We start from the raw sequence: 72089 nt of genomic DNA on the forward strand, positions 1-72089 counted from the left end.
CTCTAGGAAGATGGAATAGACAGCATTTTCCCCATTCCTCTTGCTAACTAAAAGCACCGGATATTTTATATAACAAATATTAGAAGACTCTGAAAGATGGAGAACAAAAGGTAGACTGGCTAGGGACCTTGGGACCTAGGTTTTACTTTGTCTCTTGTATCCCAGATCAGGCATCAGGGAAACTGGCAACCTGGAAATACCAATGGACTCAGACTAAAAAAGCCTCAGGAAAAGTCTGCGATCTCTACACAAAGGACCAAGAAAAGGGCACCCTAGCAAGAAAACTGTTAGATAACATCTGCTCTACTGCAACCAAACACCACAGAAAAAATTTTTGTCTCATCTCCCCTCCGTTCCCCCATTGCCCTGCCAGCAGAAGCCTAGACTTCCATCCTTGCCATGCTGTAACAAGGTGCCCCACCCAGTGATGTGGCTTTAGTGAGGGCTGAGTGGGGTGTTGGAACTTTTACACCCCACCCCTAGCCCCCTGCAGTGTCAGTGGAGACAGCATGGGGTGACTGGATTTCCACCTCCCTCTTCTGTTGAGGTGGTGTCAGAGGAAGCCAGGTGAGAGTCAGGGCTTTCACTACTGCTAAGTGGTAATGAGCCCATCGTCCACAGTGTGGATGCAGACCAAGTGGGGAGCTGGCCTGCAGAGCCTTCCCCCCAGGTGTCAACAGAAGCGAAATAGAAAACTTGGTATTAATGAGTGGCACCTTCCTTCCTCCACCAAAATGGCGTCAGAAGAGAACTGCTGAAACATAAGGTTTAAATAAGATCCAGGCTGTATAAAATAATACCCCAAATGTCCAAAGTTCAACTAACTATCACTAATTATAGGAAGAACCAGGGAAATCTCAACTAGAATAGGAAAGGCAATCAAGGAAAGCCAAAAATGAGATGATACACATATGAGATTTATCTAACAAAAATTTTAAAGCAGCCATAATAAGTATGTTTCAATAAGCAATTACAAAGATACTTGAAACAAATGGGAAAAAAAAGTCTCAGCAAAGAAATAAGAAATCTCAGAAAAGAAAGAGAAGATATAAAAGAGAACCAAATGGAAATTCTGGAACTGAGAAATGTAATAACCAAACAATGAAAAAACTACCAACCAACCAAATAAACAAACCAACAGCAGAATAAGGAATACAGGTGGAGGAATATATGAACTTGAGGACAGAACGATAGAAATTATTTAATCTGAATAAAAAGTACAATGCTAAAGCAATTAATAGGGCTTCAGTGGCATGTGGGACTATAATAAAGATCTATTATTCATGTCATCAAAGTCCCAAAGGGAGAGGAGAAACCAGGTGCAGTTGGAAAGTATTAAAAGAAATAATAGCTGAAAAGTCCCCAAATTTGGCAACAGACATAAACCTACAGATTAGAGGAGCTGAGAAATCCACAAACAGGATAAACTGAAATATTTCTGTGCCAAGACATATCCTAATCAAACTTCTGAAAACTAAAGACAGAAAACTTGAAAGCAGGCAGAGAGAAATGTTGCATTACCTATAGGGCAATAACAATCCAAATGACAGTGGATTTCTCATAAGAAATGATGGAGGCCAAAAAGTATCACAGCATTGTCAAGAGCTTAAAAAAAACCCCGCTAACCCAGAATTCTATCTCCAGTGAATATATCCTTTAGGAATGAAGGAAAGGATACAGAGAAAACCACTGTGCCCCAGACTGGAGAGACAAACAGATGAATACAGAGTGTTATGGCTTCTTGGAGCAGAGACTTCAGTGCTAGGGAAGGAAAACCTGAAATGTAATTGGCAAATTGCAGGAGGCTCTATTTGATGATTCTGAGAGTTAAAAACTCCAAGGAGACCCACGATTTTGAGAGATTTACCTCCAGGAGCTTGATTCCCATAGTATCAAAGAAAAATCCCCTTGCGCTTCCAGCAGGGGAAGGGAAAGAGGAACCATTCTGAAATACACCAGATCACTCTGATTTCTTTCGAAGACCTGCCCTCAGGGGAAACTAGTTAACTAGAGCCTAACCAGGTGAGATATTATCGAGGCTAACTGACTGGGGGAGGAGATATACCCAACTGCAGTCTACTCTAGCCATCCTGTCCCGTCTAAGGGGAGAGAAAAAAATGAGAAACTCTTGTGAGGTTCATGGTCCAGAGGCATAGGCTCACTAAAAAACTGAAACCTGATCATGAAACTATAGAACACTTCTCTTCTTCCCACACCTCACTACCACATTACTAAATGTCTATTTACAGCAGTTACTTTCATCCAGTACATCATCCAGCTATCAAGAAAAAATTACAAGACATATTAGAAGGCAAAAATATGAACAAAGAACAAGGGCAACAAATAGAAAACAGTGACAAGTATGGTGGATATTAATCCAACTATATCAATATATCACTTGAACATCAATGGTGTAAATGCACTAATTAAAAGACAGATTATCAGAATGGATCAAATATATGTTGTCTACAACTATGTGTTGTCTACAAGAAACCCTCTTTAAGTATAAAAGCAAACATAGATTAAAAGTAAATGAATGGAGAAAAATATACCATGCTGACACCAATCAAAAGAAAGCAGGAGTGCTATATTAATTTCAGTCAGAGTGTGGACTTCAATGTGAGGAAAGCTATCAGGGATAAAGAAGGGCATTTATAATGATGAAGGTGTCAGTTCTCTAAGAAGACATAACAAGCCTTAATGTGTATGCACATAACAACAGTGTCAAACTATGTGAGACAAAACCAAATAGAATTGCAAAGAGAAATAGATGAATTCACTATCATAGTTGATTTCAATACTGTTCTATTAGAAATGGACAGATCCAACAGGCAGAAAATCAGTAAGGACATAGTTGAATTCAACAACACTATCAATCAACTAAATATAATTGACATCTATAGGCTACCTCATCCAGCCACAGCCAAATATACATTCTTAAGTTCACATGGAACATTCACCAAGGTAGATGATATTCTGGGCAATAAAACACAGCTTCTCAAATTTAAAAGAATAAAAAGCATGCAAAATCTTCCCTCAGAAGGAATTAAACTAGAAATCAATAACAGAAAAATAACTGGAAGGTCCCCAAATATGTGGAGATTAAAAAGCAAATTTCTAAATAACATGTGTGTCAAAGAAGAGATATCAAGAGAAATTTAAAAAATATTTTGAACCGGGCTTCCCTGGTGGCGCAGTGGTTGAGAGTCCGCCTGCCGATGCAGGGGACACGGGTTCGTGCCCCGGTCTGGGAAGATCCCACATGCCGCGGAGCGGCTGAGCCTGCACGTCCGGAGCCTGTGCTCTGCAACAGTGAGAGGCCCGCGTAGCGCAAAAAAAAAAAAAAAAAAAAACAACAAAAAAATATTTTGAACCAAATGAAAATAAAACCACAAGTTATCGAAATTTGTGGGATGCAGCAAAAGCAGTGCTTACAGGGAAATTTATAGCACTGAATGAATATATTAGAAAAAAACATAAATCTAAAATCAATCATCTAAACTTCCATTTTAGGAAACTAGAAAAGAAGGGCAAATTATATCCAAAGTAAGCAGAAGAGAAGAAACAAGACTTAGAGCAGAAATCAAGGAAATTTAAAACAAAATCAATAGAGGTAATCAATGAAACTAAAAACTGGTTCTTTGAAAAGATTGATAAAATTGATAAGCCTCTAGCCAGGCTAATTACGGGAAAAAAAGAACACAAACTACTAATATCAGAAATGAAATAGGGGGACATAACTACAGATCCCATGGAAATTAAAGGATGATGAAGGAAAACTATGTACAACTCTCTGTCCACAAATTTGATAATCTAGATGAAATGAACAAATTTCTTGAAAGACAAAATCTGCCCAAATGCACACAAGAAGAAATACATAATCTGAATAGGACTATATCTGTTAGATAAACTTAAAAATTTAAACAATAATTAATAACCATTCAAAACAGAAAGCACCAGGCCCAAATGGGGTTTGTTGGTGAATTTTACACCAGACACTTAACAAAGAAGTTATGCCAGTTCTCCACACTCTCTTTCAAAGTATAGAAGCAGAGGAAATACTTTCTATCTCATTCTATGAGGTCGGCATTACTCTAATACCAAAACCAGACAAAGACATTGCAAGAAAAGAAAACTACAGACCAGTATTTCTGATGGACATAGATACAAAAATCTTCAGCAAAATACTAGCAGATCTAATCCAACAATCTATAAAAAGTTTATACACTATGACCAAGTAGAATTTAATCAGGTATGCAAGTCTGATTCAGCATTCAAAAATCAATTAATGTAATCCATTACATCAATAGGCTAAAAATGAAAAATTACATGATCATAGCAATGATGCAAAAAAAGATTTGACAAAATCCAATGCTCATTCATGTTAAAAAATCTCAGTTAACTAGGCATAAAGGGTAATTTCCACTTGATAAAAGAATATCTACAGAAAACCTACAGCTAACATCATACTTGCTGGTGAAAAATTTAAAGGTTTCCCACTAAGATCAAGGAAAATACAAAGCAAGGAAGTCCCCTCTCACCACTCCTTTTTTTTTTTTTTTTTTTTTTTTTTTTTGTGTTACACGGGCCTCTCACTGTTGCGGCCTCTCCCGTTGCGGAGCACAGGCTCCGGACGCGCAGGCTCAGCGGCCATGGCTCACGGGCCCAGCCGCTCCGCGGCATGTGGGATCTTCCCGGACCGGGGCATGAACCCACGTCCCCTTCATTGGCAGGCGGACTCTCAACCACTGTGCCACCAGGGAAGCCCTCACCACTCCTTTTAAACATCGTACTAGAAATCTTTGCTAATGCAATTAGTCAAGAAAAGGAAATAAAACATATACAAGTTGGAAGGAAGAAATGAAACTGTCTTGGTTTGCAGATGTCATGGTAATCTACGTAAAAAACCTGAAAGAATTAGCAAAAACAACACAAAAAACAAGAAAACAAAACAAAACTCCTGAAACTAGTAATCAATTATAGCAAGGTTGCTGGGTATAAGATTAATATACAAAAGTCAATTGCATTCCTTCATCAAGGAATAAGTGGAATTTGAAGTTAAAAACACAAAACCATTTATTTACTTTAGCACACCAAAAAATAAAATAGGTATAAATCTAAAAAAATATGTACAAGACCTATATGAGGAAAGCTATAAAACTCTAATGAAAGGCATTAAAGAAGAACTAAATAAATGGAGAGATATTCCTTGCGCGTGGATTGGGAAACTCAATATTGTCAGGATGTCAGTTTTTCCCAACTTGATCAACAGATTTAATACAATCCCACTCAAAATTCCAGCAAGTTATTTTGTGGATATTAACAAATTGATTCATAGTTGGTTGTTTAGTTTTCCCCTCATTATTATTTACCTATCCAAACTTCTAAAGTTGGTTAAGCCCCTCCCTAACTAGGTCCTACCACATGAGCCCTGAATGAATACATTGTAGGAATTTGATACATTTCTGAATAGAAAGTGAATATAGTGATAAATAGTTGACAGTTTTTAAAGAAGACTTTAAGTTCTTAGAGAGCAGGGATGACTTTAATAAATTGATACATATTTATTGAATGTCTTCTTTTTTTTTTTTTTTTTTTTTTTTTTTTTTTTTTTTGCTGTACGCGGGCCTCTCACTGCTGTGGCCTCTCCCGCTGCGGAACACAGGCTCCGGACGCGCAGGCTCAGCAGCCATGGCTCACGGGCCCAGCCGCTCCGCGGCATGTGGGATCCTCCTGGACCGGGGCATGAACCCGCGTCCCCTGTGCCAGCAGGCAGACCCCCAACCACTGCGCCACCAGGGAAGCCCTGAATGGCTTCTTTAAGCTCACAATTATAATGATGTGAGGAATAAAAAGATGCTAATATATAGTTGAAAGTTAAGATGGGGAGGAAAAAGTATTACATATAAAGCACTGACAAAGAGCTCAAGGAAATATACAGTGAATCTTCCTATATGATATTGCAGGGATTTTGTATGCTTTTGTATAATATGTATTTAAGAAATTGCTTGTAACAATTGACACAACAGTTTTTCTAACATAAAAACAGAATCATCTTCCAAATCATATGCTAGGTTATGCTATGACTGTTGGGAAGTGGCATTGTTCAATATGATCAGCATTATTATTTATATTTGAGAAAAGAAAGTTTATCTTCTTATTGTTTAGCTTTTAGGTCACATAGAAGATTAAATCTCATGAAATATTTTAAAAATTGGACTCAGAATCTGTATGCACCTTATTTTTTATACTATCTTTTTGTAGTGGTCGTATAATATTACACAATGTTGCTATCCCATTAATTTATTAAACCATTTCTCAGTTCCTGACCATAGGTGGTTTCTAGTTGTTAAGAGTTAAATTTTTATATTATTCCAGTTAAATATGACTACTTAAATATAGCACAACTAGGTAGGGTTTATGGAAGAAATATAAGATGGTTCATCATTAGAAAATGTATTAAGTTTATTCATTATTTAAAAATTTAAGGGGAAAAATCATGATTATATCAACAGATGACAAAAGAACAGCAAATAGTCAAATTTAGAAGCCAATTCTAATTCCCTTTTTAAAAAAGGTTTAAGAAAAATAGGAACCAAGGAAAATTACTTTGGAAAGAAAGAAACAAGTTATTAGTTGCAGATGATATGACAAATTTCCTAAAAATCCAATAGATTCAACAGAAATTGTTAAACTATTAAGAGAATTAATAAGGTGGCTATATATGTAAGACAAAATACAAAATAAACATTACTTTCCTTTTTATTAGCGTTGAACAATTAGAAACTGAAATGAGAAAAATTATATTCAAGATACTCTCAAAATTAGCCTGTAAAACACCTAAGAAGTATTTAATAAGAGAATTATACATTTTTATTAAAGGAAATAAAATAGGACTAAAATAAGTAGACATATAATTCCTCATGGAAAGACCAATAGCATATAGATGCTGCTTCTCCTCAAATCAATGTACAACTGTAATGCAAATCTGACTAGTATCCCAAGGAATGAATTATTTTGGGAAATAAACAAGTTGATTCTAAAATTTATTTGGAAGAAAAAGCGTTTGAAAAAGAAGAATCATGAGGAGGAATTTGCTTTCTAAAATATTAAAATATATAATTATTTACATCAAAAGAGTTGGGTCATCGTACAAAAGCAGATTACTATATCAGTGGCACATTAAAATGAATGCATCAATAGACATATTTGTATATGTGGGTTTAATATGATAATGAAGGTATTTTGAAGAAAATAAAGTTACTCCCATGTTGCACACTTATAAAAATTGTAGTTGAATGGAACATTGAAATGTAGAAGAAAAACTATATTGTTATGTTAAGGTAACTATGTTTAGCAGCAAAAATATCTTAAGATCACAGTAGCTTAACATAGGAGAGCATCTTGATTGTGCAAAGTCTGAAGTGAGTTTGGAATTCTCCAGGGCACCTCTTCAGGTATTGATACTGAGGCTGTTTCCATCTTCTATGCAATTTGGAATATGTGGTTTTGAGCTGGGCTACTGAAGGAGAAGAGAGAGCTGGAGGGTCAGACAGGGGTACCTGTGGTCAGGGGTAGAAATGACAAAGACTGTGTGAGTCGCTTCTGTCCACATCCTGTTGGCTAGAACTAGTCATATACCTAGAACCTCATTCTAAAATGTGCTGGAGCCCATGGAGATTTAGTCAGGATTAAATGTGTACATCAAAAAAGTATTATAGTCAAATTTAGATACAATTTTTATAGCCTCAGGGTTGGGAGAACATTTCTTACGATTGTCTAGAAAAGAAAAAACAATAAGAAAAAAATAGATTTGACTACAAAAGAGTTTTAAGGCATTAAACAGTGAAAGATGCCAAAAAAAAAAACTTAAAAGGAAGCGACAGATTGAGAGAAGATATTTGCCACATACATAAATGACAAAATATTAAAATTCCTACTGTGCAGCTTTTATAAAGAAAAAGTGACAAACCGATTAGAGAAGATAGCAAAGGATATTAAAAATTTAAAAATGCAGATGTTCAATCACATGTACAAGGAAGTACATTGCAGTATTCTTGGTAAAGGCATGAAAACTGAAAATAATTTTCAGTTGGAGTCAGACTGAATTGCATGTGGTGTACCTATAGCACAGAATACCGTGCAGTCATTAAAAGAGAACAGGATAGATCTCTACAGTGATAGGAACAGATGCCCTTGTTATATAAGGGGAAAAAAAGAGATGTAGATCGCTGTGGGCAATATGATTATAATTTGGGGAAAAATTAAAATTAATTGAAAATATTAATAATATAGGTAGATGATTGATAAATAATATAGGTAGATAAATTAATAATACAATATAATGTGACAAAAGAATATGGGAAGAATATGGACAAAACTATCAACATTTTCTTTTGAAAAGCAAAGGAGGGGACATTCACTCTAATTCATACAGTTTTCTAAGTGGTAACTTTGATCTTTTTGAGTTTTTCTGCATTGTTTAAATAAAAACCCATGAATAATATGAATTAATTAATTTATTTATTCCTCCACTAGTACCTGTCCATCCATCTATCCATCATCTACCCATAGTTCCATTCATTTGTTTTATCGTAGCCAAGCAGCAGTTAGTAAGGACCAATTCTCAGACATGGTGTTCGCCATGCACATTGCAATTAACATTGGGTTGAGCTCAGCTTGGAATAAGGAGGATGACCAAATGTTGTTTCCTCTTTCTTGTTGACCATTGATTTAAAAACAAACCAACAAAACAAGAAGAGTCTGGCCCTGGGCTTCTTGAGCGCACCATCTGGCGTAGCTTCCCTCGCTTCTAACCTTTGTCTGCCCTGTGGATGACAGATTAGTGGGGAACATCCTTTATAGTAGGAAATGGAGGTCAATAAAATTTGCACCAGGCTTTCCAATTTAGTATCATATCAGTCAGGACATCCCAAAATAAAATTTGTTTCAAAAATAGATCTAGGAGGAGAAAAAGTCAGGATTGAAAACAAACAATTAATCCTCTTATGTCATTGATTCTGTGAGAAAGCCAGATTAAAAAAAAAAATCATTTTCTTGTTCAGGTGCAATGATTTTGCTGGTCAAAAAAAAGCAAAAGAACAAAAATAGTGCAGAGTCCAGTGTGGTAAACGATCCTATAGAACAAAACAGGAAGTTGTTTAATGGAAGAGAGTAACTGACCTCAGAGCCTGAGATGTGAATGGCCCCTTGGATGCAAAGGTTTTTGCATTTCCAAAGTGTTGTAGTGATGCGTTATTGATCAGCACTGAATTGTACACCATGTGTTCTTCTGTGACGATTCACTGGCTTATCAAACAGGTGAAGAGGTGAAGCACGCACTGTGTGGAGTGATAAAGCCTCCAGCTCTTACGGAGGAGAGGGAGACACGTCAGTCTCTGTTCTAACACATGTGTTCAACACTTCTGAATATACATGTTTTTGTGAGTGCATGCATGTGTGCATGCGATTTTGTCCTGTAGGGATATTTTTGTTTGTTTGTTTGTTTTTTTGGGTTTTTTTGCAGTACGCGGGCCTCTCACTGCCGTGGCCTCTCCTGTTGCGGAGCATAGGCTCCGGACGCGCAGGCTCAGCGGCCATGGCTCACGGGCCCAGCCGCTCTGCGGCATGTGGGATCCTCCTAGACCGGGAAACGAACCCGCGTCCCCCGCATCGGCAGGCAGACCCCCAACCACTGCGCCACCAGGGAAGCCCCCTGTAGGGATATTTTTTAAAACTGAAGTGTAGTTGATTTACAATGTCGTGTTAGTCTCTGGTATACAGCAAAGTGACTCAGCTATATATATATATATATATATATATATATATATATATATATATACATATATATAACTTTTTCAGATTCTTTTCCCTTATAGGTTATTACAAAATATTGAGTAGAGTCCCCTGTGCTACACAGTAGGTCCTTGTTTATCTATTTTATATATAGTAGTGTGTATATGTTAATCCCAACCTCCTAATTTATCCCTCCTCCCCTTCCCTCTTTCGTAACCATAAGTTTGTCTTCTGTGTCTGTGAGTCTATTTCTGTTTTGTAAATAAGTTTGTATCATTTTTTTTAGATTCCACATATAAGTGATATAATATGGTATTTGTCTTTCTCTGTCTGGCTTACTTCACTTGGTATGGTAATCTCTAGGTCCATCCATGTTGCTGCAAATGGCATTATTTCATTCTTTCTTATGGCTGAGTAATATTCTATTGTATACATATACCACATCTTCTTTATCCATTCCTCTGTTGATGGGCATTTAGGTTGCTTCTGTCTTGACTGTTGTACACGGAGCTGCAATGCACACTTCTGTCTTGACTGTTGTACACGGAGCTGCAATGCACTGTATACTGCACTGCATACTCTAGGGATCTTGTTTGGTTTTATGTGCAATTGGACAGACATCCCAAACCAACTTGATTTTTCTTCTTGTTATAACCTTAAAAAGAATAGCTTCATTATAGAAATAAATATATTTTCCTATTTTTTCAAACTGTTGGGGAATGTATGTTCAAAAGGTATAGGCTCGAAAGGGAGAAAAAATATTTCTTCCTAATATTCCATATGGTTGGTTCTTCTTATAGTGCTAATCTGGGAAAATATCCACCTAGAGTAGTTTCCTGTCAGAGAGCTTGAGTCAATGCCAAGAAAAACTGTCACTCTTAAAAATTCTCCTCACACAACAAAGAGAATTGGATATTTTAAGTCCATACCCTGATAATTCAGGTAAAACCTCTCCTTAAATGAAGCAAAGGCGAGTCTGTAGGAAGCTGCTAGGAGAGGTTTTATTTTTATCTTCTTTCCCGTTTTCCAGGGGAGCAAAGGAATGCTGCACGAGATTCTGTAACTTGTTCAAGATAGAGCTGGTTAGTAGCAGAGCTGATCTTAAACCAGATAACGCCAACCTACAAACTCTGGCCAAATGTGCTCTTGTAGTATGATCCAAAAAGCTTATTTATAAGATCTGTCGACCTCTGTCCCCTGTGATCTCAGCTGTCTGGACTGACAGACTCAACTTGAGCTCATGTAGACAGCGGGGAAGTGATTCCAGGATTGAGGAGTTAGGATCCTTGGAAGAGAAGAGTGCTGCTTTGTTTTGTTTCGTTAGTTGTTGTTTTCCTGGGGTTGGCCCTTGTCATCACTTTCAAATGCACAGAGGCTGTTTTCTCTAAGTTCATCCCTGAGAAGGACCTTTCTTGCTTTCTACCTTGCTTTCCTGGGGCTGTGGGCAGAGCCTTTGCTGGAGAGGAAGGGGAACGGGCATCCCTGAGGACCTGCCCTGTCCAAGGAGAGAAAACCGACCAGATGGCAGCTGACACGTACAGGGCACTTTGTAGGAACACTGGCCCCGAGCAGGCTTCCTGAGCTGCAATTTGGGGTCCCTCCCTTGCAAGGCAGCCCAGAGGAGTCTGATGACTTGGCCGAGAACCAGCGGGCTGGTAGCCAAAGGGCAGTAAATCAAAGTGAAAAAGAGGTGATATTTTAAAAGCAAATGACACCTTTGTTTGTTTGTTTTAAAGGGCAGAGAGAAATAAGTTTTTGCAATGGTAAAAGGGTAGAAGATATAAAACAACACTGCTATAGAATAATTCAAAGTTATTTGTTTGTAAAAGCCCTCTCTGTAATGAGTATGCTCTATTTTTATTAAACAAGATTCTCAACATTTCTCTGGAAGAGGATGTGATTTTTACCTGGAAATTGGTGATCCAGTGTTAATGAGGTTCTTACCACATTAAAATAAACAGAATACTCTATTTCATAATATCCTCGGGGAGATTAAAATGTTTTCTGTGTAAAATTTCTGGAGCCAAACTCTTTCTTGTTTTTTAAATCCTAATTCAAGTTACGTTTCTTCTGTCCTTGATGAGTTTTTTCAGTTGGACACTCTAAGGTTGGAAACATGTTTCTAAATACTCACCTCCTGCAGTCCACTGAGGATGGCTCTGTGTCCCAGAGGAAGACTCTTGGGGAAATCAGAACTGGGTCTCAAGAAGCAGCATCACGGGATCGTGGATCTGGGGCTGCATTTCCACAGAACCCAGGCGACACCTAGGCATTCGCTTGTTCATTGTGATCATACCTTTTAAGAGTTTTAAATTATAAATATAAAATGTTTCCAGAATATAAAAAATATGTATAAAGAGTAATATCATGAACACCCACTCACCGCCCTGATTACGAAATAAGGCATTTCACTAATTATAAGGGAAAAATACAAAGTCACCAAACATAAATTGAGAGCAATACATGACAGAGTGAAAAGAACACGAGCTTTATTGTTCCTTTAAATTTACCGGCAACCTTTATTGAGCTCCTGTTTGTGCCAGGCGTGGAGGTGGCAGAGATGATGAATATCCTTGCTGACCCAGGTGTGATGGGAGACTCATACAAAAAAAAAGAAAAAAAAACCCACAACATAATACACGCCAGCCAGGAAGGGCTACAGCAGGTAGGCTCCCTGGGAACTAAGAGACCACAAAGAAGGAGAATCTAACTGAGAGCGAAGGTGGGGATGGAGCTGAGAGGTCAGTAAAGGTTTCCCAGGGAAAGTGGTCCTTGAGCTGGGTCTGGATGGAGAGGGTTTAGCCAGCACCCAGGGGGAAAGCTGTGTCAGGCAGGGAAGCAGCGTCTGCGGGCTCAGAGGAGTGCTCACTGGCACGCAGAGCAACTGCTAAGACTTAGGTTGGCTGGAGTGAGCTGTACTAAGAGCTGGAACTGTCAGGGGGGGATTCAGATGGTCCCATCTGCATGTTAGAACAAGCCCTCTGCTCAGAGGTCAGGTGGTGGTTCTTACCTGGAAGTGTCCAAGGTGGGCTTCAGAGGTTCTATGAACCCTTTGAAATTGTATGTAATACGGTAGAAATATGTGAGCATGTGTGAGTGTGTGTGTGTGCGTGTGTGTGTATATGTGTGTGTGTTTTCCCCTGGGAAGGTCCAGCTCTTTCCTTCAATCTTACAATGTTTCTTAACTCTCAAAGAAGGTAAAGATCTCTACTAGGCTGGAAGAAGGTGGTCCGATTGGAGGGTTATTGTAATAGGTGGGATGACAAGTGATGAAGTGCTGGATTGAGAGACTGACCCTAGGGCAGAAGGGAGGACAATTTTGGAGATAATTAAGGGACCTATTGACAGGATTTGTTATCTGATTGGATTTGCAGGGGGCACAGGAGGGCACAGTCCAGCGCAAGGCTTCTCAGACTTTAAGGGGGTCCTGTACTAGATTCCGACCAGTAGGTCTGGGGAGGAACCAGAGACCTCGCATCCGTGGCAAGGTCCTTGGTGCCGGTGGCCATGCTGTGGTCAGGGGCTACCTTGTGAGCAGAAAGACTCCACGTCCAGGTTCCTCAGCCTCAGCTGTTGACTTTTGGGGCCACACAATTCTTTGTCACGGGGGTGGGGGTGTACATCCTGTGCATTGCAAGCTGTTTAGCAGCATCCCTGGCCTCTGGCCACTGGATGACAGTATCATCCCCCAGTGCAACACCCCCAAGTACCCTGACATCACTAAATAGGGGGTGTGGGGCACTGCTCCAGGGGCTCACAGCCCTGATAGATAAATATTAAAATGGTCTGGGGAGCTTCAGCACTTATCAATGCCTGGCCTCACCCAGACTGATTGTATTCTAATCTCTGGTGGAGGTGGGGCAGGACACTCAGGCAGCTTTTGGAAAACCTGACACTCAGCCAGCCCTGCAGTTGGAGGCTGCACACCAGGCTAGGTGCACAGCTGCTCCCTGCGCAGGGGGCGGCAGGTGGAGGGAGGGGGTGAAGATAAGATTCCAGATTTAAATGCTGATGAGCTTGACATGCCTGGAGGTCATTTAGACGAAGAAGATGCTCACTTTGACCTTCTTGGTCACTGACAAGCTGTGTGTCCTTGGGCCAGATACATTCCCTGGTTTTTATTTTCCTCATCTGTCCACTCTGCTAATATCTACTCTGTCTTAAGAGTTGATGAAAAATAAGATACATTAATGGATGTGGAAGAAAGTAAAAGCCATCTCACACTTACAGGCACACACACACACACACTCAGTTTAAGATGGATCTTCAGAATTTTATTTGAAAAAAACATGGGACAGCATTTTATCATGTCAGGGCAAGGAGTAAGTTTTGGGGAGAAAAAGGACAACAAACAAAAAGCACAAATCATAATTAATAAATTCAAGTAAATTAAAATTTTAGGACATCAAAGGCACCATCAACAGAGTTAAAAGACAAACTAAAAACTGGAAAAAAAGATTGCATTGCACAACTTGACAAAGCTTTAGTATAAAAAATATGCAAGGGCTTCCCTGGTGGCACAGTGGTTAAGAATCTGCCTGCCAATGCAGGGGACACGGGTTCCAGCCCTGGTCCTGGAAGATCCCACATGCCGCGGAACAACTAAGCCCGTGCGCCACAACTACTGAGCTTGGGCTCTAGAGCCCGAGAGCCACAACTACTGAAGCCTGTGTGCCACAACTACTGAAGTCCGCGTGCCTAGAGCCCGTGCTCCGCAACAAGAGAAGCCACCGCAATGAGAAGCCCGTGCACCACAACGAAGAGCAGCCCCCACTCGCTGCAACGAGAGAAAGCCAGCGCACAGCAAGGAAGCCCCAATGCAGCCAAAAATAAATAAAATAAATTAATTAAAAATATATAATAAGTTCCTAAAAGTCAAGAAGAGAAAGGCAAACAACCCAAGAGAAAATAGGCAGGAGATATAAATAAGAACCAAGAAGAGGGTGTTGGAATGGCCAATAAACGTAATGCAAGAGGCTCCCCCCACCCCCCTCCAGTTTCTAGGTGAATAAATGGCAGTTGAAAGTGCAGTGTGTATTATTTCTCATCCACTAGATGGGCAAACATTTAGTGAATTGTAAGGCAACAAAACCTCAGGCTGCTGGTGAGGGTATCAATTGGTGCTACTACTTTCTGAGCAATTTGATAATATTTAATAAAGTTAAAGATGCCCTATAACCTATAGGTATACTTTTATGAAAATAAATAAACTATAGCTCTAAGTATTAACATAGATAAATACCAAAGGTGATGTTGGGCAAAACGGCAAGTTACAGAAGTGTGCAGTCTCCTGTTTATTTAAAGTGTAAAAAGTACAAAACAATTATATTTTATTTACAATTATATGTATTCTTACTTTAAAAAATGCACGCATGGGAATATTTGAAACCAAATTGGGGATATTGGGTCTCTGCAGGGGAGGGAGAGGAATGAGATTGGGAGGGTGATACACGGTGAGGGGGCTGAATAACTTGCCCCTCCCCATCTCGTCAAACAGCGAGAGAATGGCAGAGCCCGGATTCCACCCTGGGATGTGGTCCAGCCCCTGTACTCTTATGCTCTGCATCCCTTTTGCTCTGTGGTGCATCCTTGTTTTAAGCTCTCATCCCCATATTTAAAAGAAGAACTTTTTCTGGAGGAGCTGTTGTGCTCAATCTGTTTACAATGATTTATTTGAGGGAACCTACTGGCTTTGCCAAATAATCTTTTCACTTGCGTGACTTAATTTTAAAATATTTAAATATTAAAAATATTTCAGGCACAGCATATCAGTACCAGCATATGGTGTAATTGTGTGACTACTACGTTTTTTGTTTTTTTTTTGCGGTATGCGGGCCTCTCACCGCCGTGGCCTCTCCCGTTGCGGAGCACAGGCTCCGGACACGCAGGCTCAGCGGCCATGGCTCACGGGCCCAGCCGCTCCGCGGCATGTGGGGTCTTCCCGGACCGGGGCACGAACCCGTGTCCCCCGCATCGGCAGGCGGACTCTCAACCACTGTGCCACCAGGGAAGCCCTACTACGTTTTTTTAAACTGTATTTGATGCATAACATATTGACAAAGATGTGATTCCCTATCACTGAAGGTTAAAGATTCAGTACAATTATGCTTCTTAAGTTTTAAAAAAATCATCTATTTATTCTTTTTTTATACCCAACTTTTTTTTTTTCCTACTCTCACAAAATTCTAGTCTAATGAGATTACATTTTGTGAGCTTTACAAAAATTTTTTGTACTGGACGGAAGAAAGAGGTCCGTAAGTCTTCAGTCTCCCATGATATGGTTTATTGGCCCCTAAAAGTGTTTGAAATGGGAACCAACATTGACATGGAGCTTCACTCTTTTGAAAATTTTCTTGAATATGTTCTAGCCCTCGAGCCGAAGGACTCTTTGAGGTCAGTAGGTGCGTATCATTACTCTCATCAATTTTCGAAGAGATTAAAGCACAGTGGTTTTAAGTGATTTGCTCTGAGACCCACTGATCTTGTGGGTCAGAATTCCATGTTCAGCCCCAGCTGAATTCAATGGCAGCTTCAGGAGAGATCTCACAGGAGAGCCGCCCGGAGGAGCCCAGTAGACCCACGGAGCTGGGAGATTGTGTTACATTGTTGTGTTAAGCCACTACGTTTGGGGGTATTTGGTTACGCAGAACAAAAATGGCAACCTGGGGTTTGCTGACCACGGAGCGATCTCAGTGGACTAGCGGGGATGGAGTGGAGTGGGGTGCAGAGGGCGAGGGGTACGGCGTGGAGTCAGGGACTGTGGACCACTCTCTCAGGAGCTTTGCTGTGAAGGGAACAAAGACACGGGGGGACAGCTGAAGCTGGACTTGGGAAGAATTGAGGGGTTTCACTTTCTTATTAAATGTAGGTAATTCTAGAGCATTTTTTTTTTCCCCTCGGTACGCAGGCCTCTCACTGTTGTGGCCTCTCCCGTTGCGGAGCACAGGCTCCGGACGCGCAGGCTCAGCGGCCATGGCTGACGGACCCAGCCGCTCCACGACGTGGGATCCTCCCAGACCGGGGCACGAACCCGCGTCCCCTGCATTGGAAGGCGGACTCTCAACCACTGCGCCACCAGGGAAGCCCATCTAGAGCATGTTTGATACGACAAAGGAAGAGAGCAGTGGACCTAGGCTGTAAATGGAACTCAGAAGTGGAAAGGCACCGGGCCTTCGATGGAATATTTCACTGAGAGCATTAGGTGGAGCACTCCGGATGGTACAGAAGCACGTGCCTTGCTCTGTGGTGGTTGGAAGGTGAGATCCCCCTGCGTGATGGTCCCCGTTTTCTCCATGACGCAAAGTTAACATCCGATGGGGAAGGGATGTGTACTTTTATAAGAAGTTTGAGCCAAGAGGGACAACAAAAGGAAGGAAAAACTCTCCCTATTTCATTTTTATTGTATGAGCTGCTCAGGCTCCAAAAATACTAGTGGCCATTTTTTAAATATCAATCAAAAAATATTAGAATTTGAATCAGAGCGCAAATATATTTTTCTTACACTTTTACTAAGCTCGGTTTCTCAGTTTACTTTATTGTTCTTAAGATTTATGTATTTTCAAACTTTTATGTTCAGTGAAAAAAATATGTAAGTACATTCCAAATGATAGTGTTCTGACTTTTTAAAAATGTAGTTTATTATCACATGGAAGGGCTTGTCATTTATGTTTAGTAACTAGAACCCCAGTCCCTACTACTCTCCATTTTAATGGGGTTTACAATGAGATTTTCATGAGAGCCAGTGCAGTGTTCATACTTGCTTATGGGCACGTTTGAATTGTGTAAAGGAAATATCCATGGATCATCAGGCTTTTAAAAAATCATGTGTGTCGGAATAGTGCCGCTGAGTCAGCTAAGATACGCTAGAGGCCATTACGAGCATCTTAGAGTATTGTTTTATCCTTTCTTGTGTGTAGATTTGAGATGTAGTTTTGCTGGATCACTTGTAAGTGTGGGTCAGAGTATAAAAGTGTCCCGGTAAGTAAGAAAATATTCATGAAACCGTACATTCACGTTCTTGCAACTTTCTTTTTCTTTATTTTGAAGATGTTTCTTAATAGAGATGAGGATTTTAACATGCTTCATTTGGAAGGAGGAAAAACAGAAGAAACTAATTTTGGTTTCCATTAGCGCTCATAACGAGGGAGAGTTCTCTGTGTGCAATTCCACACTTCTGGTCCCCAAATAAGCTACTCGGTGACAGGCTGCAGCTGTGTGAGCGGTTAGCTTGGTACCTTGCAAGCATCCTGTTGTTGTTTTTATGCTTTCAGGGTTATCCACGTGGAGGAAATCAAACTGCACACAAATGTTCCGAACAGCTTTTACTGCTAGAAGCGCTCAGTGTTCTACAGCTTATTTTTCTGAGTTAATATTTTTGAGAAAATGGGGTAGGGTTCTAGTTTTGACCCTGAATGTGGTACTGCAGAAGCCACTTTGTAGAATGAGGGGCTGTGTCTCTTCCACTTCTGTGGTTCCAGCCCTGTATAGATCAAATTCCATATATCACCCAAATACCGGAACTGACTGCCAAAGTTATTCTGCATTTGCCAGTCTGACTCACACTAAAAGTTGCTGAGTAAATAAAGTATTTGAAATAAAAGACTGGAATGAAAAGGGGAAGGACATCTTGACCAGATTCATCAGAGGAGCTCTAGGGTTCCACTTTTGAAGGGTATAAAATGATGTCTCATTGGTGTTGTCTCAGGTTATCATGAATTAGCAAAATCGAGGAAGGACCCATGTGTCTGACAGCCTGTGTGCCCAGCCGTGGCATCTAACAAGGTTCCTCTTTGAGAGAAGCAAGGGCCGTGGAGGCCCAGCTCTCACCAGGCACATGAGCCAATTGTTCAGTTTAGATTTTACAGACTCAAAAACCCGAGGAAGGTCCCGAGACTTATACTGTTCCTGTTTTAACATTGCAGTCAGGAGGATTTCCTGGTATGTTGCTTAATTATGCCTCAGTTTTCTCATCTGAAATATTATAATTTTTTTTTTTTTTTTTTTTTTTGCGGTACGTGGGCCTCTCACTGTTGTGGCCTCTCCCGTTGCGGAGCACAGGCTCCGGACATGCAGGCTCAGCGGCCATGGCTCACGGGCCCAGCCGCTCCGCGGCATGTGGGATCTTCCCGGACTGGGGCACGAACCCGTGTCCCTTGCATCGGCAGGCGGACTCTCAACCGCTGCGCCACCAGGGAAGCCCCTATAATGTTTATAACATAAACATTATAAGGTAGTGATACCTACTTCATAGGACTATTTTGAAGATTAACTGAATGTATTTATACTATAGGTAAAGATTTTAGTATTAATATTATATATTATTATTGATCCCCAGTACTATTTCCTTCCTCTTTGAAATAATGTGTATTATTGCATCATTCTTATATAGGTTTTTGTGTACCTGTAAACAATATGTGCTTTAAAAATTTATGTAATTGTTGTAATACATATTTTTTATAATGTTTTCAGTCTGCAAAATGTTTTTGAGATTTGTTTATATTGATATATGTACATCTAGTTTATTGATTTTCCCTAACGCATGACACAGAGTTTACTTACCCATTGCCGTATTGATGCACAGTTAGACACTTCATTTTTTTGAACTCAATACCAATGGTTATCTCTAAGCTGTCTACCTAGAAGTGGATTTGTTGCGTCATAGGAATTGCATATTATCAACCATAATAGAACTCGCCACATTGCTCTCCAAATTAATCAAAGTCACAATTCCCACAGCAATGCCTGTTTGAGAGTTCTGTTCTCTCCTCTATCAACATTAGTATTGTTTTTGCTAATTTGATAGCTGTGACAAGACAGCCTGTGGTTTTATTTTGCATTTTCCTTATGAATGGAGAAGCCTGGGCATCTTTTCATACTACTGGCCTCCTGGTGTCTTCTGTGTCTTGATTTTTTGTCTGCTTTGCCATGTTTCTATCAAGTTGTTTCTCTTCCTCTTTTGATCTGTGGATCTTTATACTCATGAAAGTATGGTCAATTTTCATTATTCTCATTGTTCTAGAAAGTCATCGCGAACACCGAATTAGCAAATACAGAACCATTGCTTCTAGAGGAAATAGGGGGTCAGGTTCTTGTGAGCCTTTGGCTGCTATATTTTTGTCAGCAGGTGAATACATAACCTTGTTTTATGTGTGTTTTTGTTTAAAGGCACCTCATTTATACTGTTGCTTCATTAATATTGAGCTCACAAGCAACAGCCCCATAACTCATGCCTGAACAAAGCTTCTCTAATACATGTATTACATATGTTTTCTCCTTAAGTCACATCACAGCCTTTTTGCACCTAGGACACTAGATAGCACTTCAGCTTGGGAGACATTTAAAATCATGAATTCACCAACAAAAGTCACAAAAATGAGAAAATATGGCACTAAATAGACTTCAAAACGGACTCATGTACTGTATGAGTGTTGAAACAAGAAGGCAGAATGTAGCCTTGTTTGGCCTCTGCTGGGAATGTACGTGTCAGATTAGTCAAAATTTTCACTTCTCTGTGCACGGCTGGAATGGCTACGAAGGCACCAAAAGTATGGATGTGCGGGTTACTAATAAATATTAGCAAGTCGGTGAATTCACACACATGGAATCTTCACATAGTGAGGATTGACTGTAATGCTTTGTCCATTGTACACAAGTCAGATATTTTCTCCCAGTCTGTAATTTGTCTCTTAACAATGTTTATGGTGTCTTTCTTCATACGGAAGATTTTATTTTAACTTTGTCAATTTTACTAATCTTTCTTTTTTAGGGTTGATGAGTTTCGTCTTGTTTTGAAAAACTTTCCCTACCCCAATGCCAGGGATGTATTCTCACATATTATGTTCTAAAAGTTTTCATAGTTTTGCCTTTTCCCATCTAGATCTTTATTAGAATTCCTTTGAGTAGAAAATGAGGTAGGAATTGGCTAAACCATTTCCTGAAACAATATATTGAATAAAGCTTTTGATTAGATTTGCAGTGCAATTTCCATTATAAACCAAGTTCCCGTATATACAATGGTCTGCTTTTAGTCCCTCTATTCTTTTCCAAGTTTATTTGTGTGTTCTTTCATGAACTCTACACTTTTAAACATTTATTATAGCTTTATGATATGTCAGTATTTGGTAGGGAATCTTCCTTCTTTCTCCCTTCACCTTATTCTCCAAAAGTGCATCTTACTTCTTCAAATGAGCTATTAGAGTTGTCTTTGAAAAATGTGGTTAGTATCATGATTAGAATAACACTACATTTATAGATCTATTTGGGGGAAATTATCATGGTTATGATGTTGAGCTTTCCTGTTCATGAACATAGCATTTTTCGTATTTACTTAGGTCTTCTGTAAAAGCCTTCAAGAAAGTACTGTAATTTTTCTTAATACATATCTTATACATCCTTTTTTAGATTTCTTTATGGGTACCTTGTAATTTTGGTTGAACTTTGAATGAGATTTTTGAAAGGTGACATTCCTGATAGATTTTTGTAGGTATTTAGTAAATCATGCACTTTTATTCAGCAATCTTGCTGAAGAACTCATTAGTTCTAATAGTTTGTTTATAGATCCTCTTGGATTTTTATGTAGACAGTTATATTGTCTATAAATAAAAATACTTGTGTTTCCTTTTCAGCACTTGGTAATATTTCTTATTCTTGTTTTATTCTGTTGGCTAGTATTTTTACCTTGGTCCAGCTGTGCACCTGCATTGTATCAGTTCTATGTCCTCAAATGATCAGGTGGAACTAGGGTTGTCCTCCACTGATGGTCTGCACTGAGCTTCACTACTACAGAACTCTGGAGGACTGCTTGAGTTCATGTCACACGCAAGTTACTTAACTACCTGTGCCTTAGTATCCTGACTGATAAAATAGGCATAATATTAGTACCCTCTTGATAAGGCTGTTTTTAAATAAGTTAGTACTTATAATACCCTTAGAGCAGGGGAAGCAGGAGTTGTTATTTTGTGGGTATAGTTGCAGTTATGCTCTATGAGTTCTAGAATCTGCTGTACAACATAGTACCTGTAGTGTGTGCGTTCAGAATTTGTTAAGAGGGCAATACTCATGTTGTGTTCTTACCGCACATACATACACACACAAAATTAAAAAAAAACAACAAAGGGATACAAGAAAACTGGAAGGTGATGGATGTGTTTATTACCTTGATTGTGGTGATGGTATCATGGTATTTGCATATGTCCAAACTCATCAAATTTTATTCATAAATATGTGCAGTTCTTTGTATATATATCAACTGTATCTCAATACAGAAACAACCAAAATGCCATTATAACAGCACCTGACACGTATAAAGTTCTCAGTAGATTTTATCCATTAGTACTATTGCAACTACCACAACATAAAACTGAGGTCAGCCGACAAGCTTCCTTTCTCATGCTATTCCATCTGTTCTGTTTTTTTTTTTTGCGGTACGCGGGCCTCTCACTGTTGTGGCCTCTCCCGTTGTGGAGCACAGGCTCCGGACGCGCAGGCTCAGCGGCCATGGCTCACGGGCCCAGCTGCTCCGCGGCATGTGGGATCTTCCCGGACCAGGGCACGAACCCGTGTCCCCTGCATCGGCAGGCAGACTCCCGACCACTGCGCCATCAGGGAAGCCCTATTCCATCTGTTTTTGATATCAAGGTTTATAAATGTCAAAAAAAAAGAGTTTAGTCTTTTTCTGTTTTCTTGAGTGGGTTAATGTAAAGATAGGAATTATCTATTCCTCAAAGTTGTGGTGAAACTCGCTTTTAAAACTGCTTAGACCTGGAGATTTTCTGACATTGACGACTCATTCAGTTTCTTTAATGTTTTATGTCTATTCATATTTCCAATTTCTTTTTGAGTTAATTTTGGCAATTCGTATTTTACACTCCATTTAAGTTGTCAGGTTTATTGCCATAAAGTTGTTTGGAGTATTCTTTTATGATGTCTTAAAGTTTTACTGTGTCTTTTATGACCTGTTTTTTCATGGAAAGAGTAAAATCTGTTTTATTGGTTTGTTGCAAAGATTCAGTCTTTGCTTCTATCTATCCCTCTTTTCTTTAATTTCCTTAGTTCATCATGTTCCATTATTTATTTCATTTTCCTTTCTTTGGGTTAACTGTGTTCTTTTAGGAACTCCTAGAGTTGTATGCTTAGCTTGTTCATTTCCATTTTTCCTAGTATTTATACTTAAGCATGTACATTCTCTCTGAATATTGATTTTTGTGGTAGCCCACAGAGTATTACATATATTTAGCTTCAAGTATCACCAAGAATTTTAATACAAGAAGCATTCCCTTCCCACTATCCCCATCCCTATTCACAGTCCACAAGGGCAACTAGCTTCCAACTTTTTAGACAGTTTCCTTTGTGTTTATCTCTTTATTTCTAATTAACGTGATGTATTCTCATTGCTTGGTGTTTCAGTTTATTATCTACTGACCTCCTGCTGTGAAAGATAATAGGTGCTCCCATATCCTTCCTCTCCCTCTGTCGTCCTAGAGAGTCAATGTCACCATTTTACATTAAATCGATACTCAGTGTTTACACTATTGTATGGATATATAAGTATTATTCACAGAAGAGCTATGCAGTATACTGTGATTACATTTCCTGTTTCGCAATCTTTTTCCTCCCTCAAGTTAATAATAGGCTTTTGATTTTTGTTTTCCTTGGTTTTCCACTTTCTTATCCTTCTTTCCTTCCCAAGGTCTCCTCCGTAAGTTTCAATCTATTCTCACTGGCCACACACATCAGGTATTTGATTGATTTTATCTCTTTCTCAGAGATAACCCTCCTAGAATCCTCTGTCTGCTTCTTCCAATCTTTACTTCTTGTGCTCTAGGCCTGCTCTGGGGATCCTGTCCAGGGATTTCTCTTCACTGTTATGCCAGGGACCAGTGGCTTGAACACCAGAGAAAGGCAAAGGGGACTTTCTCCAGAGTTCTGCCACTGGTTCCCGCATCTGGTTTTGACTGCTCTGTTTATGCTGTTGTTTTGATAGACTGCATTCTTCAGCAGCTTCCTGAGAGGGCTGCGTATTATTCCTGATCATTTCATGAGATTCTTAACAGTTTCTGAAATATATGTAATTTTTTTTTTTTTTTTGCGATACGCGGGCCTCTCACTGCTGTGGCCTCTCCCGTTGTGGAGCACAGGCTCCGGACGCGCAGGCTCAGCGGCCATGGCTCACGGGCCCAGCCGCTGCCGCGGCATGTGGGATCTTCCCGGACCGGGACACGAACCCATGTCCCCTGCATCGGCAGGCGGACTCCCAACCACTGCGCCACCAGGGAAGCCCTATATGTAATTTTTATCTGTCTCTATTACCTGCCTTGGTGTGGGTCTTTTTCTTTTATTGTCCTGGGAACTTAGTAAGCCCATTCAGTTTGGAAACTCATTTCATTCAGTAGTAGGGAAATTTCTATAATTATTTCTAGGATAAAACTGTCACTATTTTTTATGTCTTTATGGAAAAACTATTATTCAGATGTTAGCACTCTTGAACTTATCCTCTGTTTTTTCTACGTTTCTTGTCCTTTCTCTCTTATTTTCCATCATCCTATTTGTGTGTGTGTGTGTATGTGTGTATATATATATATATATTTACATATTTAAAAGTATGTATTTATAGTTATATAACACATTTATATGTGTGTGTATGTGCAAATGTGATGATGGAAAAATATATATCACTTTCACCCTCACTTAAATCTAAATATTTAGTAATTTTTCTTATGATTTCTCCTTTGATCCATGAATTATTTAGAAGTGTGCTTTGTAGTTTCTAAAGAAAAGTATGTGTGTTGGCGGGGGCATCGGCAACCTTTTTGTTACTGATTTTTATTGTTACTGAATTTTGATCCGACAATGTGGTCAGTATATAATTTAAAAAATGTGTATTGAATTTCCTTTTGACTTAATGTGTGTTTATGTTTAACTTTCCTAATATCTCATGTATGCTTGCACCAGAGAAATATTTCCTATTTGCTGGGTGCAATATTTCACATGTACTTCCCTTAGATCAAGCCCATCAATGGGGAAAACATTTATTAATATTTTGTCATCTTGATCTGCCATTTTCCAAGGAGACTTGTGTTCAGTGCTCCCCTAACAGTCCCTATGTAGCCCCTTCAGTTAATCAATCCTTCTACCTTTGACTCCTGGAAACCACTGGTGTGATTTATGTCTGCACCGTTTTGTCAGAATGTCATATACATGGAATCTTACAGGATTAAGTCTTTCAGGACCAGCTTCTTTCATTTAGAAAAATTTATTCAAGGTTTATCCTTGTTGTTGCGTGAGCTGACAGTTTGTCCTGTGTGTCCGAGTAGTGTTCTGGTGTGTGCACATACACAGTTTGTTTATCCAGCCACCTGTTGAAGCACATTTGGTTTGTTTCCAGTTTGAGGATGTGAATAAAGCTGTTAGAAACATTTGCACAGAGGTTCTGAGGAGAACACAAGTCTTCAGTTCACTTGGGCAAATACCTAGGAGTAGGATTTCTGGGTCCACGTGGTAAGCATGTATTTAACACTGTAAGAAATTGTTAAACTTCCAAAAGGGCTGCGTCATTTGTGTTCCCACTAACAGTGAATGAGGGTTCCTGTTGCTCTGCATCTTCACCAGTCTTGCATGGTTAGTTTTTAAATTTTAGCCATCCCAGGTATGTAGTGGTCCCAATTTGTGATTTTAACTTTTTGTTTTTTTTGCCTCACCATGCAGCATGCGGGATCTTAGTTCCCTGACCAGGAATTGAACCCGGCCCCTTGGCAGTGAGAGTGTGGAGTCCTAACCACTGGACCGCCAAAGAGTTCCCTGATTTAACTTTGTTAATGCATCATTTCATATGCTTTTTTGCCATCTGTGTATTATCTTTGGAGAAGTATCTTTTCATGTATTTTGCTCATTTTGAAAGGGGGGTTGTTTCTTATTGTTGAGCTTTAAGAGTTCTTTATATATTCTACACGGATATGAGACTTTTATCAGATATAGGATACATAAATATTTTTCTCCAAGTCTGTGGCTTGACTTTTCATTCTCTTAACAGTGTCTTTTACAGGGCAAAAGTTTCAAAAATTTTAAGGGTACAATTTATCAAATTTTCTATTATGACTCATGTCTTTAGAATCACATCTAAAAACTTGTCACCATACCCAAGTTCACACAGATTTTCTTCTCTGTTTCTTCTAGAAATTTTAAACTTTTAGATTTAGAATTAGGTCAATGATTTATTCTGGGTTAATTTTTGTACACGGTATGAGGTATGTGTCAAGGTTCTTTTTTAAAAAATTTTTTAATGAAAATTACATATATTTTTAATTGGGGTATAATTGTAAGCTTTTTTTTGACTTTTTTGCACATGGATACTCAGTTGTTCCAGAAACATTTGTTGGAAAGATAAAACTTTCTTCATTGAATTGCCTTTGTACTTTTGCCAAAAGTGAACTGTGGGTCTATTTCTGGGCTTTTTATTCTGTTCCATTGTGAAATGCACATACCCTTTCACCAATGTCATACTGTCTGGATAACTGTAGCGTTATCATAAAATTTGAAGTCAGGTAGAGTGAGTCCTCAACTTTGTACTTCTTTTTCAGAGTTGTTTTGGCTTTTCTTTTTCCTTTGACTTTCCATCTAAATTTTAAAATTAACTTGTCTACATTTACAAAAACGTGCTGGAATTTTGATTTGGATTGTACTGAATCTATTTATCAGTTGACGAGATGGATATCTTAAAATACTGAGTCTTTCAATCCATGAACATTGTAGATCTCTTTATTTAGATCTTCTTTCATTTCTTTCATTAGTGTTTGTAATTTTTAGCATACAGACTCTTTTATTAGATCTACACCTAAGCATTTCATTTTTAGTGCTATTGTAAATGGTATTGTTTTTGGAATTTTAAATTCCAATTGTTTATTGTATATAGGAAGATATCTGACTTTTATATATAGGCGATGTATCCTGTGATCTTCTTAAATTCACTTTTTAGTTCTAAGAGATGATTTTGTAGATTGGGATTTTCTTCGAGACCGTCATGTCATCTGAGAATAGAGGCAGTTTTATTTCTTTCTTTCCTATTTGTATGCCTTTTCTTTTTCCTGCCTATTGTAAAAACTTCCAGCAGAAGTTCTAGTCTTCGAACAAGATATTGATACGGAACAAGAGTGGTGAGGGAAGATATCCTGTCTTTGTTCCCATCTTAGAGGGAAAACATTCTTTTTTTTTTTTTTTTTTTTTTTACCATTGAGGTTAGTTGTAGGTTTTATGTAATATGTAAATGCTTTCCATAAGGTTAAGGAACTTCTTTTCTATTTCTAGGTTGCTGAGAGTTTTTTTTTTATCACAAATAGATGTTGAATTTTGTCAAATGCTGTTTTTGGAAGCTACCAAGATATCTATATGGTTTTTCTTCTTCAGTCTCTTAATATCATGAATTACACTAATTGATTTTAAAATATGTTGAACAAGCCTTGTATTCGTGGGATGAATCCTGCTTGACTGGCATGTATAGTCTTTTTTTTTTTAAGTACTTTTATTTTTTTTAATTATTTTTTTAACATCTTTATTGGGGTATAATTGCTTTACAATGGTGTGTTAGTTTCTGTTTTATAGCAAAGTGAATCAGTTGTACATATACATATGTTCCCATATCTCTTCCCTCTTGCGTCTCCCTCCCTCCCACCCTCCCTATCCCACCCCTCCAGGCGGTCACAAAGCACCTAGCCGATATCCCTGTGCCATGCGGCTGCTTCCCACTAGCTATCTACCTTACGTTTGTTAGTGTATATATGTCCATGCCTCTCTCTCGCCCTGTCACAGCTCACCCTTCCCCCTCCCCATATCCTCAAGTCCGTTCTCCAGTAGGTCTGTGTCTTTATTCCTGTCTTACCCCTAGGTTCTTCATGACATTTTTTTTCCTTAAATTCCATATATATGTGTTAGCATACGGTATTTGTCTTTTTCTTTCTGACTTGCTTCACTCTGTATGACAGACTCTAGGTCTATCCACCTCATTACAAATAGCTCAATTTCGTTTCTTTTTATGGCTGAGCAATATTCCATTGTATATATGTGCCACATCTTCTTTATCCATTCATCCGATGATGGGCACTTAGGTTGTTTCCATCTCCGGGCTATTGAAAATAGAGCTGCAATGAACATTTTGGTACATGACTCTTTTTGAATTTTGGTTTTCTCAGGGTATATGCCCAGTAGTGGGATGGCTGGGTTACATGGTAGTTCTATTTGTAGTTTTTTAAGGAACCTCCATACTGTTCTCCATAGTGGCTGAACCAATTCACATTCCCACCAGCAGTGCAAGAGTGTTCCCTTTTCTCCACACTCTCTCCAGCATTTATTGTTTCTAGATATTTTGATAATGGCCATTCTGACTGGTGTGAGATGATATCTCATTGTAGTTTTGATCTGCATTTCTCTAATGATTAATGATGTTGAGCATTCTTTCATGTGTTTGTTGGCAGTCTATATATCTTCTTTGGAGAAATGTCTATTTAGATCAGTCTTTTGTATATATTTCTGGATTCAATCTTCTGAAGTTTTTTTGAAGAAATTTATATCTAGACTCACAAAGAATAGTGGTTTGCAATTTTCTTTTCTTGTAATATCTTTGTCTGGTTTTAATATTAGCTTAATTCTGGCCTCATAAAATGACTTAGAAATTGTTTCCTACTCTTTTTTTTTTTTTTCCCCCTGCAGGAGATTGGGTAGATTTGGCATTATTTTTTTCCTTAAATGATGGTGGAATTCACCAGAAGCCATTTATGCTTGGGGTTTTCTGTGTGGGAAGGTTTTCAATTACAAATTCGATTTCTTTAATAAATATAGCACTATTCAGACTCTATTTCTTTTTCAGTGAATTTTGGTAGTTTATGTCTTTCAAGGAACTGGTCTATTTCACTTAAGTTGCCAAATTTATAAGTCTACAGTTGTTTGTTTTATTCTCCTGTTATCCTTTTAGTGTCCGTGAGGTTGAGAGTGAAGTTCCCTCTTTCATTCCTGGTATTGTTATCTATGTCTTCTCTCTCTTTTTTTTTCTTGGTCAGACTCACTAGAGGTTTACCAATTTTATTGAGTTTTTTCAAAGAATCAGTCTTTGGTTTCATTGGTTTTCTCTATTGTTTTTCTGTTTTTTAAAAAAATTTCCTAAAAATTTAAAAAAATTTTTGGCTGCGTTGGGTCTTCATTGCTGTGCGGCCTTTCTCTGGATGTGGCGAGCAGGGGCTACTCTTCATTGTGGTGCATGGGCTTCTCATAGTGGTGGCTTCTCTTATTGTGGAGCATGGGCTCTAGGCACATGGGCTTCAGTATTGTGGCACATGGGCTCAGTAGTTGTGGCTCACGGACTCTAGAGCACAGGCTCAGTAGTTGTGGTGCATGGGCTTTGCTGCTCCGTGGCATGTGGGATCTTCCCTGACCAGGGATCAAACACGTGTCCCCTGCATTGTCAGGTGGATTCTCAACCACTGCACCACTAGGGAAGTCCCCTGTTTTTCTGTTTTTAGCTTCATCGATTTCTGTCTTCATCATTATTCTTTTATCCCTTCTGCTTGCTTTGGGTTTAATTTACTTTTCATTTTCTAATTTCTTAAGGTGAAAATTTAGATCAGATCTTTGTTCATCCTTAATATAAGCTTTCAGTGCTATGAATTTCCTCTGAGCACTGTTTTAGCTGCATCTCACAAAGTTTGATGTGTTGTGTCTTAATGTTCATTCAGTTCAAAATAATTTTCAATTTTGGTTGAGACTTCCTCTTAGAACCATTTCCCCCCAGTATTTGGGGTTTTGCCCAAATTTGTTTCTGTTATATTCTACTTTTATTTAAACTATCAATGAAGAATATATTGTTTTCTTAAACATTCAATTATCTTTAGAGCAATTAAAGTGAGAAAAAATATTTTATTTTAACTTTGTATTTTCCATTTCTCTTTTTTTTGGGGGGGCGTATAGTTGTTTTACAATGTTGTGTTAGTTTCTACTGTACAGCGAAGTGGAGTGGAGTTCCCTGTGCTCTACAGCAGGTTCTTATTAGTTATCTACTTTATACGTAGTGGTGTATATATGTCAATCCCAATCTCCCAATTCATCCCACCCCGTATGGTCCATTTCTAATACTCTTCATTTCTTTGTGTAGATCCAAGTTTCTGACCTATATTGCATTCCTTCTGACTGAAGAACTTGTTTTTAACATTTCTTGTAGAGCTGCCACCCTGCTCCGTCTGCTGTCTCCAGGGTCTCCAGGTCTCCCTCAGCCTCCACACTCAGCTTTTAGCACGTTATTACAAGTATCTAGCTGAATCTTCTTATTGGCTCTACAGCCTCTGACAATATCTGCCCCAGGTAAGGAAAAGCATGGGTCCTGTTTCTTGCTACAGGCACTTGCCTTTTTGAAGATTTCCAGTTAGCTATTTGCTCTTGTGACCTTAGTTCTCTAAGGGGGACAAGGAAAGTAATTAATTTGCAGTTTGTCCAGCAGTTTTCTTGTTGTCAGGGTGGGTGTGACTCTCTTTCCAGCTCTCTGTGTTGCCATGCTGAATCTAGAAATCCAAAGAATCATTTTTTGAATTCCTACATTTCATTTTTTTTTTTCAAATATTCTTGATCTTTGAAAATGCTGTCCTGCCTTTTGTTATTGCTTCTGTTCTTTTGTTAATCCATGCAAGTTTAAATGTATCTTTCTTTGTGGTGTCTTTCAGGTTTTTCCATTTCCTCTAATTCTTGAGCGCTGGGTCTTCCTGTGTCGAGTCTGCCCATCTGTCTTCCACGGTGCTTCCTCATGTAGCTTCAGTGGTGTTTGCGTGCGGAGTTTCGATCACGTCACTTTGAATTTTGATTTGCTGTCAGCAAGGACTATCCTTTCTATGGAGGATCCATAATGCCATGTGTTGTTTGCATTTTCCTATGGAACAGCTTTTCATTTGTTTTTGCGGGGGGAGGGTCTCAGGATTTCACTGTCCTGGACCAATCTTCACGTTTAACTCTTGAGTGTGGTTCCTGCTCCCTTTGGGTGGTATAAATTCACATCTGCACGGGGTATAGTCCGAGGTTTTGATTTCTTGCAAGTCATTTTTTTAATACAAAGTACCTGGAGACTGAAAGTTTCCTTGCTGCTTCCTGGGACGAGGACACAGAATTTTCTTGTCTGCCTCTCAGGCTGGCCAGCCTTTTGACACATCTGGGTCTTGAGGAGCTGGCTCAGTACCAGTTCCCTCTTTCTTTCTTCTCCAGTCCTCTCCCTGGAATTAAAATCCCAGCTTTCGGGCCAAGTCTGAAATCCTTGTGGGTCTCCATGGCAACAGCGTCTACACTCTGTTCTGAGGCTTCTCTTCGTTTCCGGAGCCCAGGAATTTCTATCCCCCAAGTACACTGTTAAGAGAAAGTGATATCATACCGGACAATTCTATTAGTTTGTTTCTAGAGGGTCCTTCCACTCCTTGCCCCCAGATCTTCCTCCTTTCAGCTCAAGCGGCCATGTGGCTGGAAACGGACTAAGTACAGCTCTCATGTGACTAGAATTTGGGTGACCCCCCCCCAAATGCAATGTGTCTCCCTCCAGTTTCCTTAAGAAAGAGAGATTCGGGTCAAAGCCAATTTGAACCCTCACCCTCCTTAGTTATATGGATTATGGAATTTAGTGATATCTAATTTCTCTTCTTGACCACTTGAATGGTTTGTAAATACGATGGCTACACGTGTTTTTTTTACTGTCCGTATGACAATGAAGTCAGGGCATTTTGCTTTATATTCAGGGAGTTCATATTAGATCTTTAGTTATTTTAATACACGTTTAACCCCTACCTATGCTTACCAAAGTCAGCTAACTTGCTACTTACGTTAAGAGGAAATGTATGAAAAAAATGTCACTTTCCCAATATCACCGGCAATTCCTATTGGTGATGCTTTTTCAAATTCCCAGATAGTCACCAGTTGAGGGGCATTCTGAATTAAACATCTCAAATGTCTGCACTTTGCTTTCAAGAAGAATGCTCTACCCCTCGGTGATGTTCTAGAGATGCCACCAATGGAAGATGAAATGGAGGAGAGACTTAAGATATTCCTAGATCATTACCTTAAGTTCCCCAGTGAAATAAAAAGAGAAATGTTAAGTGAAAACATTCTCCTTAGTGAGGGATTGCATTTCTTGTTATTTCATTAATTACTAAGGTACTGACTGTATACTTTTTACTTTAATAACTTTCCTCCAGTAAAGGGCAGACCTCCAAAAGGAATTTACTGGGTAAAGTGACCAGTCTTTAATATGTAAGATGTGGTTTATTTCTGTGACCCCTCGAAGCAGTTTCGTGGAGCAGTAAGCTATAAGACAAGCAGCATAGCCAGCTGGTGTAAGAAGTGCAAACGCTTTGCACGAAGATGCTGCTTTATCAGCCAGTCTTTTTCTCATCTGTAAGGTTAAGGTGCTCTATTACGTTCACTCTAAGTTTGTTTCAAGGCTAAGAAAGAACTATAATCAAAATTCCAGAGGCGTTATGGGGTTGAGATCCTCCAGTTTGGGAGTTTATAAATTGATGGTAGAGAGGATTGTCAGATAAAATGCATCCATTTGGTTCCTGAGAGGAGGTCACACCAGGTCTCACTCCTGCCTGCTCTTGTTTCAAAGCGTCCATCGCAAGAGTTTTAGGAACACGTACAGCTACTTATTCACACGTCAGCCTCCTTCCAGACAGGGAACCTCTGGGCAGGATTCCGTCCTCCCTGTTTTCGAAACATAGCACCACTGTGTGTGCGTAGGCCATGTAAATGACGACACGGTTTTTCTCATATTTGCCCTTTCAGGTTTCGAGCTCTGAGTTTGCTTTAGGAAACACAGTCATACTCCTGCTATTATGATCCCAGGGCACTGCTGCTTCTCATTCTTCTTCTTGCAACTTTCAGCTCCCTCTTAACCACCCTCAACCCTGACAGGCCCTACCTGTGCAGCCTCAGCTGATCCCTACCCCCCAGCTCAGACTGAGACAGGATCATTTAAACTCACATCAAAGACTCGTGCCTGCTTGTGTGTTTGAAACACGTCCTTGGTCCCAGCTGTCTCATACCCTAGAAGGGAGTAGAAATCTGAGTGGATTGGGGAAGGCAGCATCACGTCACACCTGGAGGAGGTGGGATCCAGGTGTGGGAGAAGCGGGCCAGCGTGACCGTGGTGTTGGTGCTGGCATCGGTCCCGGGGATCACGAGGAAGCAGCCTGGCTAGGGCAGCACTGCATCCTTCTTTAGAGACGCCCACATTAAATCCAGGATTCCTTAGAGTTAATTTCCAAATCCTGAGCAAAAGGAAAGGGAATTTTCATTTCAGGTGTAGAACTATGGATGGAAGAAAGTATTATAAAAATTTTGTCTCTTTGCCTAGGTAGCTCATTAAAAATTTTTTTTCTGGGCCATGCAACGAATCGGTGGTGTTACACTGATTGAATTCACAGTGGTGAACCAAAGGAACAGGGCCAGTCTGATTTACTTTGAGACATGATGAGGAAAAAGGATTCACTGTTCAGGTCCAGAGAGTGAGGCAAATACCTTCTAAGCTCGCAGGTGCTGTTACGCCCTATTCTGTCCATCCAGCCTTGCGCCAGTTCAGCATCTCCGCGCTGCAGGTGCACTGACACGTGTGCACCACAAGATGGAGCCCTTACAGCAGCTCAGGTCCCAGGGCTTCCTTCCACCCTGTTCACGCTTCGGAAACTGAAGCAAACATGGCCGTGAAGAGGTGCACACAGGCCTTGAGTGGATTAGAGACTGTTCCAGTCATTGTGCCTGAGAGCAGATCTGTCCTCGGCCAGATCTCGATCAACGTCCTTATCAGCGTCTTCCAGGAAGACACAAAAGACAAGCTTTAGCAGGAGGGCGGGTGATGCAAAGCCAGGGAGGAGCATGGGGGCCTCTGGACATATCGTAAAGATTCGGGGGGCTTTTCCGCGGGCTGCCAGTGGACAGGGATGGAGGCACAAGGTCGCCTTTGATGGAGCAGCAAAAAGAGCTTTGGACGGTGAAAGGGCAGGTCTGGACGAGCGTGTCACGATAGCTGTGATGCTGATAAGCGTACCGTCTCACGCGGTGCTACTCAGCGTGCGGGCCATGCGCCGCCCGTGGGAAATGGCGTGCTGTCTGTCCTGGATGAGGGCAGGCGCTCCTGCCAGGGGCCAGTGAAATTCATCACGAAGTACATTGCTTAGTGGAGCCAAACAGGTAAAAGTCACCTGGTGAGGGAAGCAGGGCACCCACCCGCGTTCCAGCACCAGCTCGTCATCTTGGGAAGGGCCTGCCTTTGAGTAGCACTGAATTGCAAAGGCTCCTTGGCGTCAGTACTAAGTACTTAGTACTAACGGTGCTAAGTACGTTAAGCGCATCCTCACCTTTGGATAGAGGCACAGTGGCCTGAGGGCCAGTGTCGTGAAAGGTGGACGTTCCCATGTTGGACCAAACCGCCTCGCTTTCCTCATCTGATGGGTGGTAGCAGAAATATCTAACACAAAGCGCTGTCATGCAGGAGGTCGGAAGTATAACGCAGGCAAAGTTCGTGGCGCGTTTCTCGGCGCACGGTACAAATGTGCTTATTCCCTGCAAGTGAGAATTAGTGAGCTTCTCCTTAATACCTCTTGGAGGAAAATACTCTTGTTTTCCCTGTTTCTTAGGTGAGGAATTGGGCTGAGTTTCAATGAATCTTGACAGCGTCCTGTGGTCATTGCCGTTCCTGCGTGTCAGGGCCCAGGCTTAAACCCAGGGATTTTCTGACTCTAGATTCCACACAGGTGCTTGTTGATCATAGCACACTGCTCGTTCCTGGCTGGACTAGACTAGTGGCTTTTAAATTTTTTGACCAAAGCTCAACTGTAGTCATAACCTAGTACCACTGCCGCCCACCTCCCCCCAGGTACACAGACACATATATAATCTGAAACAAAACTTACATGAACTAATACTTGCCATTCATAAATGCGATGCACTCTGATATCTTCTACTCCATTGTATTTCATTTTTGAAGAGAAAGCGGGTGGTGACCTATTGAATTGATCTCCTGGGCCACAAATGGGCTGGAACCCACAAGGTGAAAACGCTGTAATAGCAATTCCTATGAACTCTTCAGTTCTAATTTTCTCTGATTCTCCACAAAACAAAACAAAACAAAAAACACAAACAGAAGCCTTCAAACCCAATTCCCTTTATCCAGAACAGAAGACCTGAACTTGGGAGCAGTTCATGTGGAAAAGAATAAGGATTTTAGCCGAGGCTGAGTTGCGGAAACACTGCAAAGGTGAGGGCAGAAGGTTTGCCTTCAAGGCCCCCGCAGGAGCCCTGCATTCCCTCTGGGTGCCAAGTTCTAGGAGAAGTCAACCACCTGAACACGTTCGGAGAAGGACAGTCAAGGTGGAGCTGGGTCTGAAATTGTTCAAGGAGCCAGGCATGTTTCATCTGATTTTGATGGGAAAGAGTCTCTAAACCATAAAAAAAAGACAAAAAAGTATATTATGATAATAGGTCTCTAAGGTAGTTGAATAAGTCTTGGCCCGTCTGATGCATTATCTCACATCAAGCTTATTTTTATTGGGCTTTTAGATTTTGGTGTCTAAGCTGAGAATCATGCAAAATGATTGTTGCTGTACTTCCGTCCTGTGAAAGGCAGGCAGGAAACCGCCCCTCCCAGGGTAAGTGGAGGAGCTCTCAAGCTTGCCCTTGGCCAGACGTTTGCCCAGCTTCAAAGGGGTTTCAGAGGGCGGGACCGACTGCTGCCCAGGCTGTGCCTTGGAACTCAGACATTCCTCTCCTGGAGCCTGGCCCACCCGGCAGGAAAGCCCCCTGTTCCTGATGCTCTGGGCTGGTGGGAAGCTCTTGCCCGGTTGTTTCCCTCCCTCCTGGGCTCCAGCCGAGAGCCGATTCCCCATGAGTCAGGAAAGGAGGGAGTGAGAGGCTGAGCGGTCCCTCCCCGGCTTTCACGGGGCCTCGGGAACGCCTGGGGCTGGAATTCCCCCTGGAAGGTGGCTCCAACAATAGAGGTTTGCGCTGTGTGGCCGGTAGGGCGTTCTGCTGGAACAAGTAGCAGCAGGTCTGTTGGTAGTTTGTTAGATTCAGGAAGGAAAGGGGAGAGGGGAGTCAAGAATGACTCAAAGGCTATGTGGTTGGGAAACCTCGGAGCAGAATCAGGCCACCAGAACACAGTGGGAAATCTGAAGTGGTACAGACCGGGGGCGGGGGGAGAGGATGGAAGTGCGGATGGTACTTCGTTTGTGGCTTAGAGTCGGACTGTGTCCGTGAACGTCTGTGTTCATGAGAGCGGGAGGGGTTAAAATGCTCTGTAGATCTTTTGCCGCACAGCTGTTTACCTTCCCGTGTTAAATCCTGGTCCTTGGGGCGAAACGTGGTCGTAGTTAAGGGTGAAGTGGGTCTTAGGGATGTTGGAGTTGGGCTGTTGTCCTAGATGACATTTATCTGCTGGCGTCCTGGATTGAGTTCCACTTTTAGGATATAATTAACACATGCATTTTTGGTGGTTCTTTCAGTAGACCTAAAATGAACGGGTTAACGAGGTGCTGTCTGAAAACGGCTGTCTTCATCTTATTCTGCTCTCTCAGGTGGGGAGAGACCGGTGGCCCCCCGCAGCCCCGCACCTCTTCTAGTTGATGGAGATGAAGGGAGGGGCTGCTGAAGCAGAGGAAGTTGTGCGCATGCGCGCCTCGGGGCGGAGTCGGGAGGGACGAACTGATGGAGCTCGATGCTGACAAAAGCAGCACTTGTCACGTATGGGGCATGCCCTATGCACGAGCAGTGTTCTAAGCACTGTATATGATGGTCTCATTTGATTTCAACAACCCAATTAAATGATTACTATTACCGCCCTCCTTTTATAGCTAAAGAAACTAAAGCACAGAGAGGCTAGCGGATTCGCCCAAGGTTGCGGAGCTGGGATGGCCTGACCACCAAGCTGCACCATGAACACGTCCCAGGCAGGTACTGTCCTCACCTGGCTTGATAAACCGGCAGAAGGCGGTAGAGTCGGAAGCTGGAGAGACTGTTTTCTAGGGGGGACAGTGTTGCTTCGAGTGCCCGGGTGATAAGTTGTGATCCAACATCAGGGAGAGACACATGCTTCTCTCATTTTCCAAAGGCCATGGGGAAGTCAAGGCTTTGGGTGCTTCCGCGGGGAGGGCCATGGCCCTCTGAGAAGCTCCACACCCCCGAGCGCCGGCAGCCCTGCGGTCGAGCCCCCTCAAGCGCTCATGAGCGGTGGATTTCCGCAGGGAAGCGGGGTGGACCATTCAGGGGGATGGCAGAGAAGGGCACTTAGGAACTGGCCAAGGACCAAGGTTCTGCAGCAGCTCAAGGGACACCACCCAAGCCAGCTGAGCTCAGGAAAATGCAACCTACGTGTCCCCACGGGCAGCTGAGGTCCGGAGAGGTGCTGAAGGAGTGAGGAACCTCCACTCTAAAAACAAATCTTTATTCAGTTTCTATCAGTTCCCAGAACCTGTTCAAAGCACAAAGCAGGGGACGTTTTCTACCAGGAAAATAAGCTCACCTCAGTTGTCAAGGGGTTTTGGAGGGACAGGAACTGTCTGGGGTCTGCTTCTCAGCCAGGCTTGTGTCCCCAGAGTCAAGGGCACATAACAGATGCTCAACCAGTGTCCCCCAGCCTGAGCATTCCACACGCGAGAGGAACAGGCCGTGTCCGGTTTTTAGGGGACAAATGTAGGGCTTTTCCTTGAAGCTGTTTAGATGCTGCGTGAGGAAATGCAAATAGGAAACATCTGACAGTAAACCAACAAGCAGTTTTTACATAAAGATGAAAAATTCAGTCCCCAGACCAGAACAGCACATGGAGACGAGACGCAAAGCTTAAAGCCATGAGAAGGAGAAGAGAAGCAGCGGCACCTTCTCATACTGCAGAGGAATGGCCTTGGGAGAGAATTTAGGTTTCACAGTCTTCACCCCAAATTCCAGAGTCCCCTCCTGCTCTGACCCTCTGTCTGTCACTTTTCAGTCTGCAGCCCGTCGGTGATGGTGATGCCGCCACTGCCTGGACCGTGTGGGGCCTCGTACCCTCAGTGCCAGTGCTGTGGCGTGGCTGGACCACAAGGAGGGTGGATAGGGGGCAGCACGTTTTGCGCGGTTCCTTTTGCTTGGCGGGTTGGAGTACAGCCTAGAGTGTTTTCCGTTTACTTTGCTCGTTGCCTCCCTCTTTGTTGTGAGTTGCCCTTGAGATTCTGACTGCGCTGTCTGGTGAGGTTGCTGATTCTTAAAGTCACAAGTTATGCGTTATGTAAGAGTACGTGGAAGCATTTTCCTGGGAACTCTTTCAAATAGTCACTAAACGACTAATTCTAATTCAGGGAAGATCTAGTGGGCCTACCCTCCTAATGATTGATAACTTTGCTGGGAGCTTTCGATTATATTGTTCAAGACTCAGAAAAAAAATTCCTGCAGGGAGGGATTATTAGCCCCATTTGAAAACTGAAGTTTAGAGAAATTAATTGTCTAATCCTTTTACTGAAAGAGACAAATGGTCCACATATGTGATTTCTTTTAACAAGCTGCAAAATAGATGCATAAATCCATAAATACAAATATGTTCAGTACCTAACACTGATTAAAAATACTCTTCAGAACATCTTTGGAAAATAGGTCAGAAATAGCGTTTCATTCTACATCTCGTGGTACATTTTGGACAAGGTAGAAATGAAATTGTTTGCACACCTGCATATCAATGGAAAAACTGGCCATTTGGAGATGACATCCTTACAAATAAATTAGTAATATTGTTTCAGCAGCACTAAATGCTCCGAGGAGAATAAAACAGAGTGACCTGCTGCGCAGTGACTGGGGTAAGGTGAGCTGACATTACAGGGTGGCCTCAGAAGGGCTCTTAGCAGAGACATCAGAGCTGAGACCCAGCTGGGGAGGAGGAAAGAGCCCTGTGTGTGACTGGGGAACAGCACGGGGCGTGTGCAGAGCCCTTGTGGGGCCAGGACTGGGTAGGGGGCAGGCTGGGCAAGGAGAGGGTCAGAAGACTCGGCACCGTTTGAAACAGTGTTACTTGTGAAATTACTTGTGAATGGTCTACCATCCTCTAAGAACCTAAACTCCAAATGGCCGGGGACTCATCTGTTTACTCTTGTTTCCTGCTCTAATCTAGCTCTGGCACTGCGTCTGGTACATAGTAGGTAGGCAGTAACATTACTCAGTGAAAGACAAAAAAAAGCTACTGTAGTCAAGTCTATCCAACCTAGGTCCTTACCTTGCATTAGATACTCAGCAGAGGGGAAGCTACTTCCAGCAGGATGGGACCTGCCCTGGGTTTCGGCTGGTCAGCCTCTGATTCTCCACTGCACCATCCTGCCCCCTGCTGCTTAGCGTATCAAAAAACCCACAAAAAACCAAAAACGGTCAGTGTTTCTGAAAGCACAGGTTCTTCTGGACAGAATTTCTCACTCTCCGGAATTGGCATTCTAAGCTACATTCGAAGGAACTTTGTTTCTTGTGTGTTCCACTCACAAAAATGATATTTTCTGTATCAAGGAGGAAAGCAAACAGACTGTGCCTTTTCTCTGAGCATTAAAACAAATATAAGACCACAACGCAATAGCAAAACACCCCGAATAAGCCAGTTATAAAGTGGGTAAAGGATTTGAACAGACATTTCTCTGAAGAAGAGATACAAATGGCCAACGGGGGTATGAAGTGGTGCTCAACACCATGAATGATCAGGGAAGTGCAAATCGAAACTACAACAAGCTGTCACCTCACACACGTTAGGATGGCTATTATTTTTTAAAAAGTGTAGGTGAGGTTGTGGAGAAGTGCAACCCTTGTACACTGTGGGTGTTAAATTAAAATGGTGTAGCTGCTATGGAGAAGAGTATGGAAATTCCTCAAAAAGTTAAAACTAGGACTACCGTATGATCCAGCAATCCCACGTCTGGGTATTTATCCAAAAGAACTGAAATCAGATCTCAAAGAGATATCTGCCCTCCCATGCTCATGGCAGCTCTTCACACAATAGCCAAGATACGGCAGCATCCCAGGCGTCCACTGACAGATGAACGTATAAAGGAAGTGAAGTCCATACACATATGAAGAAAGAAGAAAATCCTGCCAATTGCAGCCTCATGGATGAACCTGGAGGATGTCATGCTAAGTGAAACAAGCCAGTTACAGAAGGACAAATACTGCATGATTCTACTTACGTGAGGAATCTAAAATAGTCAAACTCATAAAAGCAGAGAGTACAAGAGTGGTGGCTAGGGGGGTGAGCGAGGGGAAAGGAGAGCTCTTCAATGGTTGTAAGGTGTCAGCTCTACTTGATGAGTGAGTTCTGGAATCTGCCGTACAGCATGGTGCCTGCATTTTACAGTGTGGTGTGCACTTCAAAATGTGTTAGGAGGGTCGGTCTCATGGTGAGTATTTTTAGTATAAGAACAAACAAACAACAAACAGAAACAAAGGGACACGAGGAAACTCTGGGAGGTGATGGATCAGTCTGTCCCCTCGATTGTGGTGATGGTGTCATGGGTGTTGTGCAGACATTCAAACTCATCAAATTGTACGCATCAGATGTACGCAGCTCCTTGTGTATCAGTTACACCTCAATAAAGCTGTTAAAAAAAAAACAACAGTACGAGACCCTCAGCCAGGGGTTCTGGTGACCGAAAGGAAGGTAATGAAGATGACAAGGGATTTATCACCCTGTGGGGCCCCTACCTCCCTGGGCTACTGGCATCGCTCAGAGCTGCTCTCTGCCTGGGCTGAAGACATACTTACATCGGTGTTGAGAGAGTGACAAGTGAAGCTAATGCTTGCATATTAATAGTCTAATACAAAAGATTACTGGCTTGTGACTGTTAGAAGTCAGGGTTTCCCCCCACCCCCGCAGGCCCACGTCTTAAATGGAGCAGACACTTAACAGATGTAGGTTGAGTTGAACCAATCTACTTGTTATGGGGACTTGACCTCCACTTCGTGGTGTCTTATTAAACGAAAACATAGTTTTCAAGGTAAATATTCAAAACGTCAACTTCGAAATAAGGCGAAAAGCTCCCATGTTCACATGCCACATTCTATTTGTATGCCACAGACGATCTATTGAACAAAATGGGTTATTTTGTTGGCCATTTAATAAAGTTTTATTGAAAGTAGATTATTTGGTTGGATGGTATAGGCAACTAGAAAGGAAAAGCAGTTACAGGTGCTGTAGTCTGGACGTTTCTTTATCAGAAGAGGAAGAATGTGCTCTCTGATACATCCTAAGAGCCGTGAATCTCAGACGAGCTCTGGTCTTCGCTAGCGTGAGTCACATGCAGTGTTTGCAGGAGCTCCAGGTAATCCGGTGACGACGCAGATGTCACTGTTCCCTCCGACCGGCACAGACAAGAGCCAGGTTTACTCCCGAGCAGCGTCCCTGAGCCACAGGCTCCCTAGGATGCCAGGCCCTGGACTCTGATTCTTCCGAACTTCAGCCCTTCCTTTAAGAAATGCTGGAGGCAACTGAGGAATTTCGTTTTGGAAATTACAGGTGGAATATATGCTGTTTTTCTCCCTGCCCTTATAAAAACAGAAAACGGTAATTAAAATTTTAAGCTTTATAACTGGGTTTTTAAAAGGGAGGATGTCTTATACTTTGATTGAGATGTGGAAGATTGCTTAATTGTGTGGAAAGTACGCCAACGATGGTAACGAAAGCAGGAAAGCCCGCAGCTAAATCATTTTTAGTCTTGGTTGCTGTAGGGAATGAACTTATTTTTCTTGTGGGGAACTTTTGCAGATGTTTCTAAGGAATTCTAGCTTTCAGAGATTGTTTGGACAACTGTTCTCAAGTTCAGGAACCTGTGGGCCGTGCACAGGACTTGGAATCGATCCTCAGGGCCCTCGGGGACCAATGGAGGGTGGTCAGAGGAATAATACTATCAGCCTTAGGTTTTAGAAAGAATAACTGACACTTTTTAAACTATGGAGGCAGACAGGAGAGTGACTTACAGCAGGGCCAGACCAGACGGAGGCCTGACGGCCAGTGGGGAGGCCGCGGGGAAGTGTGATGTGGGTTGACTCCTAGGGAGGCGAGGGGCCAGATCGGAGAGCACGAGAAGGAAGGAGCAGTGATGCCTGTAGGGACCCGGTCTCCAGCGGGAGAAGGCAGAGTTTGACACGGCTCTGCGGTTTCTTAACCTGGATGACATTAACTTCTCATGTTCTTGCAACTGCAGTGTTTCATGTTCCGTGAGTAACACTGAAGCGGCAAGCATATTCCTAGCGTGCAGAACAGGTAAGTTGAGAGGAGAAGCTTCCGGAGCATCCTGGCGAGAACGTGGGGCGTGGAGTGGGGGGGCACCTCTGGGCGCGTAACTGCGGCAGCCTGAGTCCGCTACGGGAACGTCAGCCGTTGTCTTAGAGGATTTTCTGGCGGTCCAAGCGGAAGTCCGTTGTCATTTCGCTTAAGCTCCTAGGTGCTCTGTGTGCTGTGGGGCTGGAAGCGGCATCAGGAATCCACTCCCCACCTCCTCCCCTGACAGCTCACATCAGATGCTGACAGGCCAGAGTCTTGGGGTCTTCTGGCCGCAAGAGCGCCGCTGGGGAGCCCCTCTGCTCTCGCTCAGGGCTGAGTTCCCTGGACACGCTCCCCAAGGGAGAAGGACGCGGCCGGTGCTGGGTTTCCCGTGAGGCAGCATCGCAACGTGGTCCAGGGTGCCTGCCCCAGTCCTTCACCCAGGGCAGATTATTTCTTCTCCTCCTCCTGTTTCCAAATCTGTCAGTTGGGAACAGTAACGGTAGGACTGGGTAGGGCACCACGTACAGTGGTCAGTACATTGTGAGGGCCCAACATGTGAACAAAGATCTCGTTTCTTCTGGTCTGGTAGGTCGACGTCGTTCAGGTGGGGAGACCTACGTGGCCAGTGGCACATCTGGTGTCATCGCTATGTGGTGGCATTCAGTGGCTTTATGTGGGGCTAGCGCGGGAGCCTCTGCGTGGGCATGCAGGCTCTAGCACCCTTCCCCCAACGCCCAAGCACTGGGGACGGGACCACTCCGCATCCTCAGGAAGTGTGATGCAGAGTTTGGTTGCTGAGAGACCACAGCGGATTGCGGGGAGCGCCAGGCAGGGAAACTCTTTGAGCCCCGTTATCCCAGGAGCTGGGGATCCTCAGAAGAGGGTTTTGTCAAGCTGGCCCCACTCCTGAACCTGTTAATAAATCCTTAACCTCCTTATTTCATCTGGCATATCTGAAATTAAGAGCATAACACTTTCACAGGAATGTACCATGAAATCTCTTTCTCCCTTTTGGCCAACCAGAGTTTATATATTTAAAACCTGTGATGTGGGTTCTGAGTGAACTCAGAGCGACTGTTCCAGTTAGTTGCCATCAGCACCGTAGCAAAAGGTGTTCAGTGTCTGTTGACATCTACTTTCTTTCGTCTCAGACAGATTTCATAGCAACATAACACAAAAGCCGAACGGCATCCCTGGAAACTTGTAAGCACAGCAAAGGCCTGGATATACCACAGTGGAAGGGTGCCTCAGTACAGGGAAACGCTAGAGAAGTTTGGCAAACATGACTTAACCGGTCAAGCCGTGTAGAAAGGAAACATCGCAGAAGGTCAGCTTATAAAAAATAAACCGTGGCTTTTCAGGTGATTAATCGGCCGTGTGTAAACTCTGGCCATTGGATTATCTTATTCCAGGTTAATCTACATAATCACAAAATAATTTTAGCAATTAGAAAATGGAGAAAAGATCAGTGACAAATATCATTGCTAGAACATTCTATGAGGAATGTTGGTGAATGCCATATTCCAATTATTTATATATCCTGATAACATATGAACTAATACCATGGTGTTGTACATACAATAACTATACTCAGATAATGAAAATACACTCAAACATAAATGAAAATAATTTTTGACTTTTTTTGAGAAGGTATTTCAAATTTTTATGGCATCTCAGGGACATTAACATAAATATCACTTATCGCAATAAAGTACCGTAGCTGCAGAAGGCATATGAGATTGGCTGCCGAAGCACAGATGGTCCCCTAATATACCTAGAGAAAGATAAGGTCTTAATAGTTAGTATTAAGTAATTTAAAATGAAGCTTTCTAAAGTATCCACAGCTTTTCTATTACTCAAATGGTTTAAAACTCAGAGTTTCAAATTTCTTGTCTTAATTACGTTCATCTATGAAACTAGTGAATATGGGTATAACATTTTTACACCCATTAAGAAAATGATGACTGATTGATGATTGCTTTTTATTAAACAATTAATAAAGCTACCTGACATTTCAGAGAAGGCATCTTTGGATATTGAAATGATAACATTTGTCTATGATAAATAAGCCAGTCTCTGAAAGAAAAGAAAGATTTTTAGTAATGTTAGAGCTGGTAAAGTGTCACTATACATTTATAATCGTCCTCTAAGATTTCAATATTAATTTATCAGAAAAGCATTTTCATAGCAGGTACTAGACACATGGCATCTTCTTCAACATAGAAGAGAAGGGCAGGCTTTCAAAGGTCTTTGAAGGTCCCCAAGGGAGTTCTGTGCAAAGAGCACAGGGCCAGGCAAACATGTCCTATTTCTACAGATTTTGCCCTGGCGGGTGATGCAGGTGCTTGTCAACAGGCCTAACCCTAACCCCAACCCTAACCTAACCCTGACCCTAACCCTAAACACTCAAGGTGGCCCAGCAGTAACTGTGGACTCTTTCCCTTAAGTCTGCTCCCTGTTGTCTGCCCCCGGTCTCACCACTGACAAGGAAGGAGACCAAATCCCAAGAAAGAAAGAGGAAAACATAACTGGATTCCCTTTAAGCCCGGGGCAGAAGGGTCAGCCCGGGGGCTGGCTCTGGTTGCTGGGGGGCTTCCTAAGGAGATGGGAGATCGGGAGAAGGCCGAGAGGGGGGTGCTCCCGGGCCTCCCTCCCCCTACCCCACACACACTGGGAAGCTGGGTCCTGAGATATGCTTGCATGTTGGGATGGGCCTCTGAGAACCCCAGTGCAGAGGACTGTCTTCCCCCTCCTGAGTCTCCATTTCCACGTGTGTGATGCAGAACAAGGACCTCTTCTGTAGGCTTGTTTGATTTTTAAGAGTCAGTACATTTTAAATGCCTTACAAGCATTAGCTATTGTTATATCTTTTTTAACAGTTAAATCTTCACACCATGACCCCAAGGCCCATACATTTGTCCAACAAACGGAAAGAGCAGGAAAGGACTGACCTGTAGGCAGTAATGTTGGCTATTTCATCAGAAATGTAAGCTCACCCCAGGAGGAGCGACCTCAGGTTACGTTGATGTGACAGACTTGATGGCCATGGCTTTTCCTCACAGAAATGGTGACTCTCACTAGAACATTCCAGTCCAGGTCTTTTGTGGGTGGGGCTTGAGGCTTCCATCCTGCCCTGTATTCATGACGTCAGGGCCGGAAGGCACAGGGAACACACAGCGTTCTGTGCACAAATGTACAGCAGTGGTCTTCGGCCTCTGGAGGCCTGTTTCTGAATGCACACTTTTTGGCTAGGAGGATTTCTCTCATTCGGTCATTACAGGGTCTGATGGCCACACTGAAATGGATGTTGCCATTCTGGGGGGACCTGGGGTTGCCAAGAACCTGGCCTGTTTCCTGGCAGAGGGGTGAGGCTGGGCTCTGGAGCCAGGGCCTGGCCTGGGCCTGAGACCTGGACCCATGACTTCCTGGCGCCGCCTGGGGGAGTTTCTCAAGCTCTCTGAGCCGCGGTTTCCTTCCTGGTACGACAGGGAGGGTAGAGGAACTGACCTCAGATGGTCGTCGTGAAGGAAAGGCGTGCCCAGCACGTGTTAGCGGGGGCCGCGTGTCACGTCACCTTCACGTAACCCACAGCTGCACAGCTGCCTTCTGAGGTAAGGTCCGCCCCCAGGGCCCCGGAAATGGCCATTTGGTGGCGCCATCAGAGCCTGCAATGACAGGGCCCTAGGGCACTAACTAATACAGGTGTCCACCTGACAAGACGCCCAAGCAGGCAGGCCTGTCTGGAGCCTAGAGCCCCCGCCCAAGCCCGGCTCTGTGCCCCCAGAGAGCAACCGTGAGGGAACGCGTTCCTGCCAAGCGTCCACTACGCGTCTTCTGCCGATGGAGCGGGGGAGCCCTCTCCTCCTGCCCGGACAGAGGCAGCCCTGATGTCTGGGGGGAGTCCCTACACGCCGATGGACAGCGGACGGGCTTGGCCTGCTGAGGTTTGAGCTGCCTGTGATGGGCACGTCGTCCCGTGCCCGGCAGTCTTCCTGGCACCTCGCACGCCGACGGCTCACAGCGCTCTTCTTTCCGACACCCGCCTAAGAGGTCACGCTCTACAGAAATCCTCCGCCACCTGCAGACCCCGTCCGCCGACACACGCACGTCCGCCACCCTTCCTCTTGGGACGCTGGAGGCCCCCGGTGTCCCCGTCCCGCTGATGCCCAGATGAGCACCCACACGTTGGAGGAATCGGCCACCTCCCGAGCTCCGCAGCTTCTCCCCAGCTCTGCCCACCCTCAAGGAGCCGGGCCAGGAGCGCGGAGCACCGCCCGCCGCCAGGACTCGGCCGTGGGTACCCGCCTCGCGTCAGTGAACTCGGCCTGCCCAGGACACGGGGCTTTGGGAGCCGGGGAAGCAAGTTCCGGGGTTCCAAGTGGAAGTGGGCCCCGAGCACAGCCTCCCCACGGACTCGGTGAGCGCCGCGGACTGAGCCGCCTGTCTGACGCGGTTTCGAGGTCTGTGCAGCGGCGCTAAGGCCCCATCGCAGGCCCTCCGCCCTCGGCTCTCGCTCCCAGTCAAAGGAAGGCACACCTTTCAGGCTGTGGAGGATGGAGGATCCCCAAGGAAAGCCCCGTCCCCCTCCTCCCCGCGGAAGGACCGGCCAGAGAAGGTGTTGCTCTGATCAAAGCCGTCCACTTCGAGCATCTCCTTTTTAAAATAACTTAAAACTTTCATTGGAGTACGGTTGATTTATAATGCAGTGTTTTTGCTGTACGGCAAAGTGAATCAGTTATACATATACATACATCCACTCTGTTTTAGATCCTTTTCCCATGCAGGCCATTACAGAGTATTGAGTAGAGTTCCCTGTGCTCTACAGTGGGTCCTTACTAGTGATCTGTTTTATATATAGTCGTGTGTATGTGTCAGTCCCAGTCTCCCACTTGGAGCATCTCCTCTTGGTGGCTGCTTGTTCCTTCCTTCCTAAGAGCTGTCTTCGTTCAGTCGCCTCCTTTCTCCCTATCTGAGCTGTGACTTTGTGACCTAGGCTGGCCCAGGAGAGCTCCGGTGGTGGCCGGGCAGTAGAAAGGGTCAGCGCTGAGCTCGGAGCCCCTACCATCTCCCCAGACCCTGGGCCTCCCCTCCCGTTCCAAAGTGAAGGGGAAAAGATAAGAGATTACATGCTGTGGAGTTATCTACAAAGGGCTCAAATCAGCAAGTGCTACAAGCCACAGAGACAAAACAACCTTACAGGACAAGGAAAGTACTGAGGTGTGTGGGACTACCAGAGGAGTGTTCCAAAGCCCGACGGGGTTGGGGATCCCGGCTGAGTCCGTGGCGGAGGTGAAGCTCGGAGGCTCGCCTGGTCCCACCCTAGTACAGGGGGAGGGGCTTAGAGCCCACCGGTCCCCTTGCAAGTTCTGCCTGGAACTCTGGGCCCACCCTTTGTCCTGGGTTTTCCCTGATTTTCTTACAGTTGATCTGAAATCCCTGTAGCTCAAAAGGCAATCTGACTTCTGTGTCTCCAAAGACAAATCTCAAGGGAAAAACTCTTCAATATAGGCAATTACTTTGTCTCCTTACATCTAAGTGCCTATTTGACATATTTTGTCAAACTTCCTTTAGTCACAGAATGTAATATTGTTATTCATCAGTTAAGGTCTTTAGACGTACAGAGGGATGCCTACACCTGGCAGAATGAGTAGAGAACTTCCATTATGTTCAGGTAAAAGGGCCAACTTAATATGGGCATCAGTACCTAAGCAATTTTTTTTTTTATAGCCTTAGATCCAAATACCTTTCAGGAAACTACAAAAGGCTTTATTTTTACAGCTTAATTCAAAGCTTATCAAGGTCACAGGCATTTCACTTATTATCAGAGGGCTTCCTGAGGAAAAGTAGAGTAAAAATAGAGGCATGCAGTTTGCACAACTTTACTTTTTAATAGGTGAGAAGGAGAAGGAAAAATATTCCTACTGGTTTGAGGTAATTATTTTCAGCGTAATGGTCTTTGAATGCAGTAAGCAATGGGAAGCAAAATGACCTCACTTTGTAGATTCAGGAAAAAAAAATCACTCTTGTGGGAGAGGAATCTATTATAAAGTATTGGATTTGAGAATGTTTCGCAAAATTTCAGGGTCCTCTGAAGCATTTCTGTAGAATCTTTAGGGGTAGTGTCTGTGGTTGGTGTGACGTACCTGTGATTATTGCATTAGATCAGGCATTGCCGAAGCATCCAAACTATTTATTTTACTGTCTGAACGTGTGTATTGGGGGTGGGGGAGGTGGAGGGAGATTTGTTTCAAGACCAGTGGCTGGCACACAGTAACGCTTCTCTCAGATAATTCTGGCTGCATGTAACTGAAACATGAAAAATAGATATAAATATGTTTCTTATTAAAAAAATATGAATCCACAGTGCAGGGCTGATTTGGTGGATCTACAATGTGAGACCGAGGGTTCTTCTATCTTTTCACTCTGCTGTGACTAGCTACCATTCCCTTGGACCGTCCTGTGGTCCAAGATGGCTGCTGGAGCTCCGGCCATTGAACCACATTCCAGGACAGAAAGGAAGAAGAAGGAAAACGAAGAGAGAATCCCTCCGTATTTAGGAGTCTTCCTGAAAGAACCATACAACACTACTGCTTCCAACTCTGTGGTTAGACCCGGAAGCAGATGGCTGTGATGGACACTGGCAAGTGTGCTCGGCTTAAAGTACTTAAAGGGCTGGAGTTTTAAGAAAAAAAATGAATGTGAAGAGTGTGTGCCTGGCACATACTAAGTACTCGATAAATATTAATGGTAATTATTAATAATGCAAAGAGCAGAACAGAAATCTTAAAAAGTGATGTGGAAAATCCAGTGGCCCCCACGCCTTTATTCCTGGGCTGTCTTGAGGGGAGGAAGAGGGCAGCTAGTATCACAGTATTAATCCTCGCAGACTGTGCTCGTCCTTTTCCAGAAACCAGTTTGATCAGTATTTAACGGTCTGTGTCTCTTTCCTTTCATATAGTTTGCAGCATCTGTCAAACTGTTCTCAGCGATTTTCAGACAAATAAGCAAATGCACGGAACACGCCTTCTCCCAGAAACCTAACAAGCAAACGTTGTTGAAAATGAAAACTGACTTTCGGTCTAGATGAAATAGTCTGCGCTTAGTCATCAGTTCTGCCTCTGGCCTGCTGTGTTCAAATAGGAAACAGAAAGGATGCCATTAGGCCCGACAGAAATGCAAATATAACTGAGGTTTGCAAGTGACTCATCCGCGGAGGGTTCCTTTATGCCTTGTGCTGTTGCCACTGCACCAGACATCGCCTCCCCAGCCCCGTGTGGCCTTGACCAGATGTGTCACCAAGAGCCCTCTGTCTCTCCTCTCTGCCCGGGTAGGCGGTCCCCTCCCCTGGACTCACTGTGTGCTGGTCCTGCTGGCACGTGACACCTCCCTCCCTGACCCGCTTTGCTGGGGTGCTTTGAAATGAGGAGTAATTCAAGTTCTGCCCCATATTAGCTGTGTGGCCCTCAGCAAGTCGTTTCATTGTCTGGACATCAGTGCACTGTCTGGGACGTTCTGGCACTGGATCAGGTAACCTCCAAGGACCCCTCTGGCTGGAAGCTTCTGTGGATTGTGTGGTTCTTTTAGTGTCGAAAGCAGAAAAGTTCTGTGAGGAGTTGGGCTGTGCGAGTATAGAAAGGGATCAATCAAGCGCTATCAGTCAAGCGCTTTTCCTATCCATTATCGGCGGTAGACGTGAACCGGCTGTAGCCTCAGGACAGAGGCTTGGTCTCTGCCTTCGACAACTTTTATGTGCTCAGCGTCTATTCCCTGCAAGGGACAGCCCAGCACACGGGACACATGCCCTCTGCTAGCAGCACTGCTCCCCATCTGACTCCAGGGGTCAGATGCTGGTGGGATTGTGGTGTCAGAATTCTTAGGGGCTGAATGTGTCATTTTCATCCTCACAATGACCAATTTTTCAAACAGTTATTTCTGTAAGTCTCTGATAACATCTTCAGGAGCCTAATCCGAGTGTTTCCTTGTACAACGGGGCCTTCAGGGTGTACACGCTCACTCTTGATAATCTTGGCATAAAAACTCCTGCTCATGACAGCATCTTTACTATAAATAGAGGTTTTTAGATGCCCTCTCCTCCTATTGTCCTATCTCTTACAATACTCAATGCATCTTAACCCTTTTTCTTTATTTCGTCATAAAACCGTGACCCTTGATGGTTGGGAGGATAACACAATGGACCAGATGTCTTAACCATGTTTGGATAAATCAGTCATCACCTTCTTTTTCCAAGAAAAATGAGGCAGAGCAGCTTGAGTGAGGCGTAGACTCTGCTTTCCATTTGGTCTTTCCAAAGCAAACAGAAAAAAGAGGTAACCGTCTGCTAGCTGTGCCGGGTCAGTTGTGAGGAATCGGGTCTAAGGATGTGCAACCATCGTTACTGTGAAAAGAGAAGGAGGCCACACTGTCAGCGTTTCAACTCATTTAAAATTGAGGCTGAAAATAACCACCTCAGGGGAAAAGAGGATTGATTCATGACCTTAGTTCTAGTTTAAGTTTGAGGGGAATATAGATGTTATGTGAAGCTTGGGAGACAGGCTCTCAATACAGTGGCCTTTCCCTCAGATTGAAGAACGCTTAGATTTACATTTCACTCGTATGTGATTTCAGAACTTTGCTTTTTACAGAAACGTATGATCTGTGATGATGAGGCAGTACGCCAGTAGAGCCATTCGTCAAAGTGTCTCGTGTTCTGTGATGTGCATCAGTCAGTGGGCTGGGTGTTCAGCATGCACGATGTCATTCCGAGCAAAACAACCTTAGGGCATCAGAACGACTCCAGTTTACAGATGAAGAACATGTAACATAGAGGGGCTTAAATAATCTCATCGTCGTCCAATTAGGAAATAGTATGCTCGGGGTTCCAGCTTGCAGTAGGACCATTTGACTCAAGCCCTGAGCTCTTTCCGAAAACTCTGAGGTCCTATTAATAGGGCCTCGATTTGCGCAAATGCTGCTGTCACACTGCTTTCCGGGCGCGAGCATCAGGTGAGTACAGAGCCCTTGTTCTGACGTGGATTCCCATGGCCAGGCCGGTCCTGGCGGAGTCAGAAGGAGAAGGATTGGAAATAGGCCGCCAGGGGCAGGCAGGGATGTAGGAGACGCAGTTCCTCAGGGCCCTGTTAGGAGGACCCTGAAAATACACACATCATTATGATAAAAGGGAGAATAAAGGTGTCATGAACAATTCATGAAATAATGCCACTGGGGGCCTAAGGAGGGAGAGATCCTGGCGCCAGAGCCGTTCTGAACTCAGATCCACAGATGGCTGTTGACGGTGGTGGGCTGTATCACGGGGCGAGAGGGTACGGACAGACCTGTTAGAGGAAGGGGCACGGGGGATGGGCCTGAAGGATGGTTGGGGTTTGGGTGAGAAGAAGCACGCGTGGGACATGGCATTGCAAGCAGAGGCGTGAAAATGGGGACCTCTTCTGTGGAGAAGCACCGCTTGGGACAAATACTGGGAAAAGCAGCCCTAAGCTCGTTAGACTGGGGCCTGGGAGCATTGCCGTCCAGGGATTTCAAACTTGAAGCCCATTCCTAGCTCACTGGGAAGCCTAGGAATGGGCCTCAGTTTGTCTATGACGTTTTATTGACACCTTGAGCGCATGCCCATGTTTCGGTTATTTTTGCTACATGATGAACCCCTCCGATGCTAACACACTGACTTAAAACAGCAACAACTTATCGTTTCCCGTGACTCTGCCATCTGGGATTGCTCAGACAGGAAGTAGAAATTTGCCCCAGGACCCCAGCCTGGTGTTTGGGGCCCTGTCGCCTATCTTGAGGCCTCCTTTATGTTTTGTGCCTGCCCTCCTGCTGAGAGTTTGAAGTAACAGCTAACCTGTCAAGGGGCTCCCCACCAAACGCCACCTCTGGGGATATTTCCACAATTCACGTAGAAATTCCCATTGCTGTCAAGCACAGAATTTACAGGAAAGAGTGGACCTGGGATTTAACTGGCGGTCCAGTGGTTAAGACTCTGCGCTTCCACTGCAGGGGGCACGGGTTCGATCCCTGGCTGGGGAACTCAGATCCCGTGCACCACACAGAGCGGCCAAAAAAAAAAGAAAAAAGAGTGGACATCTTGAGGACCGTTTTGATTCTTGTATCTGGAGCTGTCTAATTATGGGCTTTGTCCTAAGCCAACACACCTCCACTTTTAGATGAATTGAAGTAGAGGATGCACGACTGTGGCTCAGGGGTTCTGCAGAATCAAATCTTTCATTCCAAAACTCTATTCCACTAGACGATGGTCTTACGGTGACTTGGAATTAAGGGTCCTGACTTAGTTGTTCCCTAAGGTACCAAAACTATGGAGATGGAGAAAAGCCAGTGAGGCGGTCAAAGAGCAGTGTACTTGACAATGGGAAGCACGGAAAACGTCCAGTTCTGTTCACCGTGACTGACTGGTGAGAGGGGAGTTCCTTCTCACCCGAGGGTGTAGACAGAGAGAAGGAAGACGCCACTTTCTCAATCACTCTTAGCTGCTTTAGGAAGTTCCCAGCCTATGTGCTATTTGCACGTCCTAAGGAGACAATGAATGAATGTCAGCCTCTTACCTCTGATCAGTGCTGGTGAGGACCTGGCAACAGCTGTTCACCTAACAAGTCCATCAGCAGCGGCGCAGTTGAATGTTTCTGCTTCTCTTGCGTCACTTAGTGGCAACCTAACTGACACCGGGCCTCTTCTCACGCTTTAAAGACATTCTTCAAAGATACAGTAGATACCAGAAAAGTCATTGTCAGCTATGTTAGAAAAAAAAAAAAAGGATGCCGCATGGGTGACAATGACAAGATTCTAACTTACAGCTCCCCATTTTTATTTGGGATCCGAGTGTAATTGATCATCTTTGTGATGGATGTGTAACGCTTCTGGTCGTATCCAAAACGGCAGGGAAAACGTTGGAAGTGGAAACACCGGGAAGTGATTTATTTCAGAGCCAGAGCTAATCTTTTTCCACTGTGGGTCCGGAAATTCCTGGGCTTTGCGTCCTTGATAAGACTCCCACAGGGATGTGGTGGTGAGGCAATCTAGGTGTGGATGGCGTTATCGACAGCCCCAGGTTAAGTGTGATAGACGTTTCTGAAAACCTGGCTTGATTCAATTGACCAGAGTATGTTTTAGATTTCTTTGCAATGCTGTCACTTCTAGTTGCTCTATCTGCTATTCTACAATTTTAAATATGAAATGAAAGCTGCTTTAAATAAGAGAAAGCTATCTGAGAGGATGGGAAAAAACTGCCTATTTTTTGGTGTATAAAATGTCAGTTATTCATTGTGATTTCCATGTAAGGGAGAAAATGTCACTGTCGTATTAACTAAAATATAAACGCAAGAAGTAATGAATCTGCATTCCAAATTTATAGCCCATGTGGTTTTCCTTATATGAAAAAATACTTTTTTCCTTACGCAGTGTTGAGAAGAATGTATTCTTAAGTTCATATTCCCTTCTTACCTGGTACGTACATTATGGAGCAGTCACGGATGTTATAAACTGCTTATTAATAATTACGGCTAACACGGTTTCTTAGTAGGTACTGTGCTACTTTATCTCATTTAATCTCAAAATAATACCATAAGCCATATACCATGATGACCTTCCCATACTGTAGATGATGAAATGGAGGCTTACACTGTATAATCACCCAGGTCGCACAGCTGGAAGGTGTACAGGTGAGGCTGAAATACAGGTGTGCCTGTGTCAAACCATGCATTTAATCAGTGTGCTCCACTTACACACGGTGCCTTACACACGGTGCCTAGACGACCTCAGACTTGGGTAAATTCCATTGATGAGAAGGTTGGTAGACATTTCCAGAAAGGAGGAGGTGGAAGCATTTTCTAATTATAGAGTGAGGAATGGCTCAGAGTAATCCACTAATTTCTTAAAAGAATTTTAGTTGACACAGATCAGTTGAAATTTTACAAAAGCAATCCCGTGTTTCATTTCTTCTTACCTCTGATTTTTGCTCTGGAAGTGAAATATTTTAGAATTTCTCACAAAGGCCCTAGGATGATGTCATACTTTTCAAGTAAAAATATCCTGTATTATGGCTTCACAAAGTGAGCTGCTGTGTTCTTTTGTCCTGTTAATCAGAGGAAAGACTCCAGTTTGTTAAGCACAAGCCACGGTGCTGGAAGCGGGTTACTTTATTTAATTCTCACCCGCGCTGTGTGAGCTGGGTGTGAGTGTGGCCCCGTTTCAGCTGAGGAAGCTGTCTCAGGGAGGCTGAGTGCCTTAACAAGACTTGTGCCTACTGCAAACCGTAGGGCTGGGATTCCAACTCTGCCGCATGCCCTTCTTAGAAATAGATTTATTGTCCCTTGAAAAGCGAGGGAAATCCGATTATTTCCCCATATAAGCAGATTCTTAATTAACCTTCCAATTCTCTGTTTCAGGGCTTCTTCTCTGGGGTTGGGTTACAGAGTCAATGTGAGTCCCAATTTAAAATCTGCTGCAACTCCGCAAAGCTGCGTTGTCTGTTGTTTCAAGAACTGCCAATCTAATCAACATAGCTTTGTCTAGGAAGCTGAAATCAGGGCCTGAAGTGTCCAGATTTCCATTCTGTGTTATCTCAGTAGACGCACAGCTGCAAATCTGTAGCTCCAGGCAGGCTCCTTTGATGGTTCTCGACGTTTCCCTCCAAATGAGAGGGCACCCGGAGCGAGCAGCTGCTGAGTCCAGTCAGCGTGTTTTACGCATCAAGATTCCAGAGGCTGAAACGGAGGCTCAGGTCCGCAGGCCGGAGAGCAGAGAGGCAGCAATGGCTCGCCTTCCTGCCAGGCCTGCTCCTGCCTCGTCGCTTTGGTTTAAGGAAGGTTGGGTGTCAGGGAATTCCAGCCTCCTCCCTTCGTTAAGTCTGGGGCCTCTGGGATTATGGAGTCGACTGCAGGAACGAGTCCTAATATTCCTCGTAGGAGTTCTGGGTCAGGTTCTTGAAAACACCCTGTCCCATTAGTCTGTTCGGCTCCTGAATCAAAGCCCTGGGCGGTCCAGGGTCCCTGAAACCTCTGTGGAGCAGTCAGCAGGCTGCAGGCTGAGTATCAGGCGCTGCTTCTTCGTCCTGCTCTCTCCCCAGTTAGGGCAGCTGGGCTCTGTCTCTCCCACTCCGTACCCCGGTGTCCCCCGAGCCTCTGCGCCAGGGCTGGTCATTCCTGTGAGTTAGCGCCAGGCACCAATCTCTTCCCCACCATCAGCCTGCGAGACTCCCCTCCTTCTCTCCGGAACCCCTAGAGGCAGCTCATCCCCTGGGAAGCGTGGAGCTCTGCTTCATCCTCGCATTCTGCCTGGTTCAGGAGATACCTTCTGATTGGACTTGACCAAGGGCTGACACTCTCTGACCAAGGTGCTGTAGTAACGGCGCAGGGCAGCAGAAAAAGCAAGGGTTTCAGCCAGACGGACTTGACCGAGACACTGGTTCCAACCCGCATTGAACTTGCCGTTGGACCCTAGGCAAGGGCTCCATTTCCCCAGGGTTGTTGTAACGTCTGAGTCGATGCATATGAAGCCCCTGGTGTGAAACCTGGCGTGTGTTAGCCATCACTGCTTGGTAGCGTTGATGATGTCTTTTCAATGAACTCTTTGGGTAGTTACAAATGTAACTTAGATGTTCTTAAGCCGCCGGGGATAGTTGGTAACACTGGAAACAAAGAGATCAGGACTCAGGTTCTCCTGTACCAGCCCAGTGACCTTTAGAGGATGCCTATCTTGCTTTTGATGAAGTTTCACCTTTCTTAGGTATTTTAGAGGTAGATTGACAAGGAAGAGAAAATTCTCCCTGTAGCACTATACCTGGATGTTCAGCCAGGGAAGGCCAAGGGAGCCTTTGGAACTTACTGGAATGTTGGAAATTTAGGCTAAAGGGCTGGAAGTCTTGGCAACTTGTGAAGGTCCATTAGACAGCAGGATGATTTTACACACGAAGGGCCTAGAGTCAACACTCCTGGGTCATCGAAAATTAGACCGACGAACACTCATGAATGAGCTCTGCTGGCCCGGAAATGACCAAGGTGGCCGGAGGACTTTTTCTGTTTCTAATTTCTGTGAGGCTGTGGAAAGGTCTCTTTCTTTTTTGTATTTTCTAATATATGTATATTTTTTCTTTTAGCCTTCTTGGCACTTTTTTCCCTCACATATATTTATAGATTCTACTTACAAAGCTTAAAATGACAACAAAAATGCCATTTCATACACTAAGTTTAGTCCATTTTAAATCCTGTCTTGCAAATTTCTCCTCCTACAAAGCAAAGCTGTCCCATCCTGTTGCCTTCTGTCTGTTGCTATGTTTGAATTACATTTACAGAAGAGTTCATCCACCTTTGATAAGGAATTTTAATACCATTGGCAGGTCCACTCTTGACTTTATCCCGTGACTATAGCTGTGAATTATGGAGCATCTTTCCAGTTTAGCTGTTCCCTGGGACAGAAAGCCAGTCCAAAGGCAGAAGAATACTTTGTGTTATAAGGACTAAAGAAGTCATTTTACAGGAACAGTGTTCCCATGGTGGACTAATGCTTTCAGGATGGCATGTCACAGAGGGGTGCGATTGGTCGTGACGTATGCAAGGGAGTTGGGTGCAAAAGAGCAAAAACGAGGCTGGAGAAGCAAGGGAGAGACCAGGAGGGGACTGAAAGGGGCCCAGAGGAAGCTAATCGTGGCATCGAGGTCAGAGTCAGGCTCAGAACCTGGGCTAGTGCAGAAAGCAAGTTTGGAAGGTTAGAAGAAAAAGGTGGGCAGGAGTTTAGGAAAGCAGTTGCAGTGTTAGGATCTCACCACAGTAGGAAACAGGACCCAAGAAGGAATTGGACAACAGGCTTTGGCAACAGAAACGGCTTTGGACACGAAATTGACATTTCAGTTTAGCCTGAATTTTTAAAAAATTTATTTTATTGAAGTATAGTTGATATACAATGTTGTGTTAATTTCTGCTGTACAGCAAAGAGATTCAGTTATACATATGTCTATATTCTTCTCACATTCTTTTCCATTGTGGTTTTTCACAGGGTATTGAATATAGTTCCCCATGCTATACGGTAGGACCTTGTTGTTTATCCACTCTATATGTACAAGTCCGCATCTGCTAATCCCAGACTCTCAATCCACCCCTTCCCCGCTCCCTTCCCCCTTTAGCCTGAAGTTTTGTAACTGGCACCTTAGGTCAGAAGGTGCAGGTGAAGGTAGGTGAGAACATTGGGGGAAATGTCATGGAGGGGGATTTGCGGGAAGAAAGACAGTTGCTTATTTTACAACATCTCCAGATATAGGTCTGCCTTGATTTCAATATCCCTGGATTTTCAGCTTTTATTCAGATACTGGATCTTCTCTCTGGGAAGGGAGATGAAAGGGAATTAGGCAAACCCTGCTGGAATGTCTACCATTTAAAAAGTACTTGGCACTTTACGTACGCTTCTCGTCCAACCGTTACTGCAGCCTACGAGATACTTATTTTTACCTGTTTTTCATAGACGGGAAGGTAGGTAAGTTCACCCGAGTGCACACGGGCTGTAAGTAGTGGACTCTTTCGGGGGGGCTGTGCCGTGCGGCATGCGGGATCTTAGTTCCCCGAGCAGGGATCGAACCCTCACCCCTCAGTGGTGCAAGCATGGAGTCTTAACCACTGGACCGCCAGGGAAGTCCCAGTGGTGGCCTTTAGCCATCGATTCTAAAATCCTGTTCTTTTCACCTTACGTGCTGCTTCCTTTCGGTGCCCGGTGGCTCTCAGTAAGTATTACATGCTGTCGACATCCTGTCTCCCTGCGTCTCTTTCTTTTTCTCCTACTAATCTCTTAAAATCCACTTTTCTATGAAGTTTAAAAATAGACTTTATTTCTAGAGCAGTTTTATGTCCACAGCATAGCTCAGCAGCAGGGCAGATTTCCCATTACTGTCCCAGTACCTGCCTATCAGGGCTCCGGCCTCTGTTCCTGCTGCAACCAGGGTGGTCTCTCCACGGTGTAAACCCTCTGATGTTACCTTTCTTCACCCTCCACTGGGCTCATATTTTCCAGCCTCTCTGGCCTCATTTCTGTCCCAGGACCTTTGCACGTGCTGTCCCTTCTGTTTGGCATGTGTTTCTTCTATACCTTGGAATAGTTCTTTCTCCTTCAGATTTAGTTTCATCTTACACATCCCCTTGTCAGAGAGGATTTCCCCAAGAAATGGACTGATCTTCATCACTTTCTAACAAATTACCCTACTTTGTATTTTTCAAATCACTTCTGTACCTGAAATTATCTTATTTACTAAATTTCTTTTTTTTTTTTCCTTTTTCTTTCTTGCTGTCTGTAGTTCCATCAGTTAGCTTTCACAGCATAAAAAAATCACCCCAAACTTAATGGCTAAAACAAGCATTTATATATACATATATATATATATATATATAAATTTTTTTATTTTTGGCTGCATTGGGTCTTCATTGCTGCGCGCGGGCTTTCTCTAGTTGCGGCGAGCGGGGGCTACTCTTCGTTGTGGTGTGCAGGCTTCTCGTTGCGGTGGCTTCTCTTGCTGCAGAGCATGGGCTCTAGGCGCACGGGTTTCAGTAGTTGTGGCACATGGGCTTAGTTGCTCCGCGGCATGTGGGAGGGATCCTCCCAGACCAGGGGTCGAACCTGTGTCCCTGCATTGGCAGGCGGATTCTTAACCACTGCACCACCAGGGAAGTACCAACAAGCATTTATTAAGCTTACAATTCTTTGGCTGGACTGGGCTCGGATGGGTGGTCTTCTGGCTTAGACTGGGCTTACTTAAGTGTCTGTAGTCAGGTAGGCGGCTCTGTTTCTGAGGGTCAGCTGGCTGCTGGCTGGCGTGACCGGAGCACCTGGACTAGGTTTCTCGCATCACCTGGCAGGCCAGCTTGGGCTTATTCACGTGGGTAACAGAGGATTCTCAGGAGAGCTGCGTGTACCCCGGCTCTTGAGGTTTAGTTCTGGTGCTGCCATAAGGTCCTTCTGCTTCATTCTATTGGTCAAAGCGGCCTAAATTCAAGCAGTGAGGAAACAGACACCACCTCTGATGGAGGAGCTACAGATCACATTGTAAAGGGGTGAGGATGTAGGGAAGGAATAAATGTACTCACTTTTGCAGACACCCTACCGTAACAGTGTATATTTGCAATTCATTTTAAATGATTCGCACCTGCACCTTCTTTTGAGTTTGGGAGATTACCCACCTTACGAATCGTTGTAGGGCAGAGAGTATTTCTTCCTGTAGGAGCCGAACGAGCTACATATTTTCTGTCTGTTTTTTTTGCACTAAGGGCATAGGTACTTGTGCAGGTTGGCGGTGAGCAAGGTGAGACAGCAGGCTCCCTGGGGACCTGATTCTCCAGTTAGGGTGACAGCAAAGGTGACTGCTAGGTTGGTCTTTTTTTTTTTTTTTCACACACACACACTGTATTTTATTTTTACAAGAGATAAATAGACTGATACCAAGCATCGTAAATGGGTGACCACAACAGAAGCAACAATGATTGCAATTACCAAACACGAAACACTCACACGATGTCATAATATTGACATTCAGCCCAGGAATCCTCCACTGTAACAGCTCCTTTACTCTGCAGTGAACATTGATTTGTATATTTTTTGCCTCCGAGTCCTTGTGGGATTTTCTCTTTTTTATTCAAACAGAAAGTCACAAAAATTATAACCATCCTCATCAGTTCACTCAGTCCCGTGTAATTAATTTTTTTTTCATCTTGATCTTTTGTTGGCACTTTTATGAGTTCATCAGTTTTCCATTAGAGTTCTGAAAACGCTTATTCATTCAGTTCAGCAGTGTAGTCGGTTACCTAGGTTGGTCTTATTTGCAGTACGATTGTGTTCCTGGTGGGAAATTGGCAAGCTTACCAGCCATAGCAGCTTGGGGTCTGTGGCATCCAGGTGATTTCTTCATCAGGCCGGTATGATGAAAGGTTTTGTATGTTTGTTTCTGAAACCTTAAGTTTGAGCTGTATTCTTTACACCTCTCAGAGATTCTGTGAGGCATTCAATATTCTTTCGATAGACTCCTTTTGTGTGTAATCCCCAGGATCAGATTTAGTTGTTTGCCAGGGAGGGTTCTGTTCCAGAAATCGGTGTCAGGAATAGGGTTAATTCTTCCTACATAATGAGAAGAGTCAGGAGGTTTCCAGATTAGCCCAGCTGCTCCTGGAGCCCTCAGGACCACGCCTCTCTTTCTACTTGGCCATCCTCTGTGTGTTAGTGTTTTGTCTTCATACGTGTTGCCTCTTTGCTCCCTGTACTACCTCCACGTTGCAGACAGGAAGAGGGAAAATGGGGTGGTGCCTGCTGTGTCTGTTCCTTTTGTCGAGAAAGCCAAAGTTTCAACAAGTGCTCCTTCAGATCTTCCCTTACGCAGCTTCGGCCTAAACAAGATCACCTAGATGACTGACGCGAGAGGCTGGGAATTATCCGGCTTCTTAACCCCTGGGAGGAAGGTATGAGTGGAGAGAGCTTGGGAATGTGTGCTGAGTAAGATGGTGACCATTGGCGGCTGCGTCATTAGCTTCCCCCTTTAGAAGGGTGGTTCCTGGCAGGTAGGGTTGAACTTCGCTCACTGCTGTCTCTCCCGCGCTTAGAACAGGGCCTGGCAAACACAGGACCTCAAAATTCGTTGACTAACTGATTTTTAATCTGCTACCAACAGCCGGAGATTCTTTCTTCAAAATCTGTCTTGTAGTTTGCTTTCATTACAGAACCCCATGTTATTGTAGGCCAATTATTAAAGATTTATTGATTAGAGATTTGTTTCCATCCTATATTTCTCTCCCCGGTCTTTTCCATCCTTTGTCTACATTACATTCTGCCACTAGAAGATCATCTTGAATGCCATTTTTGTCTCGTCCTTTTCTTTCTCAAAAATCTGTATTAGTTCTGTGGTAGTAAATGCAATCTCTCAGCCTGCGAGGCAACTCCTTGCATTAGCTGTCTGTTACCTCCCCACATCAGCAGCTTAATTGGTAATCACTCCCAAATACGGCTAATCTCTCGGCCATCTGGTGTAGGCTGCCATAACCAGAGTATGCAGAGGACAGGCTGCCGGGCTCGCTGGGCCAAGGCAGAAGGCGGTAGAGGGAAGCGAGTAAGCGAGACCTGATTTAGGGAAGACCCTCAGCGTTAGGGCGGGCTGCCATGCTGCTCTGTTGGAAGGGGTGGGCAGTCACCATTCACTCTGACCTTGCAGTCTCAGCAGTGGAAGTTATAGCAGGCGGGGGATCTGGCTGGGCTGCAAGGCAAGGGCCATCTCTGTCCAGTCAGTGGGGTCCACTGCAGTCTTTTTGCCCCAAGGTCAAGAACGGCAGATTGAAACACAGTCTGGCCCACGGGGAAGGCTGAAGTTCAGGGCCCTGTGGCTGAGCAGGCACTCAGCCATTCTTAATCCTCTAGAGAGGATGAGGCCATGGAGGGTCAGCCTGGGGAAGCTGAGTCTGCACTTTGCTGGGCCTCAGTGGGGCAGCCAGACCTAGTCAGGTCAGGCGGGGAGTGGTAGCCCCACCTGCCTGCCTTCTTTGTACTTACGCAAGTGGTGCACTTTTTGTTCGAAACGTATTCTTTGCTGCTGTGCTTAGAGGGAGATTCTGAAAAGCCATGGGGGACCATTCTGATACATCTCAATTTGTTTGATGAAAAAAAAACTTGAAACATTTTTATATCGAAACATTACAAAATTACAATATAAAATTGTCATGCTGTTTTTCAGGCAAAATTAAAATTTCAGTTTCAAACTTTATTAAAACCCCAGTCTAGGATTACGTATTCATCCTCCCCTTTCCTTAGAGGTACTAGGCTGGAAAGAACTGAGAAACACAGAATTCAAAGACAAATAAAGGGCCACTGCAAGTATTATGAAAGTTGTTAATTAAAGATGTATGTTTTTACTTATATGTGGAATTTAAAAAAACAAAAGCAAACAAATGAACAAATATAACAAAACAGAAACAGACTCAGAGATACAGAGAACAGTCTAGTAGCTGCCAAAGGAGAGAGAGGTGGGGAGAGGGACAAAGTAGGTGAAGGTACAAACTACCAGTTGTAAGATAAATAAGTCACAGGGATGTAATGTACAGAAAAGAAAATATTGTCAGTATTTTATAATAACTTTACATGGTGTGCAATCCCTAAAAATACTGAATCATTATTCTGTATAGCCGAAGTAAGTATGGTAAGTCAACCACACGTCACTAAAAAGTACACGTGCTAAGAATTTAAACTAGAAATCAGAAATTTCCATTTTTAGAACGAATTGAAAAGACCGTGTTTGAGATTTAAAAAAATTTCCTTTAAGGGGAAGGGAAAGCTTCTGATGGTAGAGCATTAGTGGTAAGGATTAGCATGAAACTGCTATTTGGAGAGACTATACAAACGACTTCCTTTTCAAGGTAAAAATGTCAAGTCAGTCGAAAAGAATTTCAAGGTGTTTTTCTCACTTTTAAAAAATAACCAACATCTATCTTAAAATAAGTACGTCCTTTCGCATAGTGCAGTTTTATTCAGGAATGTCTATGTCCCCTAAGAAATAAAAGATCTTTCCACAGGCAGTTGTTATTTTAAAATAACAACTTAATCTAATCACACGGACAGAATGAAATTTTCCACTTTTATCTGTTGTAGCAAGTTGGAATCTTCGAGCCTCTGAATACTTCCCTGTGGCAGCGTGCTAAGAACACACCACGGGATATTTACCCAAAATCGCTTTTTTTAAACTGGCTGTTTCCAATCATTGATGTGAAATCCCAAGAACTGCTTATCAGCTGAGAGAGCAAAGTGTAAACTGAGGATCTACTTAGCTGATTTTTCTAAGCAGAGGCTTTGCTTTTTGTTCTGTCAAGATATTTAGAAATAAGTTTTTTGGGTTGACTTGTCTCAAACCTTAGCTTGGTTATGTACATTTTGATGATAGGTGCATTTTCTGTCACTAATAATGAAGTTATTCCTTTTTTGGTAGCGTAAAATATACCCCTTTACAGTGCTTTGAACACTCTTGAAGATTTTACGGAAAAGGTGATTTATCCGTGACAGGCAAATTTTTTAGAGCAGCCCATTTTTTTTCAGTCTTTCATTTAGTAAATAGTACTTATCAAATTCTGACCAAGAGATCATAACTCATTAATTTGTCCTGAATTAAAAATAAATATTAGTCACAGAAATGATAAACTTCAAGTAAGTATAGTTTAAGAAATTCTTGGAATATATAGAATTCTGCTTCAATAATACTATTTCTCCATAAGACTATAATAGGCTTGAAGACGTTTTAATCAGGATCATTTTGAATTTTAATTTATGGTACATCTAGATCAGTTTCATCTGGTCGGCCAATGATGGAAATGTGAAAGTCCGCTGTGAATTTGGGGTCTTTTTGTTATCTCACCATAGCTTAGACTATCAAGTCCATCATGGGCTCTGTCCATATCACAACTGTAAATACTGTATAACTTCTAGAGTTTGCTCGTTTCATTACATGAATAATATTCACCACTTTCACAATTATTTCTCTCAGTGATCCCAAGACACAAATTACAGCCCCTACTTGAATGCCTCTAAAACCTCTCTTCTTCTGATCTCTCTCCCAGTCCTGAATGTCATATTAATAACTGCTTTTTGGACATCACTACCTGGATCACTTCTGTGACCTCAAACTAAGTATGTTAAAAAAAAATGAAATGGAATGGATTTAGACAATTCCTGACTTAACAGCCTCTCCTCTTACATAGATTTATTGTTGTTATTGACACTACAGTTTTTTCCAGCCTTGAAAAACTTGTTACCCATTTAAACGAGGTTACAGCAAATACTTGGTAAAAAGCCAACTCCTGTTGTCATCTTTGCTCTGCCTGCTTCACACAACTTTTGCTGAACTACGCTCTGTACTGGCTTCTTTAGTTACAGTAGATGATTCATTTAAAGGATTAAATAAATTACCTATCTCCTTGCCTTCCACAGTCGACCTATTGTTATGTTATTTTGGGTCTACCTCTGAAATTTTTGGAAATAACTTCCTTCCTTTCTATTTCTATTCTCATTATTCTAAGTCAGACCCTCAGGAGCTCTTGATTTAACTATTTTTAGGGCCACCTCCCCAGTTTCTGTCACCACAGCCTCCTCCCTCCAAATCATCTGATTTAGCAAAAATGTCAGCGAAATGTTGGGTTCTGATGTTGTCATTTCCACGCTCAAAAGTCTTCAGTGCATTTCCATGTTCTACAGAATAGAATCAAAACTCCTTAGCCAGGTATTCAAAAAATTTTATTTTATTCAAGTATAGTTGATTTACAATGTTGCGTTAATTTCTGCTGTACGGCAAAGTGATTCAGTTATGCACATATATATACATATATACATTCTTTTTCATATTCTTTGATTTATCACAGGATATTGAATAGAGTTCCCTGTGTTACATGGTAAGACCTTGTTGTTTATCCATCCTATATATAATAGTTTGCATCTGATAATCCCAAACTCCCAATCCATCCCTCTCCCACCCCCCACCCCCTTGGCAACCACGAGTCTGTTCTCTATGTCTGTGAGTCTGTTTCATAGATAAGTTCATTTGTGTCATATTTTAGATTCCACGTGTAAGCGATATCATATGGTATTTGTCTTTCTCTTCCTGACTTACTTCACTTAGTATGATCATCTCTAGGTCCATCCATGTTGCTGCAGATGGCATTATTTCATTCTGTTTTATCTTAGCCAGGTGTTTTTGACCCTCCACAGTATGCCCTCAACACACGTATAGACTTTAACATTAGATAGAGAACATTACTGCAAAGTGGTGAAGAGGTTTCACTATTTACTAATCATGTGTCCTTTGGTAAAATACTATTCCTTCCTTGACCCTGGTATTCCTAGCTGGAAAACAGGGATAATAATCGTACATACCTCATAGAGTTGTTGCGAGGGGTGAATGAAATAATTTAGTTAAAGCATTAAGCATGGTTCCTGGCACAAAGTAAGTAATCAACACACTGTATATTATTATCATTGTTGCTATTATTGTTCTTGTTACTACAGCACTGCTAGATGGGTAGATAAACAGATGCTGTTTATACATGGAATTTGGTATCAGTTCAGTTCTCTATAAATTTCGGAAGCTGGAATGTGAGTCTGCTACAGCACTGGGAATTATGGCTCCCATGTCCTTTAGTTCTCGTGTATTTCTCGTTAGCAGTTATTTCCAGACGAAGGCCTGTGCCTGTTGTGTTGTATGGAGCACGTTAAAAATTGACGTGACTGCTTGCTTTACAGGATTAGTAATACAACCTAAATGTCCATCAATTGGTGAATGGATAAACAAAGTATGGTGTATGAATACACCACACCACCACTCGGCAATAAAGGAAACAATGTACTGATATATGCTAAAACATAGTTGAGCCTCAAAAACATCATGCTATTGATAAGCAAACAAAGCCAGACAGAAAAGACTCCATATTGTATGATTCCATTTATATGAAATGTCCAGAACAGGCGAATCTGCAGAGACAGAAAGTAGATGAGTGGCTGCTTTGGGGTATGGGTGGAAATGAGAAATGACTGCAAATGGGGACAAAGTGTCCTTTTGGGTCGATGGAAATGTGTGTGTCTGGTTCCTTGTCATTTCATCACATGTGTAGCCACCCCACAATCGAGACACAGAACTGTGCAGTCACCACACCCACCGTGCCTAACCCTGACGACCACCAATCTGTGCTGTAATTTCGTCATTTAAAAAATGTTATATAAACAAAATCCTACAGTATGTGAGGCCACTTACCTTCAATCTAATTATTGATATCTTAGGGCTTAAATCTGCCACATTATTTTTAATTTTTTGTTCTCTTTGTTTTTTCATTTCCCTGTTTTCTCTTTCACGCCTTCCTGTGGGATACGTGAACGGTTTTTAGAGTTTCGTTTTGCTTTTTCTATATCGTTTTTGAGCATATCTCTTTGTGTATGTTGGTGGTAGCTCTAGGTATTACACTGTACATACATAATTAGCAGTTTACTGATGTAGACATTTTACCAGTTTCAGTGTAGAAAACTTAGTTCCCCGTAACCTCCCCCATGTATCTTTGTTTTAATAGTTCCTTTACACACATCGAGAACCACGTAAGACAGTATTATGCTTTTTGCCTCAACTGTCAAACAAAATTTAGAAAATTCCAGAAAAGGCAAGTCCATTGTATTTATTCACATTTATGGTCTTTCTGTTGTTCTTTCTTCCTTCCTGACATTCCAAGATTCCTCTTTTCATAATTTCCTTTTTATTTGTTAACTTTCTTTATAAATTCTTTCAGAGTAAGTCTGCTGGTGACAAATTCTCTTAGCTTTCCTTCATCTGAACATGTTTGGGTTGCTCTTCGTTCCTCAAGGATATTTTCACTGGGTATAGAACTCTAGTTGACACAGCTTTCATTTTAGTACTTGAAAAATGGTTGTAACTTCCTTCTGGCCCCTGTGGTTTCTGGTGAGAACTCTGCTGTCATTTGAATTGTTTTGTTTTGTACGTAATATGTCATCTCTGGTGGCTTTCAAAATTTTTTCTGTGTCTTTAGTTTCCTGAAGTTTGATTATGATGCATCTTGGCGTGAATTTCTTTGAGTTTATTGTCTTTGGGATTCAATCAGCTTCTTGTATCATAGTTTTTCTGTTGCACGATATGGGAAATTTTCAGCCGTTATTTCTGGGAATATTTTTTTTCAGCCCCACCTACTTTCTCTCTTTTTTCTGCAACTCTTTTTTTTTTCGTACACACACACGCTGTATTTTATTTTTACAAGAGATAAATAGACTGACACCAAGCATTGTAAATGGGTGACCACAACAGAAGCAACAATGATTGCAATTACCAAACACGAAACACTCACACTATGTCATAATATTGACATTCAGTCCAGGAATTCTCCACTGTAACAGCTTCTTTACTTTGCAGTGAAAATTGATTTGTATATTTTTTGCCTCTGAGTCCTTGTGGGATTTTCTTTTGTTTTGTTTTTATTCTTCTGCAACTCTTGATGACCCAAATGTTAGCTCTTCTGTTATACTCCTAGAGGTCCCTGAGGCTCTGTTAATTATAAAAAAATCTATTTTTTTCTGTTGTCCAGATTCCAGAGTTAAAGAATCCATAAGTTATGAATTGTGCACCAGTCTGAGTAATGTGATGAAATCTCACACGGTCAGCTCCATCCCACCTGAGACGTGAATCATCCCTCTGTCCTGTGTGTCCCACCCATTAGTCACTTGGCAGTTGCTTGGATATCGGGTCGACTGGCATCGTATCTCAGTGCTTGTGTTCAGCTGGCCCTCATTTTACTTAATAATGGCCCCAAAGCCCACAAGGAGTGATGCTGCAATTCACATATGCCAAAGAGAAGGGTCCCCGGGAGCCGCGTCGACTGACGCTTTGATCTCGGACTCCCCAGCCTCCAGAACTGTGAGAAATGATGTCTGTTGTTTAAACCACCCGCTTCATGGTATTGTTACAGCAGCCTGGACTATGACAGATGCCTGCTTCAGAGTCCAGGAGATCAGTAGTGTGGGAAATTGTTTCCAAGGTAGAGACCGTCCAGGTTTAACGTCTAGTAATTTAACTTCATCAGAATGGACCTTACACAGAGTTCCATGTGGGCTGGATGGGAATGACAGAGGGCATGTTCCACACTAACTGCTCCAAATGATTATGCTTCCTGAGGAAATCTGAGCCCTTCCCTGGGCTCCTTGGATCTTCCTAGGGAGGTAAATTCTAGCAGTGAAAATGAGGCAGGGTTCTTCAGGCATATATATCTCTATAACACACTACATTAAACCCAAGCAGAGGCTCATTCCTTTCGCAGATACTTATCGAGTGTCTGGTGTGTACGAGGCACTGAGCTGTTTCTAGAAATTCTGAGGGAATAAATTAGTTACACTCCTGGTGCTTAATGAGCGTATTGACTAAGAAGCCACCAACGGCAGTGTGGTGACAAGTGTGAGAGACTATATATTTATACAGATAAGTGAGCACAGTGGAGGGCATCTATTCAGCAGAGAATGCTTGCGTAGTGGGAAGGCAAGGGTGCAAGAAAGGTTCCTGAGATGAGCTGAGTATTGAAGGAAGGGATGGAAAGGTGGACGGTAGTGTAGGGCAGGGGGTTAGGGCTAGAGAAGGCATACCGAGTAAAAGATACAACGTGTGCAGAAGTGTGGAGCCACAGTTAAGAAATGTCACGTGATTCAAACTGTTGAGTCAGGACACATGAGATGAAATTGGAAAAGTGAGCTGGAGTCAGACCACAAACGGTGTGGTACAGTAGGGTGTGAGAGTATTTACTAAAGGATGTGAGAACAGTGGAAGTGTTTCAACAGAATATTGACATGGCAAAATAAAAATTTACATTTATTGAACACATTAGGACATTGGGCGCTTTGCCTAACGTGTAGTATATATTTTAGTCTTCACGATGAGCCTAGAAGGTGGGTGTTTCCCGCTATTTTATAGCCAGGGAAACAGTCACAGAGAAATTAAGTGAACGGCCTGGAAGGAAGAGAGAGGATTTGAACTGAGGTCTGACTTTAGAGCACACATGCTTAACCTCTGTGCACTGGCTCCCCGTGGTCTGGCTCCTTGGTCAGTGGTGACCAGACAGAACGGAACAGAGATCCCCAGGTGATCTGTGCGCACGAGCAAACTTGAGAAGCAGTGGTTTAGACTTCCTACAGTGGCGTCTGCCAGAGACAAGGGATGCCGGGAAGACAGCATGGTGGCATGACTGGGCAACAGGTGTATTGGTCCCTGTTCCTGACTGGAGACATGGGAGTGGAACGTGTGTTAGGGGAGATGCTTGGAAAGGGAGGGCCCCTTCATGCTGACATATATGTATGAAATTTTACTTTTTCTAGAAGTGCCCCAAAGGAATTCCTTTAGTTGAAATTCCTTCGTTGTTGAAATAGAACCAATGGATGTGAATGGTTTATCCAACGTGGATTATAGGATTCATTAGTCCTTAGCTATTTAAGAGCACATTATATCTGACTCCAAACTTCTAAAATTGACACTTCAATTTTGAGCTGGTAATAATGCCATTCATGCCTATTGCTACCCTGTAAACATGCATTTGTTTAATGATGCAATTGCCCTGTCTTTGTGTGATGGTGATGGTTATAAACGGAGGTCTGTGTCAAGTTAAACACTACTGTTTCTCTTGCCCACCCCCTCCCTTCCTTCCCTCTGTCTTTCCTTCCTTCACTCAGCGCCTCTCTCTCTCTGCCCTTCCTCCCTTCTTCCCTCCCTCCCTTTCTTACCCGTTTTACTGTTTAATTGGTCACTTGTTACAAAGGCAGCATTTACACGGCAAACCGTGCAGCTCTATAATCTTTTTCCTTTTGTGATCTGTTTGGAGGCAGTGTCTGGCAGCACAAGTGTGAACCTGGTCCTTCTTTCCCAGAGGACCTTGTCTTTGCGGTTCAGAGCTGAGGCGGGAAGCCTGGTAAATCTGATTAGGTGAGGTACCTTCAAATCAGATTAGGCTAGGGTAGCCATGAGAGGCAGTGCGTGTCATCTGGGGACTGCATGTGGGACAAAGCCCTGAAACACGTTCAAACCCCATGATGATTCAGCAGAGTGGTGGGAGAGCTGTGTGTGCCGAAGCGTCCCATCACTCCTGGGTGCTGCCTGTCCCGTGTCCCCTTATGCTGAGTAGCCAAATCGTTACATTTACAGCCATTTTCATAGAACTACATTGATACCATAATAAGCAAGAGTGCTTACATTAAAAACAAAGGCTGTTTGTATATTTTGGAGATTAATCCTTTGTCCGTTGCTTCATTTGCAAATATTTTCTCCCATTCTGAGGGTTGTCTTTTTGTCCTATTTATGGTTTCCTTTGCTGTGCAAAGGCTTTAAAGTTTAAGTAGGTCCCATTTGCTTATTTTTGTTTTTACTTTCATTACTCGAGGAGGTGGGTCATAAAAGATCTTGCTGTGATTTATGTCAAAGAGTGTTTTTCCTATGTTTTCCTCTAAGAGTTTCATAGTGTCTGGTCTTACATTTAGGTCTTTAATCCATTTTGAGCTTATTTTTGTGTATGGTGTTATGTAGTATTTTTTTTTTTTTTTTATAAAGTTATTTATTTTTGGCTGCATTGGGTCTTCATTGCTATGCCCTGGCTTTCTCTAGTTGTGGTGAGTGGGGGCTACTCTTCGTTGCTGTGTGCGGGCTTCTCATTGCGGTGGCTTCTCTTGTTGCAGAGCACGGGCTCTAGGCACACGGGCTTCAGTAGTTGTGGCTCATGGGCTCTAGAAAGCAGGCTCAGTAGTTGTGGCACACAGGCTTAGTTGCTCCGTGGCATATGGGACCTTCCCGGACCAGGGCTCAAATCCGTGTCCCCTGCATTGGCAGGCGGATTCTTAACCACTGCACCACCAGGGAAGTCCTGTTAGGTAGTATTCTAATTTCATTCTTTTACGTGTAGATGTCCAGTCTCTTATTGAAGAGACTGTATATTCTTGCCTCCTTTGTCATAGATTAGGTGACCATAGGTACGTGGGTTTATCTCTGAGCTTTCTATACTGTACCATTGATCTATATTTCTGTTTTTGTGCCAGTACCATACTGTCTTGATAACTGTAGCTTTGTAATATAGTCTGGTGTGTGTGTGTGTGTGTGTGTGTGTGTGTGTGTGTGTGTGTGTACACACACACACACACACACACAGTGGAATATTACTCAGCAATAAAAAGGAACGAAATTGGGTCATTTGTAGAGATGTGGATGGATCTAGAGTCTGTCATACAGAGTGAAGTAAATCAGAAAGAGAAAAACAAATATATATTAACGCATATATGTGGAATCTAAACAAATGGTATAGATGAACCGATTTTCAGGGCAGGAATAGAAACGCAGATGTAGAGAATGGATGTGTGGACACGGTGGTGGGGAAGGGGAGGGTGGGATGAATTGGGAGATTAGGTTTGACATAAATACACTACCATGTGTAAAATAGATAGCTAGTGGGAACCTGCTGTATAGCACAGGGAGCTCAGCATGGTGCTCTGTGATGACCTAGATGGGTGGGATTGAGACGGGGAGGGAGGCCCAAGAGGAAGGGGATATAAGTATACATATAGCTGATTCAGTTCATTGTACAGCAGAAACTAAAACAACATTGTAAAGCAATTATACTCCAATTAAAAAAAAAAAAACCCTAGAGTTTTAAAAGTAAAGCAACAGGGCTTCCCTGGTGGCGCAGTGGTTGAGAGTCCACCTGCCGATGCGGGGGACACGGGTTTGTGCCCCGGTCCGGGAAGATCCCACATGCCGTGGAGTGGCTGGGCCCGTGAGCCATGGCCGCTGAGCCTGCGCGTCCAGAGCCGGTGCTCCGCCATGGAAGAGGCCACAACAGTGACAGGCCCGCGTACCGCAAAAAAAAAAAGAAAAAAGTAAAGCAACAAAACAAAACAAAAGCAAAAGGCTTAGGTCCTTTTCTTTATAATGACTACCATGAGTGAATACTCACTCAGACTTGCTCATCAAAGAATGACAAAATGTCATTTTTAGCAGCGTAACAACATTTTCTCTTTAATAAAAATAAACGAGGACTTAAGGCTGTCTGGGAGGGAAACGCTTATGAATCGGCGAAGTATTTTCTCCTGAGAATGATACTAGGTAAGCAAGGTGCAATGCAAGGGCAACTAATTAGGAAGATTTCGGAACTGTGGAGTATGCTGGGAACTGGCTTGTTTCTGGCTATGGTCCCCTTAAGGTGAATTCTGTCTGGTGATTAGCATCACCTTGGATTAAATTAATTGGCTGTACTCAATCCCTGAGTGGATACACTAAGAATAAATCCAAAGACATTAGTTTCCTTGCACGAAACAAGCAGGTTACATATCTGGTAACATTTATGGGAATTATTCAAACAACTTAACCCATCTTTTCCTTTATAAGGGAAGTTTCAAGTTCTGGTAAGTACAAAACTATTTAAAATCTTTATTTTGAAAATAATCTATTTTAGCCAGTTGTACTTTATTTTACATATCTAGCCTACATATTTGTGTTCTG

General features: G+C 42.8%; 1 long non-coding RNA gene across 1 annotated transcript; it reads left to right on the forward strand.

The window, feature by feature from the left end:
- Nucleotides 1–16906: 16906 nt before the first annotated feature.
- LOC116742606 lies at nt 16907–30663 on the forward strand. The gene is made up of 3 exons (XR_004346519.1): nt 16907–17051; nt 29993–30132; nt 30489–30663. It is a non-coding gene; the product is annotated as an uncharacterized LOC116742606 (long non-coding RNA).
- The last annotated feature ends 41426 nt before the right edge of the window (nt 30664–72089 follow it).

Source organism: Phocoena sinus, chromosome 17 (assembly GCF_008692025.1).
Source record: "Phocoena sinus isolate mPhoSin1 chromosome 17, mPhoSin1.pri, whole genome shotgun sequence".
NCBI lineage: Eukaryota > Metazoa > Chordata > Mammalia > Artiodactyla > Phocoenidae > Phocoena > Phocoena sinus.